Consider the following 67,465-nt stretch of genomic DNA (forward strand, 5'->3'; position numbering starts at 1 on the left):
GTACTAATTGTTAGTTTTGTTAGCTGTTTGATGGTTTCTCTGTACACAATACTACTATGTTATTGCTGAAAAAATGTCCCCACGATATGGTTAGACCAAATATTGGAAAATAACAATATAGGTATTTCCTCTGTCAGTAACAGAGTTTGCCTTTATTTGCATTTGTGAAGGAGTCATTTTTATGCATTCCATTAGAACACCAAAGATCAGGTGTGGTTTTTTTAATGGAATTTATTTCAATAAATCATATTTACCTAGATCTTTATACATATCTGCCCTTGAATAGGAACATAAATTAAGGTGTGGATTCCTGAACATCTCACAGACTTATCTTATTTTAGAGGCTTGGTTCATGACATTACTTTAGTTTTCTTCCATTCCTGAATCAAGGGCCCTTTGATCCTTAAGAATGAATACAGCTGTATCCTAGATGCAATTTTTCTTGGAATAAAATACATATTAATCTTTCTATCTTTCAATAAATACCAAATGTATGCAATCTGAAATTTCCATAAGAAAAAAATTACCTCATTTTATTGACAATTACTGCATTCCTTTTAAAAGAATCTATCACATAAAACACAGTCAAAAATCAAACTTGCACAATTACAAAAGAGAAGGGACGTATTTATGAATCCAGGGAACAAAGTTTGACACCCTTGTGTAAACACCAGGGAAGTTTGGTCTTCCACATCCATGACCCCAGCTAACAATGCCGGTCAAAATCCATTTTCCATCACTCTTTCTTCGACAGGATAAAGGTCCACCTGAATCTCCCTACAGAAGAAGATAACGTAAGTAAAAAGCACTTTTGGTCCATGGTTGTCAGTTTTGTTATTAAAGTGCCTAATGAATTGTGTTTAAACTCCCAGTCTGACAGGGTTCTTAGCTAACTCCTGTGCAGTTTGGGGAAGTATTAAGAAATAATGTGAAACTTCTAATGTCATTTTAGAATTATTTTTCCTGTAATCAAAAAGGTGCATTCATCGTAAGAAACTTGATTCTTTAGGCCAGGAGTAACATTTGAAGATTCTTGCAAAGGAATCAACTTTCACATACCTCCAAACAAATAGCAAACCTCAATAATAAAAATAGTAGTAGTAGTAATAGTAATAATAATAGCTAACACTTATTTAGTGTTAGAATGTGCTAAGCACTATTTTGGGTCATTGAATCCTCATAATAACCTTTTGCTTCTTCATGGATCACAGCCTTGTCATAGTGAAGGAGCTTGAATAATTCAATGAAGCTATGAGCTATGCTGTGCAGGGTCACCCAAGATGACCAGGTCATAGTGGAGAGTTCTAACAAAACATGGTCCACCAGAAGAGGGAATGGCAGACCACTCCAATATTCCTGCCATGAAAACCCCATGAACAGTCTGAAAACATGAAAAGATATGACACCAGATGAGCCCCTCAGGTTGGAAGGTGTTCAATATACTACAAGGGAGGGGTCAAGAAGACTTGCACATGACTGAGTGACTTTCACTTTCATTTAGTGGTAGTGTGTGCTAAGCACTGTTTGGGGTCATTTAATCTTCACAATAACCTTTTGAGGCACAGTTATCTTGGAGGATTGGTTGACTTCTAACTCTATGCCATACAACTTCAGTGTTGGCTCATGGCCTTGAGGAACCAATGAAAGGAGACCCTCTTTAGCTGGCAGGGTCCGATGACACAACCCCAAGGATCACTGGCTGATAGTTGGTACAGAGAAATCACTCTCACCTCATAGCCCTTTCTGGTATCTTAATTCCAAAAACAAAGGCTGAAATAATTCAGTGTTTAAATAGAATTTCTACAGTGTTCATTATTTAAAGTATAAAGTTGGCTTAAAGCTCAACGTTCAGAAAACTAAGATCATGGCATCCGGTCCCATCACTTCATGGCAAATAGATGGAGAAACAGTGGAAACAGTGGCAGACTTTATTTTGGGGGGCTCCAAAATCACTGCTGATGGTGATTGCAGCCATGAAATTAAAAGACGCTTACTCCTTGGAAGGAAGGTTATGACCAACCTAGATAGCATATTAAAAAGCAGAGACATTACTTTGCCAACAAAGGTCTGTCTAGTCAAGGCTTTGGTTTTTCCAGTGGTCATGTATGGATGTGAGAGTTGGACGGTGAAGAAAGCTGAGCGCCGCAGAATTGATGCTTTTGAACTGTGGTGTTGGAGAAGACTCTTGAGAGTCCCTTGGACTGCAAGGAGATCCAACCAGTCCATCCTAAAGGAGATCAGTCCTGGGTGTTCATTGGAAGGACTGATGCTGAAGCTGAAACTCCAATACTTGGGCCACCTGATGCGAAGAGTTGACTCACTGGAAAAGACCCTAATGCTGGGTAGGATTAGGGGCAGGAGGAGAAGGGGATGACAGAGGATGAGATGGCTGGATGGCATCACCGACTCGATGGACATGGGTTTGGGTAAACTCCGGGAGTTGGTGGTGGACAGGGAACCCTGGTGTGCTGCGATTCATGGGGTCGCAAAGAGTCAGACATGACTGAGTGACTGAACTGAACTTAACCTGAAATTTTATTTTCAGCTAAACCCGTGTTTGTGAGTGCTTAGTCATGTTTGACTCTTTGCGACCTCATGGGCTGTAGTCCACCTTCTCCTCTGTCCCTGGGATTCTCCAGGCAAGAACACTGGAATGGGTAGCCATTCCCTTCTCCAGGGGATCTTCCAACCCCGGGATGGAACTTGGGTCTACCTGCATTGCAAGTGGATTCTTTACCATCTGAGGCACCAGAGAAGCCCTAAAGCTGCCTACTCAGAGGCAAAGATAAAATAAGCATTCCAGATTTGTCCTTGGATGCCACCCCCACAATTCTAAACCTGAGTATATAAATTCTAAGTAGTAGAGAGACTGGAATCTTTTTATTTTAACTGTGAAGCCTCATTTAACCTCTAAACCCTGGCAGCTATGGAGAACAGGACTATATAACCAAACACCTGCAGGTAGCACCCAAAATATAGTAGCTTTCAGAGATAAGAGTTCAAATCCCAACTCAACTAGCTGTGTGACCTTGAGTAATTTACTTAGGCTCTCTGTGCCCCAGTTCCCTCTTCTATAAAATGTGGATGAAAGAATAATTTGAATGAATTTGTGTAAAGATCCTGGCACAGTCCTTGCCACAAAATAGGAGTTCTGAAGATAGAAGTCATTTTTATAGTAAGATGAGTTTTTGTAGCACAGTGTCTAAGGTTATGGAAAGATGTGGGAACAGCTCCTCTGCCCTCTGCCTGCACATGTGCTCAGTCATGTCTGACTCTTGGCAACCCAGGAACTGTAGCCCACCAGGCTCCTCTGTCCATGGGATTCTCCAGGCAACAATACTGGGGTGGGTTGCCATGCCGCCCTCAAAGGGATGTTCCTGACCCAGGGATTCAACCCGAGTCTCCTGCACTGGCTCATCCTCTAAAACATCTGCTCACTTTTTGGTAATCATATAGGTATCTGCATAGATTGGAATCTGAGACTCATAGAAATATTCCCCCAAAGGTGACCTTCAACTTCACCACTGTCAGAAGGCCTCCAGTCACCTTTCCCACTCCTCTTTTCTTTCCCCCAGCCTGTGTGTCAAAGGTAAGTGAATAAAATACTTGTTATTTTAGAAGGTACACAGTCACTGCTAGGGAAATGGGTAGCAATCCTAAAACACTGTGTGTGTGCGTCTTGCTATGTTTTTTAGTTTCTGGTTATAAGACAATCATGGCAGAATGATAAATGCAGACTCCATTCTCTAATTGTTGGAGAAAAATACATGGGGACTAGAAAATGAGTTTTACAGATCCAATTAGTATTTAATCACCTTTCTCTCATCTCAGACAATTGGATTATAATTAGTATCTGAATTAAGGCAATCACCTGCCCAGTTATTGCCAGTATGGTGTAGATTAAACATGAAAGCATTTTTTGGAAAGTACAATATGTTAGACAAAAAAAACATAAGATGACTTACTCTGCAAGCATCTTTCTTGCCTGACATGACACCCGCACAGAGCATCCTTGAAGTGATGATGCCATAGGTGGAAACACAGAGGGTTTGGTCAATGAGCTCTACCTCCGCTTGCTGCAAAATTGGGGAGCCTTTATTGTCTGGAAAATACACAGAAGTAGAAATCAAGGCAATGATTACATTTACTGTATTAGACAATTTATTCATTTTCTCCTTTTATTCTATAACAATTTTTTTTTAGGTAAATTCTATTATGATCCTCATTTTTTCAAATGAAGACATGGAGGCTTAGGAGGATAAAGGACTTATCTAATGGCACACAAATAGCAAAAATAGAGAGGGATTCAGACCCAAGGTCTGACTTGACCATCTGAGCCATGGTGCCATGGTCCTTCTCTGCATACCTCCTGCCTTCAAGACTGTGAGTCAGCAACAGCTGTTACATTACCAACACTCCCTGAGTCAAGAGGGCCCCTTAAGTGGAACATGATAACTGACATCTGGGAGTATCCTAGGAACCATAAAAACATAACAGTTTGGATACAGCCCTTTCACTTCCTTTTTAACCCATATGGCTAAGATAATTCATTGACACACTCATGATTGTAAAGAAAATATCCATCAGCAGTGCCAGGCTGCCCAGGTTCCTGGAAAGGTGTTGGAGTGACCTGTACCTGCTCACAGCTGCGTGGCAGCTGCAGTGGTGGTCACGCCCACCTCTGGGGTTGGGGAACACAGCAGTGCCATGCAAAGTTTTGTACTTTACAAGAATGTTAAAAATGTTCTTTGTGTGTAGTAAATATTTAATAATACTATCAGAAACATTAAAGTCAGCAGAGTGATTTTTTTAAAAAAAGAAAAGAAAATGCCCCATGATAAAGTGGTTGAAAAAACTCTTTCCTCTTATGATATACGATGATGTAATGAAAGCCCTGAGCACAGTCCTGATGGTTTATAGGTGTTCGAGCAGTGATCTGCCTTCTCCCAGAAGGCCCAGACAGGTGGTGAATTTCATGAGTTCAATAACTAAATGTAGGCAGTTAGCACTGGAGAAGCTGCCCATAGTGAATCTTTAGAGAGTGTCAAAGCAAGGCCAAGATATGGTTCAAGATTTTAAGATAATGTACCTGTTCTAAGCACTTAGAAATGACTATAAGGGAATCCAGGATAAACACTAGGAGATCAAGGGAAAGCATCAGCTCTCACCTCTGGGGGAGATGTTCACAAAGTTTTGGATTCTTCTCTTTACTGTGTATTTAGAATTCTAAGCCATAAAAACTTTGGCAGGGTACATGTAGAGGACTTCCCTGCCATACAATCTGACCTTTGTGCATATGATAAAGATGCCCCCTCTAGGTGGGGGATTGTAAAATGGCATTCTCTCTTGGTGGACCATTCCTAGGCTGATGTGACCGCCCCTAGGCCTGAATCTGCAGTCTGGGGAACTGAGGACAATCTGGGTTTCAGCCTTCACTCTCATCCACTCGGCCAGTTGCCCTCGTGAAGGACATACTTGCATAATCCTCCAGACAATTGTCTATGAGTTGACATAGTAAGTTGTGTACGAGTAACCTTCTCTTTTTTCTGAAAATGCGTCAATTTTTTTGGATGAAAGGGAACCTATAAATATGGAGGAAATGTTCTTCTATAGCAGAAAACATAGCAAACCCCTCCGAGTTTGAAAAGGGCCTGTACTATCCAGTCCTGCCTTGCTCATAGACCTTCCCTTAAGAAGTGGTTCTCACTTCTTTGGGGGATAAGGGGAGAGCATCATAAAACCAGAATTATAATACTCTCCTCCAGTCTATCTATCAGAGTTGTTAGAAGGCTCAGATGAGATCATATACAAAAACCCTCTCCATGAACCCCAAAGCACCGCATCAACATGAGTTACTGTGATCTGGAGGGGAGCGGAGGGCATTCCCTGACACACACACCTGCTTCGTGCCTGCGCCCCCAGCCGGTCACCCAGCACTTCTCTCCGCTGCGCACTTTCTGGCTGGCAGGAGGAATGCATATTGGCTGAATGAGCTGCTTCAGGGTCTCAGGCCAGGCGACACTGAGCTGTAGCAAGGCAATATCATAGTCAAAGGTCTGGCTGTTATAGTATTCATGGACCACAATTCTTCTCACTGGGGAGACGAACTTGGCATTCCCCTGCACATACATGCCAAGGTGCGCAGTCCATGGTGTGGGATCAGACAGCCTGGCACAAAAGGAAAGAAGCAAGAAGTCAGAGGCTTGAAGAACCATGTATGGTTTGGAAAGAGCACTCCACAGAGAGAGAGGGGCTGCGGGAAGGGAGGTCTGACTTTCACTCCCTATTGTAGTAACTGACTCTGCCTCTGAGCCTCCCTTGTCTCCTTAGTAAAACCAAAGATGAAGTAAGGTAGAGTAGGGCTGGCAGATGTGAGCTGGGTTCCAGGACATTTCCTCAGTGAATTCTAAGGACATGCTGGAAATTTTCTTGCCATTGATATTTCAGGAACCACCCACAAATCAGGATTGTCAGTGACTGGAATTTATTTGGTACCTTCTCCCTATTCATGCTGACAGTGCTATTTGACGGAGAGAGACAGGGCCAGTAAGACAGTGATCTGGGGATCCTTTTACCAAATTCAAATGATATCAAGACAGATTAGAAATCAAAGTGTTTCAAGCAGGAATTTAAGGAAATTTCTTTTTGCAAACTACCAGAAGCCTTAAAGATTGCTGCTCTAACTGCTCAAGCTTGACTATTCACAGGGCCCCACTCCCTATGAGCCCCCCAGTGGACTGGCATGAAGCCATGAGGGCTTTGTAATCTCCATCTGGGGTTTCTTACCTCCACCAGTGCAGCAGCCTTGCTCTGTTGGGGTGAAGATAATGTGGACGCTTTGGAAAAAAAATAAGGACAGATCCCAAAGTGCATGGCCCCTAATCTCACGTGCAGTACAGGGACCCATGGGAGTATTAAGGGTCATATACTACATAAAAGACTAGTGATGGAACAGAAGCAGAGCCATTTCAGTCATTAACACGAATCCTATAATTTCCAGGAGAAACAAATACTCTAATTGTATAAATTCATTGAAATACTTTTAAAAATTCCAAGTGAGAAATAATTGATATATTTTTGTATCTAGGATTCAATTGGTTCCAAACAAGGTTACATTTTAAGTGAAGTTGTTGTCTGAGCTTTCCTTTCACCCTTAGTGGGGAGAATGTATGGCCCACGATAATCCCATCAGTAAGGGCAGACAGAGCCCTCCCGACAATTAACCTAAAGGACTTGTTTGTGATCCTCCTCTGTGATATTGTGATTTATAATAAAAAATATACATTTGGTCATCCTTGCATTCCTGGCACAGAGCTCCTAAAACTCGTAGAATTTCCTAAGTGATGAGAGGGACCAAAGTGTCTTTTGTTATGTTACTGAGGTTACTTTGGGACTGCAACTAAGGCTGAAGGGGCTAGAGGTTGAATTTGTGTCCAGTGATCAATGATTCAATGAATAGTGCCTGTGTCAGGAAGCCTCCATAAAAGCCCCAAAGGTTTGGAGAGCTTCCAGGTTGGTAGACACCGTGAAGATGGGGAGTGAAACTGTCCATGCATGGAAAGCTGAACTCTTTCTCATACCACACCCTATGTATGTCTTCCATCAGGCTGCTCCCAAATTGTATCTTGTTATAATAAACTGGCAAGCCAGCAAGTAAAATGTTTCTCTGAGTTCTGTGAGCTGCTGTAGCAAATTAGTAAAATCCAAGGAAGGGGTCACTGGAACCTACACGCTATAGCCAGTCAGTCAAAAGTGCAGGTGACAACCTGGCTTTCTACTGGTGTCTGAATTGGGGGAAGGGGAGTAGATTTGTTAGGCTGAGCCCCTAAAATGCTTAATCCGACTCTCTGGGTAGACAAAGTCAGAACTGAGTTGAATTACAGGACACCTAGCTGGTGTCAGACAATTGCTCGGGCGTGTGGGACCCTCCCCACCACCACACTGGAAACTGGATACAGAATCGTTGCCTTCACACCCTGAATAGGAATCTCCATATTCCAGTCCTCCTTCACTGCTGTGCTCCACACATTCCTACACTCCACAGTCTTCACACATTCCCATAGAATTCCTTTCAACTTGAAAGCGCTATCTTCTTTTCTCAGCCTAGTAAAAGCCTATTCATTCTTGATATACTTTTGTGACCTTCCCTTTAAGTCAGTAATACTTAAAAAGAATATTCAGCATATAATCGGTGTCACAGAAACACAGCGAAATTAAGAACGACCAACTGAATTGATTGAATGGATCCAAACGGGAGCTTCTTCCCGCAATGTCAGGGCAGCTATGTGGTCTGTGGTCACTTTAGAGTAAGAATTGAGATGCTCTACCTGCTTCCATGGAAACAGTGGGCGGCAGAGAGGAGCCACTCCCTGGAGATGACTGAGGCGCCACAGTAGGCAGATCCAACGAAGTGGAGGCTGACTTGCCACGGCCAACCCCCCTCCTGGGTGTCGGTGCCCCCGATGATGCGATGGAGGCTGGGGGAGCTTCTGCTGCAGCCTTTAGGAGGGGGGGGGGGGTCCCATGAGTTAAGCGCAGAGTTGGAAGAAAAACCAAGCATTCAGTCAAATTTTGAGATAGGTTGGGAAGTAACTAACCAGGTAAGCAACTGGAAATCCCCTGCTTATCTAAAGAGGCAATACATGGGTCTGTCTGAAACCAGCACCAACAATCCACTACCTCCCTCCTGAAAACAGGCCTTGATGCAGAGTCTCTGTACAGTAACACACATGAGGGGAGGAAGGGACCTATTAGTAACAGCTGTACCGATAAAAACAGCAGCTGTGGAGTTCAGGTTGTTAGGTAGAGAAGAAAGATTAGTCCCAAAAGCAACTGAATTGAGAGTGTCCTTGAAATTGTGTTGATTCGGGAGAGAATTTGTAAGTCCAAAACAAATGAAAACCTAGTTAAGAAAAACTAGGTATCAAAACAATTATTTTCCAGTGTAAATAGTATTGAGAAGGATATATAATTAATATGTTGGCACATGGCCAATTAGAGATCACGTGATTAATAATAACACATGGCAGATTACAGTTATCAGGTCATAGCTAAAGAAAGAACCAGCTCTTGACATTGATCACAACATAAGGCATAATTAATAAAATCATCCACAGTATTCCAGTACGTATTTCTTTTCTCATAGGCTTTTTTTTTTTAAGAGCTTATGCCTTGATTAGAGTTACTAGAAAGTGGAAGTTCTCCATGTAAACACCTAGTGCATGAATACTTATTATCAAAAAAGAAGGCAGAAAATAAAGACTAAGTAATTTTTAATTATTTCTTATTCTTAAGAATTAAGAAAAAATTAAAAGAATTCACTCTAGACTTTTTAATTCTGAGAAACCATTTCAGATTCAGTTCACCAATATCTTCTATTCTTCCCTGGCCTGTGGCAATTTCTGCAAGGGGAATTATACCAAGAATGAAATGAAAATGAAAAATAGGTCAACTGAGGGGGAAATACGAAAGATCGGAAGGAACATGTTTCTACTCACTACAGCCTTCTTCATCGCTTCCATCCAGACAATCCACGTTGCCATCACATTTTGCATTTTGTTTCCTAATGCAAACATCATTATTACACTTGAAAGTTCTGTTGTTGCATGGAATACCTAAAAATGAACAAAAGAAGAGACTGATTTGAGTGAATGACACTGAGCTCTGTCCACCAAGGATGGCTTAGCCACAGGGTCAGTATTTGCTGCACGTGGCAGAGGGAACTGAAGCAACCCCCTGTCCTGTCCCTGCGTCTCAGCAGAGCCACTGAAAGGCAGGCAGGCACTAGCTGAGAATCGATCCAACAGCCTCTCCTTTCTTCCGCTGTAGGGGAGATGCCAAGCAGTCGGCTGTATCGGTGGCTTAAGCTATGACCTCTTTGCCATTACTTTGTCTTGTTCTCCAAGAAAATTTTAAAGCAAAAATCATACTCAGTCCTTTTATACCATTAGGGGGGGAAATGGACAGATTTTGTGAATATACAGCACATTTGTTCACAACTCTGGCTGTGTGTGTGTTTGTAGGGGCTAAATAGACTATACCTGATCACGGTATCTGGCACATCCCTCTATATCAGATCCACAGTATACTTTAGTCAAGAGCAGCATTAAAATTACATCAGCAAGGAAAATCTTCCAGTATTCTCTCTCTCTCTTTCCCTCTCTGTCTCCCCACACACATGCACGCAGACTCCACCCCAATTAGTGAACAACTCATCCATTTTATCTGGCCCCAGGAGGATTCCTGGGACCTGAGACTTTCAGTGGGGAAACGAGGACAAGTCGATTGCCCTAGCTCAACAGAGATATTTTGATTTTGGCTTAGAAGAGTGTGCTTGGCATGTATACCCATGGCTGATTCATGTGAATGTATGACAGAAACCACCACGATATTGTAAAGTAATTAGCCTTCAATTAAAGTAAATAAATTAATTTAAAATAAATTAAAAAAAAATAAAATAGGAAAGTTGAAAAAAAAAAGAAGAGTGTGCTAGGAAGAACAGCCGAGTGCAGAGCACTCCTGCTCACTGTGAGTGCAGTTCTGCTCATCCTGGCCGTCCTCACAGTCCTGGAAGCTGTCACAGATCAGAGCACTGTGCTGCCTGAAGGAGCTGGCATTGCAGGCAGGTTTGAGAGTCACTGGAAGGAGAACAGGCAGAAGCTGGTGAGCCTGAGACATCAGTGGGACCGCTGAGGACCAGCAGTGCTCCCGGAAACACGCAAGTGGTTAAGATGACTTAAACAAAACAAAATGTGTGTGTTCTCAAAACTGACAGCTGCAAGAGGAAAAGTAGATGTTTAACCTTTGGTGTAATTCTTTGTACTTTGAGTTTGTCAGATCTGACTTTTGCTGTGCGTAAATACATTACATTTTGGCTGTTTATTTAATTACAATTAAATGTATCATAAGATTTTAAGAAAATAAAAATCATAAGCTAAATTGAACTTGTTTACCTTCCAAAACAAGATGGAGTGTCCCGAGATTGAGGATTTTGTCTTACTCATCTCTGTACTTCAAGTGCTTGATCAAGTAGTTGTTGTTTAGTTGCTAAGTCGTGTCTGACTTTTTTGTGACCCCGAGGACTGTAGCCCACCAGGTTCCTCTGTTCATGGGGTTTTCCAGGCAAGAATACTGGAGTGGGTTGCCATTTCTTTCTCCAGGGGATCTTCCTGACACGGGGATCAATCTCCTGCATTGGCAGGAGGATTCTTTACCAATGAGCCACCAAGAAAGCTCAATCAAATAGTAGATGCTCACTAAAAGTTTACTGAATAGATTAATGAATGTGAGATCTTAAGAAACAACAGTCTTGTAGTTTATCGGTAAGGAAAACTCTCTTTAAAATTATTTTACCCTCAGTTCAGTTCAGTTCAGTCGCTCAGTCGTGTCCAACTCTTTGCGACCCCATGAACCGTAGCATGCCAGGCCTCCCTGTCCATCACCAACTCCTGGAGTCTACCCAAACTCATGTCCATTGAGTTGATGATGCCACCCAGTCATCTCATCCTCTGTCATCCCTTTCTCCTCCTGCCCCTAATCCTTCCCAGAATCAGGGTCTTTTCCAATGAGTCAACTCTTTGCATGAAGTGGCCAAAGTATTGGCGTTTCAGCTTCAACATCAGTCCTTCCAATGAACACCCAGGACTGATCTCCTTTAGGATGGACTGGTTGGATCTCCTTGCAGTCCAAGGGACTCTCAAGAGTCTTCTCCAACACCACAGTGCAAAAGCATCAATCCTTTGGCACTCAGCTTTCTTCACCGTCCAACTCTCACATCCATACATGACCACTGGAAAAACCATAGCTTTGACTAGACGGACCTTTGTTGGCAAAGTAATGTCTCTGCTTTTTAATATGCTGTCTAGGTTGGTCATAACCTTCCTTCCAAGGAGTAAGCATCTTTTAATTTCATGGCTGCAATCACCATCAGCAGTGATTTTGGAGCCCAGAAAAATATAGTCAGCCACTGTTTCCACTGTTTCCCCATCTATTTGCCATGAAGTGATGGGACTGGATGCCATGATCTTAGTTTTCTGAATGTTGAGCTTTAAGCCAACTTTTTCACTCTCCTCTTTCACTTTCATCAAGAGACCCTTTAGTTCCTCTTCACTTTCTGCCATAAGGGTGGTGTCATCTGCATATTTGAAGTTATTGATATTTCTCCTGGCAATCTTGATGCCAGCTTGTGCTTCCTCCAGCCCAGCATTTCTCATGATGTACTCTGATATAAGTTAAATAAGTAGAGTGACAATATACAGCCTTGACGTACTCCTTTTCCTATTTGGAACCAGTCTGTTGTTCTATGTCCAGTTCTAATTGTTGCTTCCGACCTGCATACAGATTTCTCAAGAGGCAGGTCAGGTGGTCTGGTATTCCCATCTCTTTAAGCATTTTACCCTGGAGACATTCACTTCCTGAATTAGGAAATACCAGTATAAATCTATAATAATTTTTGTTCTTTGAAATATTTTCAGGAATTTCCTTTAAACCAGTGACAGATACAGCATATTGGCAAGCACTCTTAGAAGGTATAATTTCTTAGACATTTCTGTTTTTTTGAGAAATCATTATTTGTGTTATCTGCTCTTGTTTTTTCAGAGGTACATCTTGAGGGGAGCAGAAAGGAGGACATTGCTGCCCTGAAATAGTTCATTTATCTACTCTGAGAGTAGCTGGTAACCTAGTCAACTCCTAGGGAACAGCTCAAACATGGCATGATGAGAAATGATGATTACTAAAGCACGGTTCTTGTTACAAAGTAACAATCACTTTCACTTGGAGCATCAAGTGTTGCATTAATAGGGAATAATAACATAAAAAACAAAAGCAACCTCAATCCCTATATAATGGTATATATTTTCTTAAGAAATAGAAGATCCTATAGATTTAAATTGTTAATGAAGCCTAAGTTAAGAGGGTTTTATTTTGTTTTGCCAATAAAAAAAAGGTGTAGAGTCACAGGTTATTTTTTATGAACATAAGTTTTCAGTTATTTATATTTCTCTAAAATATGAGAAAGATTAAATAGCATCACCATAGCAATTGTATTAAACTCTGGATCTTTATTTATTTTTAATATTTGTTTATTTGGGCTGCACCAGGTCTTAGTTGCAGCACACATGATATTTAGTTGCAGCATTTGAACTCTTAGTTGCAGCATGTGGGATCTAGTTCCCTGACCAGGGATCGAACGAAGGTCCCCTGCATTGGGAGTATGGAACCTTAGCCATTGGACCACCAGGGAAGTTCCAAACTCTGGATCTTTAGGAGAAAGCGTTGCCAGTGTCGTCATATGGTCTGGTGAACTATTCTCCCCATATTGCTCCCTAAAACTGGAGATAGGTTCAGAAATGATGTGCAAATAGTCATGAAAAACCAAATCAGAGATTCTCTGCCCAAAATAATAATACCCAATATCCTATCATTTAATTATCACCAATGTGATATTGATGTAAACTATACAGGCAAAAAAAATCTTTTTCTTTTTATTTTCAACACCTGTACTGCATAAACGAGTATTCTGAAATAGTTTACTTCTCTGCAGACTCTGAACTTCTTTTCTAGAGGAAAGATCTATGCTTTAAAATGGGATCATGTTTAAGATTGTGACAGATTGAATTATTAGCCTCAGATCTTCACTCCCTAAAATAGTATTATGCACCTCTACTTTGCCATGGTCCCAAAGTGTGAAGAATAAACTCCCCTGCCCCTTGACTATGGCCTCACTATTTGACTGATGGAATATGACACAAGTAACAGTGTTCCAAACCCAAGCCCAGGACTTAAGAGGAAACTTGTATTTTTGGCCACCCCTCCTTTGCTTCTACCACTGCTGGGGCAGTCTGCTAGTTCAATGAGGAAAAGAACCATGAGAAGTAGACTGAACTCCAGCCTGAGAAGAACAAACTCAGGAGGACCCACAGCTTAGGTAATGACACACAGCCGAGTCCAGCCTAGATCAATCATACCTCAGACAAGCCACAGAGGGATAATCTAGAACAAATGATTGTCATAAGTCACTGAGTTTGGGGGTGTAGTGGGGAGTTTGTTATGTGGCAATAGATAACAGCTAAAAGACCAGGATATGTATCAGCACCAACAATGGTCCTGGCAAGCTACTTATTCCTAAGAAAAGTCATAATAAAAGCTTGAATACCCACCACAGAAGAGTTCATCACTTTCATCGAAGCAGTCATTTACTCCATCACATCGCTGGGCCTGAGGGACACACAAACCGGAGGAGCATCTAAAAGATCCAACAGGACAGGCTAGAGACAATAAAAAACAGGAAATCTTGTGTGGGTCCCTAAAACACACCAGACCACATTAACAAAGAAATGTGAGTTGCTAAGTGACATAAGTAGCATTGTGGCAATAGTAATAATACAATTTCTCCATCAAAGCAAAGCTGTAGCTGATAATTGAAAAAAAGCAAAAGGGAGAATTTAAGAGAGCAAAGAAAGCAAACGAATCCACGAGAAATTGAGTCAACACTGAATCCAGGTCACCATGTACATAACTCCTACACCTCTGTCCTTGACTTGGCAAGGATGTGAGTTTTGGCTTTATCCCAGACTCGAAGAAAGTGAAAACTGGAGCATGACTTCGAACCTAGTAGGCTCAGCGTGCAGTCTTTAGAGTCTCTGGGGAATTTAAATGGCTTTCTGGTGTCTCTGAATCCTCTATGATCAGATACATTATTCTGTGGAGTCTGTGCGTTTAATTACATTTTCAAGTGATCACTACCATAAAATGTATTAGTAACTGCTGCTCTTAAAGGTTGGACCTAGAGAGATTAACAACTGCTCTCAAAACTCAGGACTCCTAAGGCACCTCAGCCAGCCTACTCATCAAAGATTCATTGCCTGCCTGGCCCAGAATCTTTACTTCTGGGCTTGTAGCTAAACATGATAGTAATAATGAATGCTTTCTCTCTGCCATGGTCTAAAGGACTGTGTTCTTCATCCCCTAAATTCATATGCTGAAATCCTAATGCCCAAAGTGATGGTAGGAGGAGATGGGGCCTTTGGGAGGTGATAAATGATAACCATGGAGCCCTCATGAATGAGATGAGTGCCTTTATTTCAATAATGGGCCCAACAGAGCATCCTCACTCCTTCCATCACTTGAGGACATAATGAGAAGTCTGAGGCCAGAAGATGGCCCTCCCTCGACCAAGCTGGAACATGACCTTGGACTTCCAGCATCTAGAACTGTGAGAAGTAAATTTCTGTTCTTTATAAGCTACCTAGTCTATGCTTTGTGAAAATAAATAGGAATAGTGCATGGTCAGGTCAACTACTGTCTTAACAATGGAGAGGATGAGTTCCTAGAAAATATCCATTGTTCAAAAAAATAGTTAAAAATAAGATAGCTTACTATTTACCTGTATCCTTATTGGTGATTGTAATATTCTGATATTCAGAAGTGTAATATTCTGAATCCAGAAGGAGATATATTAGTATTGGCAGAGATGGAAGAGTCTAACAGCTTCCTCTCAGGTCTTAACTTCTTGGATTCCCAATTGGTTAGCCCTTACTTTCCCCACTTTTAAAACAGGTTGTGAACTTCCTGAGTCTACTCTCTCCAGCACTAATGACTTCCCTCGGACGTTGCCTTTTCTGCTGACCACTTCCTGGCCATAGTTCCAGGTTCTCAGTGTGAAGTTCAACATTCTGAAGGTTGACATTTGGACTCTCCTTGAACAACCAGCTCTCCCTGTGTATCAGAGGCCACAGTGAGTTGCAGCTATTGCCCTTCAATCCACCAAATGATGGTATAAACCTCATATTTACAAAAAATTATGGATAGCAAGAAGAACAATGAATCAAGAAATTGTCTGATATTTCAGAAATAATGTAAGAAACTATTTTTCAACTATAACAAGCAATTATATTATTTTTTCTATAATTTAAACTTCAGCAGAATAAACACATAATTGTATATATTATTCATCATATATTTTGTTTCTACTATATATTTATTTAAATATTATTATAAGAGTATGCTAGTCGATAGCAGAAGTAAAGAAGCAGTTTTCATTCCTTAAATTCTCAAAGTTTAGAGTCATAAAATGTTGGCTTCTGTTTAACCTTTCGTTACGGTTTCTTAAGGGACTGATCTCCGTCTTACGTTGACTGATGTTGTAACTGCCATATTCCACCAAAAGCGGCTTGTCCGAAAGCCTTGAACTGCACTGCAGCTGAACGTGAACCAGAGGACTGGGCACTCGGAAAATCGTCTGGTGATCCATGTAGGAGCCGCAGTACCTGCCAGCAAGGGTTGGGGGCACACAGCATGAGACTGTGTTAACTGCTTGTTGACCAAACTTATTGATACTTTGGTCATTTGAGCTACTATAAGCATGTAGTAGCTTATAGTAGCGCTGATGGTAGTCATCCATCCTATGCTAAGTGATTGTGATTGAGAACTTCTGTCCCCTCGATTTTCTCCCCTGCCAAATAAAACAATAGCAGTGCTCTAAATGCTATTACCTGTTACTTTCCTCACCAATACTTAAAACTGGAAGAAATATGGGTTTATATCTCTCAGTCTTCTCTCTTCTTTCAGCATATATAACTGCCTAACAAAAAAAGAATTGCCTACTTTGTTTGGCTACAGACCTCTCTACAGAACAGAGTGGAATCCATCAACTAAAGTTAAAAGCATGCAAAAAATTCCAGCAACACTTAAAACAAAAGACAACAATATTTCAGTCTAAATTGAACTCTGGTGAACTTCAGGGCTTGTTCTTGGCAAAATTTCAAAATAGTGACATCTATCTGCAATATTTCCCTACTTCAATTTCTTACTTCTCATCAGCTAGGAGAAAATGTCCCTCCTATTAGTAATTTTTATTATATGATCACTATGGTTAGCGGAACATGAAGTATAATCATTAACACACTGGGTACCCATGGTAAGTTAGGCTCCGCCCTGTGTGGTCAAGAATTTTCCAGGTGAAATATGTAAGTTTCCAAAGGGAACCAATAAACACTAGGTTTAAGGGGGGTCATTCTCCTTTGGAATCTGTGAATGGCAATTGCTCCAGGTCCCCAAAGCATTTGGGAACCACACATGTTCCATGGATCAGATGCTGTTGTTCAGTGGGAAGAGCCTATCATTTCACAGTTCAAAGCAAGTGAAGTGAAAGTCGCTCTGCTGCTGCTGCTGCTGCTAAGTTGCTTCAGTTGTGTCTGACTCTGTGCGACCCCATAATCGTGTCCAACTCTTTGCAACCCCAAGGACTATACAGTCCATGGAATTCTTCAGGCCGGAAATACTGGAATGGGTAGCCCTTCCCTTCTCCAGGGGATCTTCCCAACCCAGGGATCGAGCCCAGGTCTCCTGCATTGCAGGTGGATTCTTTACCAATTGAGTTATCAGGGAAGCCTCACAGTTCAAAGCATTCATGTATATTTCAGGAAGAATCTTTTGCATTTGGCTGAAGTTCAGGAGCTGATGGGTGAATATACCAGCTCTGGGGCTATGAGGAGCTGCAAGGGCCCAACTGGCTAAGTAGGAGCCAGCATCCAAGAGGCACCTAAAAGCTGAGTCAAGCTCTTGGGTCCAGAGTCTACTCTAGGTGTTCATCTTGGAATCAGAATCCTGCACTCTAATATCATGACGATTGTATCAGTATCTCATAGTGATTTTAACATTTACTAGAGTTTTCTTGCAAAGATGAGCCTCACAATGATGTCAAGGAGAGGTCAAGGGGAAAGGGACCTTTGAAACCTTGCTTGGGCTAGACTTTACAGGGCATAGTATGGAAGGAGGCATACTGGTAGTTCTGATGTGAAGAACTGACTCTTTTGAAAAGACTCTGATGCTGGGAAAGATTGAAGGCAGGAGGAGAAGGGAACAACAGAGGATGAGATGGTTGGATGGCATCCCTGATTCAATGGACATGAGTTTGAGTAAACTCTGGGAGTCGGTGATGGACAGGGAGGCCTGGCGTGCTGCAGTCCATGGGGTTGCAAACAGTCTGACATGACTGAGCAACTGAACTGATAGTGGTAGATTATGAAACGAACGTTGAAACGAACGTAAAATAAAGTGAGAGATTGAGAAACCCAGCAAGTGTAGTTTACATGGACAGATGGGTGAGAGGTAAGAAAACTGAGATGTAAGAGGTGAGGTAATTTGTTAAAGTTCAAATAGCAAATAAGAGACAGGATTAGGATAGAGTTCAACAGATACTAAACCTTTACACTTCCTAACAAACCAACTGCCTTCCTCTCAGGAACTTGGTTGTGCAAAAGCTTTGTGAGAAAGTTGTTCCTTTTTCAGGATTGTATACTGCATTCTAGCTGCCCTGAGCGCTGATACCCTACCCCATGTTCTCTAAATTTACTATCACCAGACTTCCTGGTATCAGCTTTACTTTTTCTTCCTTCCCTACTATAGATCCAAAGCCTTTAGGCTACCTAGCAGCAAAGTGTCAGAAATTAGTTCAGTTAGAGCCTTTCTGATGAAAAGAACTGATAATGAAAAGGGCTGGCATTTAAAATCCTTTGGGTACCGCTAGTATCAAAAGAATCTGATAGGATTTCAGCCAACCCACAAGACAAGGGGAAGAACTGGCCCTTCAGGAAAAGTACTTAGGGCAGAGGGCTTTCCCGGTATTTGTGGGAGGAAACTGTTCATATTTTGACAGCAATACATCATGGGTAGTAGGGTTTGTTACTTATGTGGGGGAAGTATCCCATTTTCAAAGCACTGCTTTAAGCATATAAGCTTACAAAAGTTTGTAAAGATTTGTGTTCTGAACCTCTAATTAAATAGAAAAATGCAGTATCTCTAAAGCCTTGGGGCATATTCCATAGTATTTATGCATCTGATGTCATTTCCTTAGAATCTTAATCATATTAATCATAGCTAATATATTTTGATGTATGATAAGCATCATTTCACTGAATGCTTACCAAAAAACTCCACCTTATTACCTCAATTTACAAACTGACAATCAAAGCAATTAAATAATTTGTCCTAGTTAATATAGCTATTAAATAACAGGGCTGCAACTTGAACCTAGGTCTTCTGCCTCCTACATAATAGACTCTTGATTCAAAAATACTTTCCAAAGGAGTACAGGCCACATATTAATAATGGATCCAAGAAAACCTTTATAACAAGCAGAAAATGAAAGTAAAAGTGTTAGTAGCTCAGTAGTGTCTGACTCTACGTGACTCCATGGCCTTTAGTCCACCAGGCTCCTCTGTCCATGGAATGCTCCAGGCAAGAATACTGGAGTGGGTAGCCATTTCCTCCTCCGGGGGATCTTCCTAACCCAGATATCGAATCTGGGTCTCCTGGAAAGTCATCTCAGAGTCTAAACAAAATTGAAGAAGTTTGCTCAGGAAAATCATTTAGAAAGGGAAGGTTTCATTCATGGAAGAGCAAGGAGCGAAGAAAAGTCAGCAGACAGATTTCTCAGGCTAACTTCACAAGGATCCTTGAAGTAAACTGAGAAGCCAATTGGCAAAAACAGGGCATCCTGTAATTTTTTTTTAATATGAGAACTATTATAACCTTAGAAGCAAATAAACAGTAGGAACAACTAAAGAATGAATTAAGGGAAAGAGTGAGGACCTCCTAGGTCACTTCAGGAAGCCCAGACACCTAGATTTCTCTCAGTTTCTTTCTCCTACTGCACAGAATTGACAAACAGTTTCTAGCTTTTATAATCACCAAGGCTTCTCTTTACTATTTTCCTTCAGGACTGCAATGGTTTACCTGCCAATTATTTTTGTGAAGTACGGAGTGTGTATATCCATAGCTCAATAGCACGGAGCGGTGATGGAAACAGGGATTTATGAATTCTGGCTTAGTCTTTTATGAGCTGAGCAACCTAGAGAAAATTACTTAACTCCTATATTTTCAGTTCCCCTGTCTGTAAATAGCAAAGTGAAAACTCTTTGGAGAAAAGGAATCCAAGGCTTTGAACTTCTGGGCAAGGCTTTTCATTAATTCTTCACATATGGAAAATACTTACATGTGCTCATTAATTTCCCACCATCCATGGTCACAGCCTTTCATACTCTTCTTGGTTATTGAATAGTTATGGAATTTCAGTGCTACGCCAAGAGTTGACAGGGGAGACTATGAAAAACAAAGGGAAGTCAGTATCAGAAAAATGATTCAATTGAGGAATATGTTTCAGACTAAGATTTTGTTACTCAGAACTCACTCCCTGGGCCTGCGGTTTTAAAGGCAGTTTATTCTTTGTGCCCTGTGGCACTTGGTGAAGTAGACCAGTTCCCCTGAACTAACCGACCTAAGGAGATCATGAGAGAGACGGAAGTGAACCACCCGGTGCTTAGGGAGCAGCTGTGAGACATCAGTGTGATGAACCAGGTGACCTGGAATAGATACATTAGTTCATCTCTACATTTCTGCTTCCTCCTAGTAAATGAGCTCAACTTTAAAAACACCCATTTGTTAGCAAGTGTACACACTTTCCTCCCTAGATACAATAATGACATAGTTTATTTAAGACACTATTCTGATTCTTTAGAAAAAAGAAGAATGAATCAATATCTTCTTTATATTAAACCTTGGTATTCTGGAAGGCAGTAAATGAGTCATCCTTATTCTCAGAAAAGATCAAACAAGAGAAGCAGTTACCTATTTGGTACATGCACAAGTGAACACACACACACACACACACACACAAAATGCAACTGGGCTTGTGGCATTGTATGCTATGCACATACATCACATCTGATATGCCACAATGCTTGTTTTATGTTCACTTTGACCCAGGGATTAAGAGCGAGTTCTCACATTTTAAGGAGTAGAATTTTGGCTTCCTTATTTTCAAGTTTTAATTCTATCCAAGTTAGATAAGAGATTATTTATTGCAGGGTAGCTTTTAATTTTTTAATTTACCAAGAATTTTGTTGTGATCAAATGTATGAAGTCTCCAAGGTCATTTTGAAAAGGAGGGTAATTTCTGTTTATACATATATTACCAAACTTATTATTTGTATGATTTAATACTCTTCCTAGCTTTATTTATTGACCCCTGCCCTGAATGTCTCTGTCATGAACCAAGAAAAAGGAAAACCTCTTATTGAAGCACTCTCCACTTCTCTTTGTACTTCCTATAAGTTTTACAAGCAATAACACTACGTCCTTTGGTGTATAAGTACTTGTAGTACTTAGATCCTTATGTGGATTGCCCTCTTTCTCACTGTAGATTGCCTTCTTTTTCTCACTGAATGCCCTGATTTCAGCATTGTCTGGCATTCAGGTTCAGATCCCTGCTTTCTTATTGTTTACGTGGTCTGGTATAACTGCCTATTTTTACTTTCAGCTTTATTAAATCACTTTTTAAATTCATTTTGTCTTTTAAAAACAATATACAGTTAAGTTTTAGGTAATATTTTGTGATTCAATCTTACTGTCTTGTTCTTTTAATATATGAATTTTGTCCATTGACTGTTATTTCTCTGGCAGACATTTGGTTTTTCAGTTATGTCATCGTATTTCATATTATAATTTCTTTGCTATGTGGTGTGCTTCTTTCTAATGTGTGTTTAAATATAGTAGATTTCCCCCCTTAGCCTACCTGTGAGAGGAAATGGGTTGGGTACTTTATGACTCTGATTTAAATGTCACACCATCACCATTAGGCAGGTAGTATGATACCCATCCTACAGAAGAAGAAATCTAGACTAACCAAAGACAAGTAACTTTCCCAAGGTTAAGAAATGAACTACTCCTGCATGTCCAAACTAGTCCTGCATGTCTCTGAAGGCCTCCTTTTTCTTAATCCCAAGTAGAGATCCATGTTGGGAACTCAACAGGATTGCTTTTTATTCACCATAAGACTCATGAGAACACAGATCACATTTTTTCCACTCATCATCTGACTATTTCTTTATACTAAAAAAAAAAAAAGATGCAAAAAAAGAGATAGTAAACTCTTCAAGGAATCAATTAAATTGTACAGCATAAGAACATATTCCAGTTGTAATCCTCCACCAAGAAACTCACTTAGGCATTTTCACTGAGTTCCAGGACACCAAAACAAAATAGATTTATAGGCACCACTGCCCCCTCTCCCTAGCGCAAAGCCTGTCTCCAGTGAAAGGAAATACGTCCCCTTGCACACTGTTTCATCACAGAATGGCACACTTTCTACGTTCATACTCAGATTAACCAGAAGGAGCTATTGATATTACTGTGATGACAAATGGAGGGGCAAAGTGCAGTTTCACAAAGCATTGCAAGTTATTTTGACAAATGAACAAGAAACATGAACAGTCTACTGAGTACGTTATCTCCTTCTATGTTCTATACTCTCTATTGCCATTGCCCAGCCCCTGCCTTTTCTTTGTGAACTTTAACCAAGTAAGGGGAGGAATTCTCCTGATCTGGACCTGCTGTATTTAAATATTTCTCTAGTCAATGATGATGACAGAATGCAGGACCTGCCTTATCTTAAATCACCCCTAGCTCGCCAATGGTTTTGTACACACAGCTCAGATGAACTTTAGATGAACACTGGAGAATTCTGCAGCAAAGATGCTTGCCACAGAAGCATGGAAGAGAGACTTCCTTCTGGGAATCCCATCTGATATGAGGAGGTGAACTCCCATGGCCCATGGTGATCCCTGCTTATGTTTGGCAGAACATACCTAATTGTATAGGGTGTTGGGCTGATAACATCTGTGATAAAACAACTCAAAAGACGGCTTCTTTCTTTGCTTCTGAGACTCTAAAGCAAAACTGATCATTTGGGGGAAAAAAAGAATGGACGATAAAGGGAGGTGAATGTTCAGGTAAGTGAGTGTTATGACACACAGGGAAGCTGAACATCTTTGCTGTTGTTGTAGTTCAGTTGCCCAGTTGTGTCCTACTCTTTGCAACCCCATGCACTGCAGCATGCCAGGGCTGCCTGTCCCTCACCATCTCCCAGAGCTTGCCCAAGTTCATGTTCATTGCATCAGTGTTACCATCTAGCCGTCTCATCCTCTGACACCCTCTTCTCCTTCTGCCCTCAATCTTTCCCAGCATCAAGGACTTTTCCAATGAGTTGTCTATTTGCATCAGATGACCAAAATACTGAAGCTTCAGCTTTAGCATGAGTCCTTCCAGTGAATAGTCAGGGTTGCTCTCCCTTAAGATTGAATAGTTTGATCTCCTTGCTGTCCAAGGGACTTTTAGGAGTCTTCTTCAGCACCACAGTTTGAGGGCATCGGTTCTTTGGCTTTCTGCCTTCTTTAGCGTCTGAACACCTTTAACAGCCCAGAAAAGGAGGGGCTGCTGAATTTATTTATGGAGGAGGCATGATTCCTTTTAATCCTACATGGATTGCTCGCTATTGGAGTGGCTTCTCGCAAATGATTTGCCCCCATTTTTGTTTTCTTATCTATAAACCATAACTAGAGTATCCATTCTACATCAGAGCTATATTTTGAAGAGCTAAATGTATGTGTGCTGAAAGCACTAAAGTACTAGACAAAAGTGGGGCTTTCCAGGTGGCACTAGTGAGATATAAGAGACTTGGATTATATCTCTGGGTCAGGAAGATCCCCTGGAGAAGGACATGGCAACCCACTCCAGTATTCTTGCCTGGAAAATCCCATGGACAGAGAGACTAGTGAGCTACAGTCCATGGGGTCACAAAGAGTCGATGCCACTGGGCACACTAAACAAAAGTAGACAACATATTATAACCTCAAAGTCCTTTTTTGGTTTTTCTGAGTTAATATCTCCCTTCTCTGTAGTCTGCAAGCTCTACCAAGGACTTTGGTCACCTTGCTAATAGGCAACCCTGTACAGGTGCAGTGCCTGACATGTAGCAGACATTCTACAAATGTTCACTGAATGAACAGGAGAGCTTGGGAGAAGAATCAGATGAGTTAAACTTTCTCAGATAAATAAGACCTTAAAAACTCAGCTCAAAGTGAGTTGGCAAAGGGAATTGATTGTTCTTCAGTAGATTTGGAAATTGGACTAGGCACTAAGAAGGACTGTGGACGACATAATCAACTCTTGGGTAAAAAAGTTTTATCATGACTTGAGTCAGTATTTTTGTTACTTAAGTCATCTGGTTCTTAATCATTTTTAATAAATGCAAAGTTATTTTGCAGGTGACAAATTATTTTTTACATGATTTCCATTCAGAAACATACTCACATGTAGCTATCGGTGGCTACTCAAAGCTTTCCAAGGAAGGAACAGCCTTATTTAACCTTCACACTGAGAAGGACTGACCTTGATCTCTGGGAAATGGTGTCATCCCATAAGTCTGTCCCCAGTATTTCCTGTCTCTCATTTCCCATTCCCCACCCCCAGGCTCTTTTCCATATAAAGATTTCCTTTTATTCAGCATTTCTAACCCTTGATTCAGTGAAACAGAGAGTGATTTGATATTTTTATTTGTACCTTAAACTAAATCTTAATCACAGCAATGTTTAGGAACTTTTAAGATAGACGTGGGATCAATAGTTGTTTTATCTCAAAAGGAATTTCAAAATCTCCTGGAGGTTTTAGGAATGGAGTCTTTTTGTTCTGTGTGTTCAGTCACTCAGTCATGTCTGACACTTTGCAGTTCCAGGGACTATAGACCTCCCAGCTCCTCTGTCCATGGGATTTCCCAGGCAAGAATACTGGAGTGGGTTGCCATTTCCTACTCCAGGGAATCTTCTCAATCCAGGGATGGAACCTGCGTCTCCTACACTGACTGGCAGATTCTTGATCACTAGTGCCACCTGGGAAGCCCCTTGCTTGTTCTAGATATTATAAAGAAGATAACTGTTCATTGAAGAGATTGAAGAGACAGATTTGATGTCTTTCCCTCCTCTTTCCCCAACCCTTCTCATCTTCTCTTTCCCTCTTCCCGCCTCCCCTACCTTCATACTAGCTAGCCACCTGAGGCTCTGAGCTCCTGCTTCCCTGAGGCACCGAGAATCTGGCAGTGAGCCGGAGTTCAGCACCTTTATGTCTTAGATATATTTTAAATGTTTTGATAATGATTAAAAAATAGTTTAAGGATGCATGCTGGCAGGACATTGACACCAACTACAGATTTGGGTATAATAAAATATTTCAGTATTTAACGGTTATGACCTTGCACATATCCTACATGTGCAGTAAGCAGGCTCCTGCCTGGGAGCCTTTGTCTCAGCTTTTCCCTTTGCCTGCAGCACTGTTGCCCTCGGCACACACCAGGTTAGTTCCCTTGTGTCTCAGGGTTCTGTGCAAATGTCCCCTTGTCAGTGAGGCCTTTCCTGATCATCCTATTTGAGACAACAAATCCCTGACTTCCTACCTTTCACACCCCTACCCCGACTCCAGTACAAAGCCCCTCCCCAGCTTCATTCTCCACAGCATTCTACCACCATGGAATGCTCTATAAACATTTTTGTTGCTGTTATTCAGTTGCTTGGTCGTGTCCGATTCTTTGTGAGTCCTTGGACTGCAGCACACCAGGCCTCCCTGTCCTTCACCATCTCCTGAAGTTTGCTCAGACTCATGTCCATTGAGTTGGTGATGCCATCCAACTGTCTTATCCTCTCCCACGCTCTTCTCCTTTGGCCTTCAATCTTTCCCAGCATCAGGCTCTTTTCACATGAGTCGGTTCTTCACATTAGGTGGCCAAAATATTGGAGCTTCAGCATCAGTCCTTAAAATGAATATTCAGGATTGATTTCCTTTAGGATTGACTGGTTTGATCTCCTTGCAGTCCAAGGGACTCTCAAGAGTCTTCTCCAGCACCACAATTCCAAAGCATTAATTCTTAAGCGCCAGCCTTCTTTATGTCCAACTCTCACATCTGCACATGACTACTGGAAAAGCCATAGCTTTGACTATATGGACCTCTAAACATTTTACTTGTTTATTTGTCACCTGTCTCCCTCTACTTTGTAGTGAATTCCATGAGAGCAGAGCTTGTGTGTGTGTGTGTGTATGTGTGTGTGTGTGTTTGTCAGACTTCATGGATCCTAGTGTTCAGAATACTGCCTGACACATAGCAGGCATTTAATAACAACATGCTGAATGAATACAAACTAGACAGTGTTTGCTGCTTACATCCGATATCTACATCTCATGGTCTCACAAAAATGACTTCATATGCATATGCTGGAAGGGCAAGGTGACACCTTGTCCTATCTCCCTCTGTATGAATATTAAGTTGAAGAAGGAAAAATAGATAACAGACAGATTTTAAAAACAAACAGAGAAACAAACAAAAACCAGGGACTCCCTGTCTAGCACTAGAAGGAGTTGTATGTATTTCATATAAATTTGCATTTATTTGTTTATACAATGATATATATGTTTTTTGTTTGTTTTAATCACTAAACAGTGTCCGACTTTTTGCAATCCCATGAACTGTAGTCTGCCAGGGTCCTCTGTCCATTGGATTCCCCAGGCAAGAATACTATATTGGGTTGCCATTTCTTGCTTAATTCAAGTTTTACTTTTTAAATTATTCTTGCTGATGAAGTAATTAAAATTAATAAATGAGTTCTAGCGTAATAAAATAAGTTGTCTGATCCTATAATAATGTCTTTTCATTTTTTAATCTGAGCCCTCAGTGAAGCCCCTGGAATACTCGAGTGAGTAGCCATTCCCTTTTCCAGGGAATCTTCCCAACCCAGGGATCAAACTTTGGTCTCCCACAATACAGGCAGATTCTTTACCATCTGAGCCACCAGGGAAGCCTGCATTTTTTTAATACAAACAAAATGAGAAACTGGACAAATAAGCTCCAGGCTGCAAACAGCAGTTAATTTGTGGGCAACAATTTGAAATTATAACAAACTTGCATGTTGTAGGTAAAATATTTTAATAAAGCTTAAATATTATAAATTAACATTCTTTTCAATAATTTAAGCAAACAGTATAATTAAATTCAGAGATAAATTGCCACTAAGAATAGGATAACTATATTTTTCTAAGATAGTGGTAAAACTAGGCTACCTGAAATTTCCAGGTACACTTGCATTTCGGAGGATAGTAGCTTGGGTAATATGGACTTGAAATTTTCCCCTCAAAACCAGTGATTTCTTTGACCAACACTGTGTTTTCACATTCTGAAAAAAATATCCAGTAACACACAGTGATTTGCAGTTGTGAAATTACGAGAAATAGATAGCATACATTTTTTTAACTATGAATACACATTTTCTTGATCAATAAATACTTATCTTTGAAATTTAAGCTACTTTTTTTTAAAGAAATAGTACCCTAGGATATATAGCTATTATACTGTTCAAAGTCTACACTTGTTTTCAAATAATTTATTTTGGTTACAGATCTATAGGATGCTATTCTTTTCTTTAAAAGACATGGTTTAAATACATTTTTTCTTCCAGTTTTATTGAGCTATAATTAAAATATTAACCCTGCATATATATTTTGACATACAGCACTATAAATATATATTTCTAAAGCTCTGAGTTAATTTTTTTCAAATTAGTGTGTATTTGTTGTTCAAGAGTATACCCGGTTTACATAACATGTTATACTCTTTAAGACCATCTAAATGTCTATTCTTACTGATATGGTCATGTTTCTGCTGGAATATAAGCTGCCTGAGAGGACTGATTTTTTTTTTTAAATCTATTTCATGTCTTATTTCCCTAACACCTAAGTAGTTTCTGAACAGACATTTAATAAGTATATTTTGAGTGAACAAACAAATTCCAGTATCATATTTCTGTTATAATTCTTTTTTTTAAACCTTGGAGTTACAGATAACTTTCAAAACAACAATATCTCAAATATCTAGTTCAATTTTGTTCAATAAATTTAGTTTACATTCAGTTTTGTAAAAATTTATCAAAATGAGCCACTGCCCTAAAATATTAATGGATCTGTAGTTCTCACCATCTAGTTAAGCCAAATTCTCTTCCCTCCTTACCCCCAACTCCCATTCTGATCTTTCTATTTATATTCATAACGTGAAAGTGAAGTCGCTCAGTTGTGTCCGACTCTTTGTGACCCCATGGACTGTAGCCTGCCAGGTTCCTCTGTTCACGGGATTCTCCAGGCAAGAATATGGAATGGGTTGTCATGTCTTCCTGCAAGGGACCTTCCCGGCCCAAGGATCAAACCCACATCTCTTATGTCTCCTGCATTGGCAGGCGGGTTCTTTAACACTAGCGCCACCTGGGAAGCCTGGCACTCTCGTGCATTACTGTAAATGAGAATTCATAAAAGAATGTGCCAAAAGAATGTTCTCTACTGAGCTATTGTCCCTCAGCTCCAAATCCATCTTCTCTGCTTTGCAAGACTGGTCTGGGACTCTGCAAACTTTTCTCTTTTACTCCCTGATGGACTCTGCCAGAGGGCTTCCCAGGTGGCACTAGTGGTAAAAACACCACCTGCCAATGCAGGAGACATGAGAGATGTGGGTTCAATCCCTGGGTCGGGAAGATCCCCTAGAGAGGGCATGGCAACCACTTCAGTATTCTTGCCTGGAGAATCCCATGGACAGATGAAACTAGAGGGCTACAGCCCATAGGGTTGCAAAGAGTCGGACACGACTGAAGCAACTTAGCAGGCAAGTACACAGGCTCTGCCAGTAAGGGGTGCTAAAGAGAGGCTAGAAATCCGGAGAGGAAGAACAAGACTTGGGTCTGTTTCTTATTTCTAGGAGTGTCACCCCAGCAATGCTGCTTCAACCCTTCTCTTCCTTCTTGTAGCAGAATCAATCTTGTTAGCAGTTTTCCAGCTTCCACTTTATTGTGTCTCCCTCAAAGATGCCAGCTCAGCTGTCTGGCACCCTCCCCTCAAAGGCCTGGGTCCCAAGTTAATGAACTCTTGCCTCCAAAATCATAGACATGAACACCAGCTAGGCATGACCCCCTCCTCAGAGGCCATTCCACAGACCCCCTCCTCCAAGTTCTAAACTGCAATCATTCCGATTGCTTTTATTTGTTCCCCCAAATCTGCCAGCAGTAGTTGCTTCCTACATGTGTTACATCCATGATGACTTACAGTCTTTTTGTTTTCATGTTTTTATGGGTTTTTTTGGGGTTTTTTTTTTGCCTTTTGAAATATCCATTTTCACACCTCTACACTGAGCTAACAGTTCTTTATATTAAATCCTCTTTGTTAGAATAACTAATAAGATCTCCCTCTTCTGACCAGACCCTGACTCAGGGTCCTGACTTAAAGCAACTAGTATTACAACACAGCCTTGGGAGAGATATGACTGGAGTATCTTATCAAAGCAAATATTTCTATAACTTATTTCAACTGGGAAAGACTTACTTTGTTCTGGAATGACCTCAAAATATGCCCGAATTCCTGATAGCCTCCATACCTGAGGAGACTTAAATGTCACCAACATGAGATTATTTGTGGAAACAAATGACTTTAATGTTCTTGCAGGTTCACAAATTCTGAAACCAGATAACAAAACAGAAGCACATAAATAATAGGTTGTTGAGGGTTGGACCTTCATCCACCACTAATTCTGCACATTTCTTGGGCCATCTGCACGATTCTTATATCTTGGACTCTGCCAGCCAGGTCTTCATCAGTTAGTTGCCATAGGGCACTACAGGTGGAGGGGAGCTGATATAGGTACAGAAATTCTTGTTCAGTGACTATTGAAGAATTCTCCTGGATGGCTGTCACTGGACCCTCCTTGAGAGCAAACAGGTATACCTGAAGGGTATTTAATGACAAAATTCATCAGCTCTTCACCAGGGAAAACTGGATTCAAAACTTAGCTCCATCACTTAACTGATCAATGAAGTAATTAATTCTTCATAATGCCAGTTTCACAACTCTGAAATGGTAGCAATAATAATAGTATACTTTTCATATCATTGTGATGGGGATTAAATGAGATAACTAAATGTGTCTGGGAATAGTGAAAAGAAACCAATAACAATGATTGAAGGATGAGAATTAGTCACAAATACTTTTCATTACAAATTTTTAGACACTGAATTTTTAACATGTTCATTCATCACCAAAATATGAAAAAATAACACTTACAAAAATATTATTCTATACATGCATAAACATTATTAAAAATGATTAGATAATTCATATGTCTTTTAGCACAATGAGTAAAAATGCAAATTCTTAATAAAGCCTAACTGACATTACTAGGTTATCAAACTATTAAGCACTCACAAAAATATGTCTACTAGTAAGTAGAAAATACTAAGATATGTATATGTCTATGTGTGTAGAATAATGTATATGTATGAATGAAAGAATGTATGCAAAAATACAACATTTATTTTTTCTGGGTAATGGAAATGCAAAATAATTGACATTGTTTTCTCTGATTGACCTCACTTTCACAATGAACATTGTGTTATCTTTATAATAAGGAAAATATTTTATTTTTCTACAGCTATGTAATCAGAATATTTATTCAAATGGGCTTCCCACGTGGCTCTAGTGGTAAAGAACCCACCTGCCAATGCAGGAGACATAGAGTTGTGGGTTGAATCCCTGGGTCAGGAAGATTCCTTGGAGGAGAGCATATTTAAACATCCTATTGAAACAATGGCCTTCACAGTGATTGTAATGAAGTAAAATTAAGGTTCCCCACCCCCCAGAAATCTGTTATATATCAAAACTATTGACTGAAGTTCCCATTGTACTGATTTTGACTCTTGTATGCTATAAGTGAAAAGAAACACTGTATCTGATAGGCTCTGGCTAATCCATGGGGCACTAACTAAGGCATGGGTCAATCTCTGACCTCATGAACATACACAAAAATGGTTAAAAAAAAAATCCAAGGGCAACCCAGACATTGCAAAAGAGAGACGTTATAAAAACTCTTTTCACTTGCCAACCAGAGTGCCTGCATCATACCTGTACAAGATGGTGCTCCGGATTGGCAAGAGAGAGTCGTAAATGGTCAGGGAGTCGGTGACACAGTTGTCGGCTTCAATCTGGACAGACTCTACTGAGAGTCGGATCAGATGGCCCACTATGGCCACCAGCTTGAAGTGGCACATCAGCCTCCCTGAGGTTGTCCAGATCTCCAGAGGGTAGCGGAGAGACAGATGATCTGCGTAGAAGTCCTGGGAGCAGCCTTTGTCTGCAGAGACAGCACTTGGTTTAGCTTTGTTTTGTTTTAGGAATGATTCTTCTAGAAATTTTTATAAAAAATAAACAACAAAAGAGCTCACATGGAGAATATCTGCTGCTTTTGCCAGCCTAGAACCCACTCTCATCTCTTCTGATAACAGTGCCTAGATTTTACTTTGAGAAACCATCCTCTATGTGGCTTGGTTGGGGTTAAACTCACTCCTAGATTCAGGGGTGAGCACATAATCCAGACTGACCAATCAGAGCCAAAAAAGATGGTTCGGGAGGAGGCATGTCAGCCAGTTTAAGACAATGAGACTCAGCGCCAGGTCTTCTGCAGGAACTATCATGAAATATAGGTGAGGTATTCTTTTTTTCCACCATGGTTGCTAAACTGATAAATTACAAGCTTGGATCTGCTGATGGCCATTTACGCCACCACACTGGAAGAACCGCTTGATGAAGCCTCAACAGAAGAAAGCAAAAATGCAGAGTCCTGATGATATTTTATCTTAGAACCTGGACCCAATCATGCCTGCAGCCTGCATACTCCATGTATGTCCCAGTTATATGAGTCAATCAAGTTTCTTTCATGCTTAACCTAGTTTGAATATCCATCTGTCACTTGCAACTGAAAGAACACTAACAAATACCATTGAACAGAAAAGCTACAGCCAGACAGGATACAGATTTCCTGGGACATGGGTGGGGGAGGAAGGGCAGGGAAGAAACCACAGATATAATTTACCAGATCCTATGGTTGAAGAGTAGTCTGACCGAAGACCAGCTGCAATGAAAAAGCACGTAGGAAAAAAAAACAAAAAACCTGTCAGTCCCAGAAATCAGTTTGTCAGAATTTTGCTTAGTAAAAATATTTTCAGTCATTTAAAAGCAATCAGTATATCTGAGATTTGCTTTAAAATAATCCTGTAAGGGTAAAGGAGGTCATTTAGGTATTTAGAGATCAAATAGAACAGTAATGAGTTGATAGTTGTTGAGTTGAAAGGTCCGTCTATTCAAGGCTATGGTTTTTCCAGTAGTCATGTATGGATGTGAGAGTTGGACAGTGAAGAAAGCTGAGTGCAGAAAAATTGATGCTTTTGAACTGTGGTGTTGGAGAAGACTCTTGAGTCCCTTGGACTGCAAGGAGATCCAACAAGTCTATCCTAAAGGAGATCAGTCCTGGGTGTTCATTGGAAGGACTGATGTTGAAGCTGAAACTCCAATAGTTTGGCCACCTGATGCAAAGAGCTGACTCATTTGAAAAGACCCTGATGCTGGGAAAGATTGGGGGCAGGAGGAGAAGGGGACAACAGAGGATGAGATGGTTGAATGGCATCACCGACTCAACGGACATGAGTTTGGGTGGACTCTGGGAGTTGATGAAATTTATGGAGGGAGGCCTCCCTCCATACAGGGAGGCCTGGCGTGCTGCGGTTCATGGGGTTGCAAAGAGTCGGACATGACTGAGCAACTGAACTGAACTGAACTGAACTGAAGTTGTATAAAGGGTGTAAGAGTTCATTGAACTATTTTCTTTACTTTTATGCTTCAAATCATCTGCAGTAACAAGTTTTAAACACTTCTTACAACAACAACAAAAACAACCAAATATGAAAATAACTTGTTTTGCATCTGAAATAGTATATGTGGTACAGAATTTTCCACTAGAAATTTTTCCATTCATTCATTACTTATTCCAAATACTTTTCATCCAGCTACTATATGCCCACTTACATATCTATCTAATTTAAATCAAAATGAAAAACTTGGGATTAAACAATAATTAAACCACCTTTCTGTTAAGACAAGTGATGGAGTTTGCGTTTTGACCATGCTATGGAGCAGGCCATTTTGGAGCATTGGAACACACTATAGAACATAGACACAGTTCTGTCTGAACGAAGGAAGAAACAAGGAAGTAAACCTCAGAAAAACTTTTCTTCTTCAGGACTTTGTCCCTTGGAACCTTAGTTTGAAGATGCCTGAAGCCAGGCATCAGCCAGGTACAGAGAAGGGTTTGTTGTTGCTTAGTCACTCAGTCCTATCCAACTCTTTTGAGACTCTATGGACTGTAGCCTGCCAGGCTCCTCTGTCCATGGGACTTTCGAGGCAAGAATACTGGAGTGGGTTGCCATTTCCTTCTCCAGGGGATCTTCCAAACCCAGGATTGAATCCATGTCTCCTGCATTGGCAGGCATGTTCTTTACCACTGAGCCACTGGGGAAGCCCCATAGAGAAGGGGTATACTTTAATAAATTCAATTTCATAAATATATTTGACCTCAATTCTATTGTCTAATCATTGTATATAACATTTAGCAACTATCTTTATCAATGTAGTTCCAGAGTCTTTAGCTAATCCTGTTCCACTGAGATTGTGGAAAAGAATACAGTCATTCCTCAGTATCCACCAGGAAATGGATCCAAAAGTACCTATCCCCACCCCCAAGGACACCAAAATTCAAGGACACTCAAGTCCTTTGCATAAAGTGGCATAGTATTTGCATTAAAATCCATGCACATCCTCCTGTATACTTCAGATCATCTCGAGATTACTTATAGTAGCTAATTCAACATAAAGGCTGTGTAAATTTGCCATCCTGAAAAAATTCAAGTTTTGCTTTTTGGAACTTTCTGGATTTTTTTTTTTGGAATATTTTCAATCCATGGTTGGTTCAATCCATGAATGCAGAGTCCGTGGACACAGAGGGCAGACTGTACTTCGTGACAACATTGATTACAATAAATGCAGTATCAAGAGTACTGCTGGAAGGAGAGCTTGAAGGAGAATTACCCAGTAATCACCATTTAGTACCACAGAGTCCATGTCCACAGCCAGACCCTGCAGGTTCCCCACAGAGGTCCGGTTTATGATGCTTGTCTGGATGGAGTCCTTCAAGATGGCAGCCACACAATCCTCACAGAAGATGTGGCCCTTGGCATGAGGCATGACAAATACAAGCCAAAAGTGGACAAGGAGGCCACCTTTGTTGTTACTGCTACAGTGAAAAGAGAAAGAATTTCAGGGATATACCTCTTAGGAAGTAGACATTCATAAGGAGCCAGTGACCCAACTGAAAATTCAAGGTGAAGCCAAAGAGCACATCCTTCAACTAAACATAACTTCCTTCGTTAGGAAGCCATTGACCCCTTTTATGAGAATTTAGAAAGAAAAGCATCTTGATATGTGTATTCTTGTGCTGAGTTCAAATCTAGAACCGTTAGTATATTTTGCATCTCCATGAAGAATACACTGTTTCTATGGGTATCAGTCAGTGTTCACTGCCATTACAAATAACAACAGTTAGAATGCTTGATACCTCAGGATCTTTAGACACAGTGCTAAATCTGCTTTATCCCATTAATCCTGTGAGGAAGGTCCTATTACTCTTCAAACATTACACATGAATAAACGAGGGTCAACTTGAAATCATACAGCTGCTGAGTAACAAATCTAGAAATCAAGCCTAATTTGGTTTTCATAGCTGCTCCTGCTTCAGTTTGCTCTTGGAGCAGAATCTCCTAAGACATAAATATTGTCATGTTTTATGAAAAAAACATAAGATAGTGTTCTACCACACATATTTTGGGAAATGGAAAGTGAAGGAAAGGAAACAAATTGCCTTACTACAAGACTTCTTAGTGCCTTTAATCTGCCAAAATGAATTGTGAATCTCTGCAGATACAGTGGAGGTGGCAGAAGGCAAAATACAGTACACAGTGCACAAATTTTCCTGAAAGTCATTTGACCATGGGATGCTTTTTTTCTCAGAAGATCTCTAGTGACCAGTTTTTTACTGAACATATTTTGAAATACATTGATCAGTGTTTTATTTTTGCCTTCACCTAATAATAGTGGACGTGTTTATGGCCATTTTGCCTAGCAGCATTAGTACAGAGGTCCAGGACCTTAATTCCGGGTGTCTGTGTGTGTTTGACTTTTTTCGACTCCATGGACTGTAGCCCACCAGGTTCCTCTGTCCATGGGATTTTCCCAGCAAAAATACTGGAGTGGGCTGCCATTCCCTTCTCCAGGGGAGTTCCTGGTAAGTTTTGGTAAATGAAGAGAAAAACTCAGCATGACAAACATTTGGGTCACAATTGTGCTAAAAGGGTATTAACCCACAACTATTCTCAAGAAGATACTTGAAAATGATGCCATTTCATTCCTTCCACACTGTTGTGAGGAATTTACAGCAGTGAATGTAGAAATCCCAAAGCAAGGGACTTTCCATACCTGACATCTGCAACTACAGACTGCTTGTAAAATTTGGAGAAGGCAGATGTTGTATAAACCAGGTTTATCTGCAAAAGAAGAACAAAGATGTCTGAAGTCTTTCAAACTTGGCTTCCTTGCCCAGTACCCAGCATTCTGTAGGTCCAAGCTCTGACAGTTAGCAAGGAGAAAAACAAGGCTCAAACTAAAGGCTTCTAATGCCAACCCCAGGCATTATTCTTTGAATTAAAATAATTTCTTACTTCCTGTATCAGAGTTACCGTCATTCTGCTGTTGGTGAAAATTAATCAGTTACCTTTATTCATTTATTGCTGTCTTTAGACACCTTAATAAAGCTTAACTTCAGAATTATGCTACTCCAAAAGTAAATTTTCCCCACAATGAGTAAAATTCCTTTTAAGCACATTTTCAAAGTATTTGACCCAGTCTCTTCTATCAATGTACACCATGGAAAATGTATATTCTCAAGGACACATTCCTAAATTAGCCACTAGAGGGCGAGTAGTACCCACGGTAGGGTCTTACATCTCCCTTCAGAACTCGCCAGTTTCCAGGAAATTTTTTATTTTTTAATGCCATAAATGGATCTCAAAAAGAAAGCTATTTCAGTCAACTGACATGATGTGCCCTTACTTAGAATTTCTAAAACCAATTTCTTCTACCAAGTCTTCCCCTGTATTCCTCTTCCTACATAGTAGCAAAATCACCTCCCTAACCTACCAGGGCCTCTTGATGAAGGTGAAAGAGGAGAGTGGAAAAGCTGGCTTAAAACTCAACATTCAAAAAACTAAGATCATGGCATCTGGTCCCATTACTTCATGGCAAATGGATGGGGAAACAATGGAAACAGTAACGGACTTTATTTTCTTGGGCTCCAAAATCACTGCAGATGGTGACTGCAGCCATGAAATTAAAAGACGCTTGCTCCTTGGAAGAAAAGCTATAACCAACCTAGACAGTCTTTTAAAGAGCAGAGAAATCACTTTGCTGACAAAGGTCCATCTAGTCAAGGTTATGGTTTTTCCAGTAGTCATGTATGAATGTGAGAGTTGGACCATAAAGAAGGCTGAGCGCTGAAGAATTGATGCTTTTGAACTGTGGTGTTGGAGAAGACTCGAGAGTCCCTAGGACTGCAAGGAGATCAAACCAGTCAATCCTAAAGGATAGCAGTCTTGAATCCTGAATATTCATTGGAATGACTGATGCTGAAGCCGAAGCTCCAATACTTTGGCTACCTGATGTGAAGAGCCAATTCATTAGAAAAGACTCTGATGCTGGGAATGGTTGAAGGCAGGAAGAGAAGGGGACAAGAGAGGACAAGATGGTTGGATGGCATGACCGACTCAATGGACATGAGTTTGAACAAGCTCAGGGAGATGGTGATGGACAGGGAAGCCTGGCGTGCTGCAGTCCGTGGGTTCACAAAGAGTCAGACACGACTGAACAACAAATGGCCCAAGAGAAAAACACAAAACCCCCAAAACCTTAGAAATAATACAGCATAATGGAAAAATAAGATCCACGGAGTTTAAATTCACTATGCAACAAAGAACATGTTACCTTGGCCTACTGAGCTTCCTTCCCTGCTCCCCCCCCACCCCGCTGCCTTCTCTCTTTTATTCTGTAAAGAGGTGATAAAAATGCCTACTTCTTTGGGTGGGATGATAGTAGTTATAATTAAATGGGTTGAGCACAGTACTAACTATATACAAACAGGGTCTACACAAAGCCAGCATTGAGTCTGCAGGAGTCTGGGGAGGATTGCTTTGAGAAAGAGGTTTTTTGGATGGGTCATGAATGATGGGTGGAATTTCATTCCCTCGAGGCTGGACAGGATGGTTTAGGTCCAAAATGAGTAACACGAGAAATCAGAGCCACCAGACATGTAAGTGCAACGATTATTCATAACAAGCAACGATTGCCTTATTTCACAAAGTTTCTGTGGGAAAAGGAGTAAAAAATGAGACTGGGATGACCAGGGGACAGATCTAGAAAAGTGCTTGCCTTGTTCAGGATGGGGAACACATGTAAACCCATGGCTGATTCATGTCAATGTATGGCAAAAACCAATACAATATTGTAAAGTAATTAGCCTCCAATTAAAATAAATAAATTAAAAAAGAAAGAAAAGTGCTTAACTGTCATTCTTCAGAATCAGTATGTTATCCTTATGCCAAAGGAGAAATGTTATTGTTGAAGGATCACTCCAGTGGTAGAGAGGAATGATTTTGGGTGGGGATGAAGGAATACTGCCTGGGATTGGAAAAAAGTGTTAAGGAGATTAAAAAACAATGCCTCCCTCTTTGGGCTAATTAGAGAGATAATTGATGTTTAGGAAAGGCCATGATAGATGTTTTTCTGTTTGACCAGTTATACTTTTAGGAACTCAGGAGAGACACACACAGCTTCATTCATTTTCACTTCAGTTGCTCAGTCGTATCTGACTCTTTGAGACCCCATGAACTGCAGCATGCCAGGCTTCCCTGTCCTTCACCAACTCCCAGAGCTTGCTCAGACACACGTCCATCAAGTCAGTGAGCCATCCAACCATCTCATCCTCTGTCGTCCCCTTCTCTTCCTGTCTTCAATCTTTCCCAGCATCAGGGTCTTTTCCAATGAGTCAGTTCTTCTCATCAGGTGGCCAAAGTATTGGAGTTTCAGCTTCATCATCAGTCCTTCCAATGAATATTCAGGACTGCTGTCCTTTAGGATGGACTGGTTTGATCTCCTTGCTGTCCAAAGGACTCTGAAGAGTCTTCTTCAACACCACAGTTCAAAAGCATAATTCTTCAGTGCTCTGCTTTCACTATGGTCCAACTCTCACATCCATACATGACTACTGGAAAAACTATAGCTTTAACTAGATGGACCTTTGTTGGCAAAGTAATGTCTCTGCTTTTTAATATGCTGTCTAGGTTGGTCATAGTTTTTCTTCCAAGGAGCGAGTGTCTAATTTCATGGCTGCAGTCGGCATCTTCAATAATCTTGGAGCCCCCCAAAATAAAGTCCGTCATTGTTTCTATTGTTTCCCCATCTATTTTCCATGAAGTGATGGAACCAGATGCCATGATCTTAGTTTTCTGAATGTTGAGTTTTAAGCCAACTTTTTCCCTCTCCTCTTTCACTTTCATCAAGAGGCTCTTTAGTTCTTCTTCACTTTCTGCCATAAGGGTGGTGTCATCTGCGTATCTGAAGTTATTGATATTTCTCCCAGCAATCTTGATTCCAACTTGTGCTTCATCCAGCCTGGAATTTCACATGTTGTACTCTGCATATAAGTTAAATAAGCAGGGTGACAATATACAGCCTTGACGTACTGCTTTCCCAATTTGGAACCAGTCTGTTGTTCCATGTCCAGTTCTAACTATTGCTTCTTGATCTGCATACAGATTTCTCAGGAGGCAAGTAAGGTGGTCTGGCATTGTTTCAATGATAGATACTAAAAGCAATATTAACTTTACAATATTTTTAAAAATCCAGACAGTGTTCACATTGTCTTGATTGTCAAGTTTTTCAAAATGCTTTTTAAAGGATCCAAATGAGGTTCATTGAATTTAACTGTTGAAATGTTTCCTAAATCTATTTTAAACTATAGATATGCTCTCTGTTTCTCTTTCCTGCACTCTTTCAACTTATTTGGGGAAGGGGGGAAACTAGATCATTTGTCTTATAGAGTTTCTTAGTCTGGACTTTGCTAATTGCATCCTTGTAATACTAATATTTAATAGATCCTCAGTCTCCTATATTTCCTATAGTTAAATCTAGAAGCTTGGTCATATAAGGTGCTAATTTTTTGTAATAATGCTTATTAGGTAGTATTGTGTATTTTGATTATGAAGCATATAATGTTGAATTATTTCTCTTTTTGAGTTGCTAGCAGCCTTAGATAATCATTGTGTGGATCCATTATTTCATGGTGGTCTTGTTATAACACTGTCTGTAACAGCAAAAATTGGAAACAACTTAAATATGTAATAAAAAGGGACTTGCCAACTTCAAAGCTATCAAAATTTATGTTTTATTAAAGACTATGTACTCATATAGAAACATGCAATATTAAGAAGAAAAAGTCAGATTATAAAACTGAATATCTACTAATACTTCAGTTCTGTGATATATCCTATGTCTATGTGGTCCAAAATCAAAAGAGGCTCTATCTCTGGAGATTGCATTAAAGGAGATTTTATTTTTTTATTACTTTTCCTAAATTTTATAAATGTTTACAATAAGTACGTATTAGTTCTATAACAGGAAAGGTGGGGTTTTTTTAAGTGAAGAGATGCCAGTGTATCAGTGTTGAAATAAATGTGTATGGATCACAGAATTAATCAGTATGCATGTAATTTCTGTACTGGAAGGCGTTTTAAAGTTCACCTGATCCAATTACTTTATTTTATAGATAAGAAAAACTGAAACTCAGGAAGTCATTTCTTTTTATTTTCAGTAGAAAAAAAAAAAAGGAATAATTCTGTAAAATAGCAATTTTATCTTACAACCATGATGAGCTAAATCCCATGTTTTCCTGAGTTCTTCCTTCAGACGCCATCCCTCCCCCACTGACCTCACCTTTCCCAGCCTCTCCCAGCTCCCGCCATCACCTCACCACTTGCTGCACAGTCCGCGCCACTGACAGAAATTCCCTGGACTCCTTCTGTTGGTATTCAGGAAGAAACTCAATGTTGGTAATGCGAAACATCCCAGCAAAGTAAAAAGCATCTCTGCTTTCTGTCTTACCTGTAAGACAGGAGGGAAGGTGGTCAGGAGACTTTCCCATCTGTGTGGTGGAGGTATGATCTATGTCTGTATCACCATTCTAAAATGATTTTATTTTAGACAATTTCATATTTTACTGATCGTAGCCTGAGAAGCTCTAAATGTAGTTTACAACATCTCTTCCATCAGCGGTAATCATTATAGCTCTTTATATTCTAATCTTTCTATCATCTTCTGGCAAACGCTTAAGAATTTATGGTCACAGACCTCTTTGACTTTATATCTGTCCTAGGGTCACTAAATAAGGACTTTTCATAGCTCAGTTGGTAGAGTCCACTTGCAATACAGGAGACCCTGGTTCAATTCCTGGGTAGGAAAGATCCACTGGAGAAGGGAAAATCTACCCACTCCAGTATCTGGCCTGGAAAATTCCATAGACTGTATAGTCCATGGGATCGCAAAGAGCCCAACAGACTGAGTGACTTTCACTTTCAAAGTCACTAAGGGGCCAAAAACATAGAGTGTAGACAATGTTCACATGTCTCGAGTCTGTGGCAGGTAAAGTGAAGTGAAGTCGCTTAGTCGTTTCCGACTCTTTGCGACCACATGGACTATAGCCTACCAGGCTCCTCCATCCATGGGATTCTCCAGGCAAGAGTACTGGAGTGGGGTGCCATTTCCTTCTCCAGGGGATCTTCCCAACCCAGGGACTGAACCCAGGTTTCCTGCATTGTAGGCAGACGCTTTACCATCTGAGCCACCAGGGAAGGTAAGGAGGTAAGAAATGTACACTGCCAAGCTCTAGGGTGTCATGAGCACAGTGGGTGAAGAGGGAAGGGCTTCCCCAGCTGACCTCTAACGAGCCCCAAGTCTCTCACCCCCATTCTGACTTTTGTGGATGATGCCCTGGGTGCTGGGCTGATCTTTAGCTCTGGGAAATGCATGGGGAGCTTATTCACAAAGTGTGGTCCTCAGTCCAGTGTCAGATAACTCCTGCTCAAAAACTCTGTCCAAGGAGGACCACGGGACTGGGTATCAGTTGGGCCAGAAACTGCTGCCAAGACAGACAAAGATATTACCATGTTTGAGATGCCTTCAGGCCCCTAAGACTAGCCTAGGGAGATGAGGGACTCTCTTTTCAGACTTTCCTTTTTGTTACAAGGTTTTGTTGCTATGAGGCATCATCCCCAGGCTCTCAAGGCCACGGTATATTTCTTTCCTGAGACACATGCCCCATGGTATCAGAACTTCTGTCTGTATTTCTGTCTTTCTAAATGAACAGTAAATTTTTTTGTCCCTCAGCCCCTAACATAGGGTAGTGAGTGCCTGACTTAGATTTCAAGCTCAACAAATGTTGGTGGGAAGGAAGGGGAGAGGAAAAAAGAGAATAGTCTCTCTTAGTACAATGCCCAGTGCCTGGAAATGCTAAATAAGTGATGGCTGAATTAAAAGAAGGTGCAACCAGGACTTCCTTGGTGGTCCAGTGGTTAAGAATCTGCCTTGCAATGCAGGGGACACAGGTTCAATCCCTGGTCAGGGAACCAGAATTCCACATGCCCATGCGCCACAACTACTGAGCCAGCACGCCACAACTAGAGAGTCTATGTGCCACAACGGAAGGTCTTGAATGATGCAACAAAGATCACCACACATGCCACAACTGAGACCAGACACAGTGGAACAAATATTTAAACAAACAAACAAAAAAGAAGGTGCAAACTGTATGAAGGTTGGGGAGCCACCTCCCTGTGTGATCCATCCAGGGGTTATGTTAGCCGGGTAGTGAGGCTGTGGAGGGTGGGGAAGGGACCAGAGGCCTGAGCTCCTGTCCTAAATTTGTTCTTTCAAGTTATGAAGCTGAGCCTCCTAAAACTGAATTCCTCTACCAAGTTTAGGACTAACCTTCCTGTCCAAAACTCTTTTCCCTTTCTTGTCCTACAACTGTTCACCTCAAAGAAAAGAGGGAACTGAAACAGAGCAGGACCCTCTGGGACCCTCCTGGGTACAGAAGCCTTTCTGTTTTCCCCATTTCTTTTTTGTAGGAAAAAGGGTTCATCCTCCCAGATCTTCCCTGAGTTATAAAAGGTAGATTCAAATAGTTACCAGTTAGAAATGAGGGAATGCAGAAACAAAGGAAATGTGGTCATGAAACAATAGTACAGCGATAAAGCAGAGACCTAACTCCTCCTCAAGGGATATTCATCATGTCAGGGGATTGTGTAATTTTCTCAGTTCTGTCTCGTCACAGCAAAAATTTGAAGCGACGGACCAGCGTTACAGCCCTCGGATGGGCCAGTGTCACAGCTCTGGGACAGACCCGTGTTACAGCTCAGTTTTATTTAGAAAATAAAGGAAAATACATCCTCGTGGCATGAGGGCATGCCAACCCAAAAGACAAAAAGAGAAGAGAGAGAGAGAGAGAGACAGACAGACAGACAGAGAGCCCCGGTCTTTTGGCTCCTCTTTTTATAGGTTTTTTCCTCCTCCCCCTGGACCTGCCCTATGTAAACTGGGCTAGCCAAGAGTGCTGTTTGCTCTACCTGAGGTCCTCACTCAGGTCCTTGGACCTTCCTTTGTTCTATTTTCTCAGGCTTTTCCCTTCCTTGTCTTTTAGCCACCACCATTCTCAACTCTTTTTTCCTATTCTAACTACCTAACAATCACAATCTGATCTATATCTATGAGTTCTTCTATAGGAACTAAGGCTCCCAAACAGGTGGAGAATGGCAACTTCAGGCTGAGCACAAACACGTGGACTCCAGATTGGCTTGAACCCGAAGGCTGAGATTGAAACAGATTGAACCAGAAGGTTGAGATTTCTGACATGCCATCCTGTTATCTCACCACCAACCATCAGAAGAAAGTCACACACCCCTCAGCCCACATTCACAAAATTTTCTTTTAAAAACTCTTACTTGAAGACCATCAGGGAGTTAGGGTCTTCTGAGCGTGAGCTGCCCATTCTCCTTGTTTGGCTCATAAAATAAACATTCCTTGCTCCAAATTCTGACATTTCAATTTGCTTGGCTTCGCTGTGAGTTGGGCATGTGAAGTTGGATTCAACAACAGTTATGTAACCTTGGACAAATCACTTTGCCTCATTAGGCCTTTTGTATAAAGAAACATTTGTTTCTGTCTCTGATTTTACCAAGAAAGTCATTCTTAGGTTTTTTTTTTTTTTTTCTGTTGCAGATTCTTAAAATTTAAATGAAAACTATGACTTCACCTAGAAGCTCACACACATCCTTCTTCTATCTGTACGTATTTGAGGGATAAACAATGCAAGAGAATTCAGTTTAGCCAGCTTACATTTATCTAACTTTTCAGCTCAGGTCAACATACAATCCGTGCTTGTGAAACTGAGCAGGACCTTGTGGGGCCCTCCTAGGTACAAAAGCCTTTCTGTGTCCTCTGTTTTCTTATTCATAAAAATCAGGGAAGTAAAGGAATGCAGAAACAAAAGAACAATCAAGAAACTATAGTCCAGGATCCTGGTTCTTCTGCAGGAACCACCCATACAGATGGAGGATGGTAACTTAAGGCTAAGCACAAGAATCCTTAAATACCACCTTGTTGTCTCACCAACCAATTAGGGGATAGTTGTACACCCAGTAGTCCTCACTCCAGATTTTACCTGTAATAACTTCTCCCCACAAACCATCGGGGAGTTCAGAGCACAAGTCACCCATTCTCCTTGCTGAGCCCTGCAATAAACCTTTCTCTGCTCCAACCTCCAATATTATGGTTTATTTGGCCTCACTGTGCATTGAGCAAGCTTGCATTCAATAACAAATGGTCTTCCAGATGAGCTATTCACCTCATTTCTGTTAAAAAACAAAATCACATGGAAATTTCCTGTTGCTCCTGTGGTTAGGACTACATGCTCTCGCTGCTGATGGACAGAGTTCAAACTCTGGAAATAAAATCCCACAAGCTTCAAGGTGCATCCAAAAAAAAAATCACAAGCCCCAAATGGAGTCTTTTGCCCCCATGACTGCAAATCAAGACTTAATTTTAGGACTTCTCTAGTGGTGCAATGGATAAGAATCTGACTGACAGTGCAGGGGACACAGGTTTGATCCCTGGTCTGGGAAGATTCCACATGCCTTGCCCATGCACCACAATTACTAAAGCCCATTCGCCCAAGAGCCTGTGATCTGCAGCGATGAGAAACCACCACAATGAGAAGCCCCTTCCCCCACTCACAAGAGAAAGCCTGCACAAAGAAACAAAGACCCAGCACAGACAAAAAATATATTAAAAAATAATAATAAATAAATAAAATTGTAAAGAAAAAGACTTAATTGCAGTTTCACTCTCTCCCAGGAATGTGACTTTTAAACAATTTGAAATTTCCTGATCAACACTAGGGAGGCAAACTGCATGATAAAGACCCCTGCTCCCCTAAGATCTGAGGGCCCAGCCAGAAACAATCCTTTTTTTTTTTTTTGCTAATAGCCTCCTTGCCCCACCCTCCTTTTGCCTATAAAATCTTCCATTTTGTTCACCAGGTCAAGGTTTTTATTTACTATTAAATAAAATAGAATTTATTATTTTCTATTATTTACTTTTTCTTACTATTATTTACCATTTATTATTTTATTGACTATTAATAGATGGGATGCTGTGATTCATGAGCAACTTCATAAAGCCAGTTATATCACTAGATTTACTTGGTTGAATTTTTGTTTTTTAACATTTCTCAAGGCCACCCTCCATGTTCAAATTTCATGTATCAAAACTAACCTCTGTTGTTTGTCGAACAATTCTGTCTTATTCATACCAGTTTTCCTTTCCTCATACTAGCCTGTCTTCCTAAAATGCCCTTCTCTGATGTTCAGACAACCAACAAATTACCTCATCATAGTGACATCCCAAAACTTTATACGAATGTGGTAGGCAATGCAAATATATCAGTTAAGGGCTGGCAGAGAACTGATGGGAAATAAGTTGGTTTGCTCTGGGGTGGGGTTGTGTGTCTTTTGTGTTTGTCTTAATTGCTCATTGACTTGACTGCCTCCGCTAGTCTGTAAAGACAGATTCTTTCCTGTCTACCACTCTGTTCCATGCCTTTCACAGGGTCCAGCTCATAGTGGGCACTACCAAGTTTTGTCAATTGAATTTTCAGAAGCCAGTTTATGAAGCCTTATCTAGACTCTATCCCTGAACAGGTTGTTGGATGCCTCCCTTCTGTGATTGCAAAGCAATTGCTTAAGAAAAAAAAAAAATCAATCCCCACTCCCTCTCCAGCACTGAGCTGTGAGTTTTTTTAAAGTAGAAAATGCATCTGTGAGCTTTTTAAAAGTAGGAGATGCATCTTGGTGTGCCTGATGTCTTACATTGTGCCATACAAGTCATAGGTGATCAATTTCTATATATAATTGACCTGAACTGCTCAAGACAATATTCATTAATTCTTTGCCTATAAATCTAGTTTTCCAATCAAATTTTAATTTCCTTGAGAGTATCTTGTATTAAATATAATAATGTGTAGGATGGGAAGTCCAGCATAAATCAATAAATGTTATAGTTACTGAGCTGCTTGGGTAACTACTCTCTAAGGAAGAACTTAGTTATTACACCTATCCAAAAGCATCAGTAAGATTGACAAAAACATAATTAACTGGATAAACAACATAAAAACAAAGAAGAGAAAGGTGCATGAGTAAACTGAAGTGCAGGGAGCTGGAAACATGAGGTTGCCTAGCAACAGGCCTAAGTGGGTGGATGAGGAAATAAAACAGCTTAGCATTCCATTCATTTTTCACAGCTAAAAGTGCATTACATTTCTGAACCAGTCAAAAGCTCCCAAGAATTTTCCCCAGCTCTTCTCATTCTGCTCCTCTGGGAAGAAAGCAGTGGTGGTAAAATAAGAAATGGGAAAGACAATTCTGGCTTCTTCCTTAAAACCTCAACAGTTTTGAAAATGGCTTTCAGTCTGAGAAGTAAGAAAATTCTATCAGAAACACCTAGGGGCAGATGGGGCCTGCATTGCTAATAGAACCCTCAGGGCAAGCCATAACACCAAAAGCACAAGGGAGTTCAACTCACTGATGTAGAGCCACAGCAGTGTCCAGGCTACGACTGCTAGGATGAATAAAAATACTGTGAAGAGAATGATTTTGTTTTGGACGTTCCAAAAGGGAGCTTTCTTCTTGAGTTGCTTCTTGGGTTTGGCTCTGGCAATGGGTTTTCTCGGTGGTCGTCTCCCTGGCAACTTCCCTGGGGCACTGACCACCTGAACTGAGATATTGGATATCTTCAAAAGAATGAAAAATGTGTTAACAATTAGAAGTAGTCTAGGGCTTAAATGCAACCACTCAGTCAGGAGAATCTTAGTGCTAAAAGGCCTGCATAAGTCAAATGATTTACATAAGCAACCATTTGCAATGAGTCACACAATTAAGACCAATCAGGAAAAAAAAAAAGGCAGACAGTATATGAACTCTAGTCAAATGGTATCCAGGTTCTCCCCTCAACTCTCCAACTCTGCTAAATAGATGCCAGAGAGGATAGACCTGAATTTTATGTAGTGAAGGCTAGAGGACCCAAAGGGCAGACGGTTAGGATTCTATGTGGGTTGATTCATGAGCCCACATCTCTGGGGATGTGTGTGTTTGCAATATATAGCTTTTCTCCCATAATCAGTGTCTAGGCTGAGGCAGGATTGGCAGTAAGAATAGAAGTGAGTTCCTCAGAGAAACGAATTGATTTCCTAATTATGGCTTCACGAACCAGAGGTCATGATACCAAGCAGGACCCTGTGGGGTTCCTGGACACAAAAGCTGTTCTGTGTCCCCCATTTCTTGGTTACAGGAAATGGGCTTTATTCAGCCTCCATTACCTTTCCTGAGTTCCAACGAGCAGATTCAAACTGTTGCTAACCAGGAAAGGGGTGGATGCAGAGACAAGGGAGGAGCAATAGTCCAGCCTTGGGTCAGAGTACTGGTTCTCCATCAAGGGATACACATAACAATATCTTTGAGCCATTTTGCAGATACTGAAATCTCTACCAGGTGGGAGAAATTAATGATATGCCTCCCACAAGCATGTAAATCCCAGACTGGCTGGAACCAGAAGGTTAATGATGCTGACTCCCACTTACCTTGCTGCTGCTGCTGCTAAGTCGCTTCAGTCGTGTCCGACTCTGTGCGACCGCATAGACGGCAGCCCACCAGGCTCCGCTGTCCCTGGGATTCTCCAGGCAAGAATACTGGAGTGGGTTGCTATTTCCTTCTCCAGTGCATGAAAGGGAAAAGTGAAAGTGAAGTTGCTCAGTCGTGTCCGACTCTTAGTGACCACATGGACTATGGCCCACCAGGCTCCTACGTCCATGGGATTTTCCAGGCAACCTTACCACCAACTAATTAGAAGGTGGCCCACAAACTGGTCATAATCTCTTTGAACCATTACTATAAAATTTCTCACTACCCTCTCCAGGTTGGGACACACAGTTCTGAGGACATTAGCCCACTGTGGCTCCTTTTGACTAACAAAGCAATAAAGCTATTTTTTTCTACTTCACCAAAAACTGTCACTGAAAATCAATTCTTTGTCCGAGTACAGAGGCTGGGTTTGGCTTCAGTAAGGAGAAAAGTTCAGAATGATTCTCTTGTTGTAGCCAAATGCTCTGGGAAGAAAACTCACTCAGAAGGACAGCATGGATAGTGGAGTGCAGTTTATTACACTGGTGAGTCCGAGGCAGAGTTTCCTCTTTATCCAGGGACCCCGATTGATTTTTGTGAAAGCCTTATATACCTTAAGTGCACATGCTCAAGACCCCATCCCCAAATTCCTTAATCCTAGCCTGGAAAATGTTAGAGGGAGATACAATCAGGTTACAGCCATGATTCATAATCAGAAGGGTCTTGTAGCCTACACCAGTGGGTGCCATAAAGATTACAAAGGTGATTGACTACATAGAGGATTATTGCATTGTTTCTGACTACAGGAAATCTTGGTATGGAATCTGGTGTTTATCAGTCTGGGAGGCCTGTGCTGTTGTAGGTTTGTTATCTCCATGGCTACCAGGCACATAGTCCAAAGTTCACTGAAAATGCAAGCAGGCATATAGTCCAAAGTTCACTGGGAATGTAAGATGGAGTTTCCTTCTTTTTCAAGATGGAGTCAGCTCGGCCTGTTCCTTTCCTCCTTCAGTTTGTGCAGCGATGAAGGACAGGAGTCAAGTGCTTGTTTTAGCTCTAGAAGTCAGTGAGTGGACTGAACAATAATTCAGTTTCTCAATCACAAATGAAAGAATGATTAAAAAATAAAGAATGAAATAGGAGACTCATGTTAGATTAGAAAATTACCAGTTTTAGCACATTGACATACAAAGTGTTGTGTGCAACAGGAAAAAAAAAAAGTATATTATTTAACTCTTTGCCCTCCTCTTTTTTTTTCTCCTCTACCCTCTGACATTTGACGCTGTGAATTCTTTAATAATGTAAGTGAGAGTTCAGCTTCTTTGAAGGAGAGATTTATACATGTCAAGGTAACTAAATATCAATGATGAAATAACTTTTAACCACACATTCTTTTAAAGGCAAGAATGTGGAACACCAATGTTAAAGAAATAATTCCTCTTTCGAGCTCTCCTCTGAGAGTGTTCTCATTCTCTCTTCCTCTCTCTCACTGTTTCCTACAAAGTACATGTCCTCTAGTCTTTAATCCTACCAATTAATGGGATAATGTGTGGCCAAGAACATTCTAAATTATTCATGGCTCCCTCATTCTTTGTGCCAAACACTCTTGTCAACCCCTGGAGTGAAATGTAGCTTGTATGCCTCCCAGTGAAATTGAACTAGACCAGAGTTCATCTAATGTGATGTTCTGCAGGACTAAGGATGGTGTTTCTAAAAAGAAAACATTCTGTTATAGGATAGTTGACTATGGTATCAAGCTACTTTAAAATATACCCCCCAAGAAGTAAAAAAGGAAAACATAGAGAAGTGCTAGGCCATGATGAACTAACAAGGCCAAAGTTGGGTCTTTAAATGCGGGAACACATTACAGGCAGTCTCAGTTAGCCCTGATTAAATTTTAAAATGGAATTTGTATAGAGATCAGTACAATTTCCCCGGAGTTTCAGAAAAACAGCTGCAAATCAACTACCAAGTGTAGCACTTTAAAACAAGCTCATATTTGTACAGTCCATTAAGTACCAAAGGAAGTTTAAGTATTTTATTATTGTTTCCTTCATTTTTGTAAAGTGACTCAGTCTCATTTTACTAACAAGGTCAACAATAAATGGCATTCAAGTAACAGAGAAGGTTTCTCACAATGTACTTACATTCACATCAACAGGTTTGGATGAAATATCACTGTTCTCTTTGTCCATTTTTAGGTGTTCTGCAGGTGAACATCCAGAGGTGCCTCAAAGCCAGGTTTTCAGCCCCTTACACTCCCGCTTGAGAAGAACTAGTTGCCACATTCAAGCTAGCTAGAGGGACGGAATCAATTTACCTCCACCAGGTCCAGTTCAGAAACTGAAGCTGCCTCATTGCTATATAGTGAATGTTAAAGGGACCTAACAGAGAGCTTCACAAACCCAAACTAAAGGCTTCTTAATGTTACTCTGAATCAGGCCTCCTAGAGCCCAGCCTCAAGACAAGTTTGCCTCAGGAGGATATAGTCCAACAACCCCCAGATATTTACAAGTCCTTTAAATGTTTGCCTGCATCTACAAAGGAATATTAAGAGATCTAACTTCTACCCTTCAGCATTGCTTCTTAGAAATCCCCACACTGCCCAGGGGAGGGTAAAATGCATAAAGGAGGTCAATTGTATGGTGATGGGTAGGGATTAGACTTAGGATGATGACCCCTTTTGTAATGTATATAAATATCAATTTATAATGCTGTACACCTGAAATTACATAATGTTTCATACCAGTTTTGCCTCAATAAAAAAAAAAAGAGGGACTTCCCTGGTGGTCCAGTGGCTAAGACTCATCCTCCCAATGCAGGGGGCTCAGGAACTAGATCACACATGACACAACTAAGAATTTACTTTGCATACAGCAACTAAAAATTCCAAGTGTCACAACTAAGATCCAGTGCAGCCAAATAAATAAATATTAAAAAAAAATTCTTCCCCTCCCACACACATACCCATTTCTCTTGCTGGCATCTCATGACAACTCCAGAAACCTCACTTTCTAATTCTGCTCTCAGCTTTCTAGCTACACTCTCTAAAAATCCCTATTCAAGAGGTTTTGTGGTTTCCTTTTTTACTTCCTCTCCTCCTGCAGTCCTCAGAAAACCCAGGGCCTTCCTAATGAAAGTCCCTTTTTTCCATCTCTCCTATTCTTCCCCAGGTCAACCTGAATTAGATTCAAGGTAGGAAAGGAGAGCAATTTCGAGGGTGGAATAAGGCTCACACATTGCTCCCCTTGTCCCTGTGAGACAGGCATGCTTCCCTCTGGGCACTGGGCATCAGTGGAAAGTTGACCAATCGCCCTTTAAAGGGGAAGCACTGCTCTGGTGGTCTGGACACAACTCTGTGTCATTCAGGGGATGGTCATCAGAAAGCAAGTGAGAAACTGCCTGCTGAAAGGGGTGGAAGATAGCTAAGTAAAGCCTGACAAACAAATTATGTCATGTTGTACACATTTGCTTCCTGGCTTTTTTATTTATTACTAACAGTGATAAAATGACTAATAATGCTTTAGGCTTTATAATGGTAAGACAGGGAAATTTTAAATTGAAGGCCTTTTTAATTGCTCATCCTTTTTGTATTTATTTCCTATATTTTTAGAACTACTCATTTCACCAATATAAGTAAAATATATGTCCTGGGCAGTGGCCACTGAAAAGACACTCTCCTTGAGAATCAAACTTTAGCCAGTCTCTTCTGAGCCCTCTTTATGGCCAGGCCTCATTCTGGGATCCTTACCTCATCTGCCTACCCAACTGTAGAAAGAATCCTGCTGTCAACGTGGAGAAAATCCCACTACCTTGGTATCTGACTACCTTTGATAGCTGATTAAGTTCCTCAATCTCTTCCTTTGATGTACAATCTTTGGTCTGCCTTTAGCAAGAATCCCGTGACATTTGAGGTTTCTTCTTAGTAATTTTCTATCCACTGATACCCTCACCCTGTTCATTTGCTATCTTTGGGGCTTCTCTGGTGGCTCAGCGGTAAAGAATCCACCTGCCAATGCTGGAAACTCAAGTTCTATCCCTGGGTCAGGAAGATCCCCTGGAGAAGGAAATGACAATGCACTCCAGTATTCTTGCCTGAAAAATCTCAAGGACAGAGGAGCCTGGCGGATTACCATCTATGGCATTGCAAAGAGTCCAACATGACAGCAACTAAACAACAACAACAACCAGCTGTCTTTATTCAATCTGGAGTTGAGCTAAGTTCTATTCTGAAGTCTCTTCCCCCTATTACACAACTCTCTATGAATAGAATTCTTTCAACTGTATGTTTGAAACACCAAGAATGGGAAGGGGCAGCAAATCATAGGAGGTTGCACTGTATGTACAGAATTTTAAAACAATCATAAAACCAACTACAGGCTGATTTTAAAAATCTCTATTTGCCAACAGTTCTAAATAATGTCAGTGATAAAATACTCTTCTCTGAAAAAAAGTCTTTGTTGTAAATTCTAAACAATTGCTTTCATTACAATTAAGTTTGTTTTTTTTAAAATAAATTTATTTATTTTAGTTGGGGGCTAATTACTTTACAATATTGTAGTGGTTTTTGCCATACATTGACATGAATCAGCCATGGGTTTACATGTGTTCCCCATCCTGAACCCCCTTCCCTCCTCCCTCCCCATCCCATCCCTCTGGGTCATCCCATTGCCCCAGCCCTGAACATTTGTCTCATGCATTGAACCTGGAATGGTGTTCTGTTTCACCTATGATAATATACATGTTTCAATGCTATTCTCCCAGAACGTCCCACCCTCACCTTCTCCCTCAGAGTCCTCAAGACTGTTCTATGCATCTGTGTCTCTTATTCTGTCTCGCATATAGGGTTATTGTTACCATCTTTCAAATTCCATATATATGCATTAGTATACTGTATTGGTGTTTTTCTTTCTGGCTTACTTCACTCTGTATAATGGGCCCCAGTTTCATCCATCTCAATAGAACTGATTCAAATGTATTCTTTTTAATGGCTGAGTAATATTCCATTGTGTATATGTACCACAGCTTCCTTATCCATTCGTCTGCTGATGGACATCTAGGTTGCTTCCATGTCCTGGCTATTGTAAACAGTGCTGCGATGAACATTGGGGTACACGCGTCTCTTTCAATTAAGTTTTAATAATACATATATAAGCTTCAAATGGCACATTTTTATTACTCATTATTTAATAAATAAGGAATGTTATATAGAAGTTAATTTGAAGAACTCTCATTTGTGTGAAAGTAAATGTGTTAGTCGCTCAGTCTTGTCCCACTCTTTGCGACCCCATGGACTATAGCCCACCAGGATCTTCTGTCCACGAGACTCTCCAGGCAAGAATACTGGAGTTGCCATTTCCTTCTCTAGGGGATCTTCCTGACCCAAGTCTTCTGCATTGCAGGCAAATTCTCTACCCATTTGTATAGTTGGCCTCAAACACAAAAGGACTCTATTGAGCATGTTCATTTTGAAAGTAAGTTTCTAACAGTTTAGAATCACTTGATCTCACCTGGAGCAGAATTTTCACATTTCAGCATTTCAGTCCTGAATATTCATTGGAAGGATTGATGCTGAAGCTGAAACTCCAGTACTTTGGCCACCTGATGGGAAGAACTGACTCATTGGAAAAGTCCCTGATGCTGGGAAAGATTGAAGGCAGGAGGAGAAGGAGATGAAGGAGGATGAGATGATTGGATGGTATCACTGACTTGATGGACATGAGTCTGAGCAAGCTCTGAGAGTCGGTGATGGACAGGGAAGCCTGGCATGATGCAGTCCATGGGGTCACAAAGAGTCAGACATGACTGAGCAACTGAACTGACTGACTGAGTAGTGCAGAATTCTTGCTTCCAAAAACCTCTGTGGGACTACGAATTCCTGCACTTAGAGAGAATATTCAAATAAGCAATAATAGAACGATGATTGTAAAGATGAAGAAACAGAACTGCAACTATTTCACATCTGTTACTTTCACATGACCATTCAAAATTAATTTATATTTAAAATGTAAAGCAAGAGTGTGAACTGAATGTGAGCTGCAAGGTATAATATTTTATATATAATATTTTGTATGCAATATTTATTTTGTTAATTTTATTTTTGCTAGCAAAATTACACAAAATCATATAAACCTTTTCACTCTTTTTTATAGATATTATTATTCATTTTATTTCATGATTATTGAAAATGTGTTCATTGTATTAAGACAAGGCTTGTTTAAAAACAATCCCCTCCAGGTGGACAGATATATGATAAAGCAAGTATAAAAAATACTAATGTTGGAATCTAGATGTGGTAATATGCATTTACACTACAGATTCCTTTCAACTATACTCTGAAATTTTTTTTGATTAAATATTGGAGAGAAAATTATCATCTCCAGGAGTCAAAACTCTAGATAAACCACTAGTTTTGAGAGGTAATAGCAAAGGCAGCTGGGGTACAGGGTAAGGTCTGATGAATGAGCTTTCATTCATCTCCTTTTGCTTTTACTGGCATGGAAGTTCTGGTGCAAAAATCCCTTCAATTTCCAGAAGACATGGCCAAAGACAATCACAATGGCCAGATGTAAGTTGGTGTTTGAAACAGCTTCAAAGAGAGTGAAGAGATTTCTCTTCTTTCCCAGGAACAAAGATCCTTTGCTGAGGGAAGTGAGGCAGGTGTCTGCCCACTGGCTGGTGAGCAGATAGTGTGCAGTGACCTGATAGGAGGAGAAACATCTCCCCATTGGATTCCATAGTGATTGTGGGGAGCACATAACTCAACACATCAATTCATCACATGAAAATATTTGCAGTGCTTCAGCCTTTGGCCTCAAGATGAGCTTAGCATGTCAGAGGTAGGACCAAGTCATCCATCTAACATGAGCAAGATTCTAAAGCCCTGGCACAGAAGGCTCTTACAAGGGAGTAGGGGTGGGGCGGTGGCACTTCCATCCTTGCCTAACCAGAGGAGAGGACAGTTGTCTCGAAACCGATAAAGTTCATTTCTGCTACTCTGACAAAATGTGGTCCACTGGAGAAGGGAATGGCAAACCACTGCAGTATTCTTGCTTTGAGAACCCCATGAACAGTATGAAAAGGCAAAAAGATAGGACACTGAAAGATGATCTCCCCAGGTCGGTAGGTGCCCAATATGCTACTGGAGATCAGAGGAAAAATAACTTCAGAAAGACTGAAGAGATGGAGCCAAAGCAAAATCAACACCAAGTTGAGAATATGACTGGTGATGGAAGTAAAGTCTGATGCTGTAAAGAGCAATACTGCATAGGAACCTGGAATGTTAGGTCCATGGATCAAGGCAAATTGGAAGTGGTCAAACAGGAGACGGCAAGAGTGAACATTTTCATTTTAGGAATTAGTGAACTAAAATGGACTGGAATGGGTGAATTTAACTCAGATGACCATTATATCCACTACTGTGGGCAAGAATCCCTTAGAAGAAATGGAGTAGCCATCATAGTCAAAAAAAGAGTCCAAAATGCCATATTTGTATGCACTCTCAAAAATGACACAATGATGTCTGTTCATTTCCAAGGCAAACTATTCAATATCACGGTAATCCAAGTCTATGCTCCCACCAGTAATGCTGAAGAAGCTAAAGTTGAACAGTTCTATGAAGACCTACAAGATCTTCTAGAACTAACACCCAAAAAGATGTCCTTTTCATTATAGGGGACCGGAATGAAAAAGTAGAAAGTCAAGAAATACCTGGAATAACAGGCAAATTTGGCCTTAGAGTACAGAATGAATCAGGGCAAAAGTTAATAGAGTTTTACCAAGAGAACACACTGGTCATAGCAAACACCCTCTTCCAACAACACAAGAGAAGACTCTACACATGGACATCAGCAGATGGTCAATACCGAAATCCAATTGATTCTATTCTTTGCAGCCCAAGATGGAGAAGCTCTATACAGTCAGCAAAAACAAGACCAGGAGCTATCTGTGGCTCAGATCATGAACTCCTTATTACCAAATTCAGACTTAAATTGAAGAAAGTAGGAAAAACTACTAGACCATTCAGGTATGACCTAAATCAAATCCCTTACAATCATACAGTGGAAGGGAGAAATAGATTCAAGGGATTAGATCTGATAGACAGAGTGCCTAAAGAACTAAGGATGGAGGTTCATGACATTGTACAGGAGGCAGTGATCAAGACTACCCCCAAGAAAAAGAAATGCAAAAAAGGCAAAATGGTTGTCTGAGGAAACCTTACAAATAGCTATGAAAAGAAGAGAAGCAAAAGGCAAAGGAGAAAAGGAAAGATATACCCATTTGAATGCAGAATTCCAAAGAATAGCAAGAAGAGATAAGAAAGCCTTCTCAGGGATCAATGCAAAGACATAGAGGAAAACAATAGAATGGGAAAGACTAGAGATCTCTTCAAGAAAATTAGAGATATCAAGGGAATATTTCATGCAAAGATAGGCTCAATAAAGAACAGAAATGGTATGGACCTAACAGAAGCAGAAGATATTAAGAACACATGGCAAGAATACACAGAAGAACTACACAGAAAGGATCTTCATGACCCAGATAATCACGATGGTGTGATCACTCACCTAGAGCCAGACATCCTAGAATGTGAAGTCAAGTGGGCCTTAGAAGGCATCACTACAAACAAAGCTAGTGGAGGTGATGGAATTCCAGTTGAGCTATTTCAAATCTTAAAAGATGATGCTGTGAAAGTACTTCACTCAATATGCCAGCAAATATGGAAAACTCAGCAGTGGCCACAGGACTGGAAAAGGTCAGTTTTCATTCCAATCCCAAAGTAAGGCAATGCCAAAGAATGCTCAAACTGCCACACAGTTGCACTCATCTCACACGCTAGTAAAGTAATGCTCAAAATTCTCCAAGCCACGATTCAATAGTACGTGAATTGTGAACTTCCAGATGTTCAAGCTGGTTTTAGAAAAGGCAGAGGAACCAGAGATCAAATTGCCAACATCCGTTGGATCATTGAAAAAGCAAGAGAGTTCCAGAAAAACATCTATTTCTGCTTTATTGACTATGCCAAAGCCTTTGACTGTGTGGATCACAATAAACTGTGGAAAATTCTTCAAGAGATGGGGATACCAGACCATCTGACCTGCCTCTTGAGAAATCTGTGTGCAGGTCAGGAAGCAACAGTTAGAACTGGATGTGGAACAACAGACTGGTTCTAAATCAGGAAAGGAGTACGTCAAGGCTGTATATTGTCATCCTGCTTATTTAACTTCAGAGTACATCATGAGAAATGCTGGGCTGGATGAAGCACAAGCTGGAATCAAGATTTCTGGGAGAAATATCAAATAACATCAGATATGCAGATGACTCCACCCTTACGGCAGAAAGCAAAGAAGAACTAAAGAGCCTCTTGATGAAAGTGAAAGAAGAGAATGAAAAAAGTCGGCTTAAAACTCAACACTCAGAAAACTAAGACCACGGCATCTGGTCCCATCATTTCATTGCAAAGAGATGGGGAAACAGTGACAGACTTTATTTTGGGGGCTCCAAAATCACTGCAGATGGTGACTGGAGCCATGAAATTAAAAGACGCTTGCTCCTTGGAAGAAAAGTTATGATCACCCTAGACAGCATATTAAAAAGCAGAGACATTACTTTGCCAACAAATGTCCGTCTAGTCAAAGCTATGGTTTTTCCAGTAGTCATGTATGGATGTGAGAGTTGGACTATAAAGAAAGCTGAGCACTGAAGAATTATGCTTTTGACCTGTGGTGTTGAAGAAGACTCTTGAGAGTCCCTTGGACTGCAAAGATATCCAACCAGTCCATCCTAAAGGAAATCAGTCCTGGGTGTTCATTGGAAGGACTGATGCTGAAGCTGAAACTCCAATAGTTTGGCCACCTGTGAGAAGAACTGACTCATTGGAAAAGACCCTGATGCTGGGAAAGATTGAAGGGGACGACAGAGGATGAGATGGTTGGATGGAATCACTGACTTGATGGACATGAGTTTGAGTAAACTCCAGGAGTTGGTGATGGACAGGGAGGACTGGCATGCTGCAGTCCATGAGGTCGCAAAGAGTTGGACATGATTGAGCGACTGAACTGCACTTAGGATCAACTTCCCTCCATTATGACCAATGGCCATGTGCAAAGTCACCATCTGATCATCACTTACAAGGTCTCTGCAGAGGGGAGTGAATTCTGAGCAAACACAAGGTTGCACGGGAGCCTGGCAAGTCAGCCAGGCACTTAACACTATCCCTCCTGGTGTCCTGTAATAAAGGACACCAGGGTGATCCTAGCTTCTCCTCTCCTCCTGACTCACAGGGAGCCTGATAGTAATTTTTTACATAACATCATATGGATCATTTTTATAAATGAAGTGATGTGGCACATCTTAGAGAACCCCTAGATCTGTACCATCGTAATATCTCCTTAATAAATTTTCCTCCTCTGGGCTCATCCCTTCCATGTGTTTTTCACTACTAAATACATCTTTCTAAAATAACTCTCCAGTGTCACCTCCATCTTTGACAATGGCAGCCAGATCTTCTTTTGTTTAGCCCCCTAGCCTGATATTCAAGGTCTTCCTCAGTGTGGTACCAGGCTACTTTGTAGCCTGTCAAATTATGCAGTTTCAGCCTTTATTCCTCTATTTATTCACCCATCCTTCTGTTAACTCAACACTTATTGCGTGCCTACTATATGATAGATGCCAAATATTTTTCAAGTGAATAAACTATATCTCTGCCCTTAGAAAGCTCTCAATAGAGTTTGATATTGAAACTCCAACTAGAAATCTTAATTTATCTACTTAAAAATTAATTGTAATATACAGTGGAATTATATGTAGATTTGTTCTGTATTTTCCAAGTCTCCTGTAAATGTGCTATACTTTGATAATTTAAAATATTTTTAAAAGCCAAAAAAAAAAGCTCTCAATAGAGGTGGATACAACACCATGTAATAAGTTCTATCAAAGACATGTCAACAAAATGCCCTAGAATCATAGAGGAGGCTGATATCAGCAGTCTTCTCCTCTCAATCTTGCTGTGTCCTGCCTCCTGCCCCAGTCCACATGACCTTATTCAAGTCCTTACTACTTTCGATAGCCTACTTTTCTACCTACTTTTTCACCCCAGCCCACAGCACTCTTTTCTTCCCCCAACTCATAATCTTCATTGTGCATACCAGTACTTGAGACTTAAATATTGTTAGAATAATCCATCAAACACTACTTTGCAACATCTCTCAATGTTGTCTTGTTGATTATTTAGCTTATCATCTGTATATTCTGTCTCCAAGCTCCTTGACCTCATACTAACCAGTTATATCTGCAATGATGCTATTTCCAAATAAGGTCATGTTCTAAGGTTGTGGGAGTTCAAACTTCAACTTATCTTCTGAAATAAATGACACAAACCCAAAACACCCTGCAAGGTCTGTAGGAATGGGACTCTTGGAGGGCAGCCACTCTCAACAGAGTAAACTTGCTTTCAAGTTTTGCAAGTAGACAGTATTGCAAAAATTCTAGAGCCTGGTCATAGTCTGGGGAAGCTGCAGGTGGCATTCTAACCATGTTCTCTAGATGTTATCCTGAACCTTGCCATGCTCTTCTGATTCCTTTTCCCTCCCTGATGAGGCGGGGGAAGTATAGTACAGTATGACCTAGTCGTCGTCCAGGAGGAGTTATTAGTACATCATCCATGATCAGTCATATCAATACCAAGGGATGAATGTTCAGACAAGACTGTCCTGCATCAGACCAGTAATGGGAGAATAAGTGGGTGGATGGCCACTGTGACTTTTCTTTCTGGTTCAACAGATATATTAGAGACCTCTTTTCTCTTTTAAGTGTGTGATATAAAGAGTACTCATTTCAGCAGAAACATGTGGCTGGGCTAAGGGGCACTGAGTAAACTAGCCCAGAAGTCATTCTATAGCATATCCCTTACTGGATAAACCCTAAAGAGTCAGATTGGCCCAACATGGCAAACAACACTGTCACAGAAAGCTATGAACACATTGAGCTGGCCGAGTTCTGGCCTGCTGTAGGCACTGAATCAACTCAATGTTTGAAGAAGGAATGAATCTGCCGCACTAAAAAGTATTGATTTTGGAAATTATGCAAAGGTCACTGGAATACAAAGGAATCCTTTATTTTAAAACAATTCTAAAAATGAGATGAATCATATTGAAAGGATAAGATTGGGGAAATGACAGAATGATGAAAAATGAGAACAATTAGGATAAAAAGTATGAAAGAAAACAATGGAATCAAAAAAGCATGTGGCATAGGGCAGGGTGGAGGAAAAGGAGGAATAAAACCAAAAGGGGAAGAAAGCAAAGGTATAGGAGCAACTAACACATTTTAAATGTGTATTCCATGGCATAATTTGGCCTGGAGAACACCTTCTCTTTTCAGTGGAGCCATGGCCTACACTGCTTTCTTTAGGATTAGCTTGTCTACCACTTTCATCTCTCTCATGCTGTCCAATGCTCCAAGTTCCTTTGCAGTTCAGCCCTTGGCATTCCAACTTCCTCACGAGCTGTGTGCCTGTTTCTGAAATCTGAAATACATAATGTCGGACTATTTGCTCATTATCCTAATCATTCACAATTAGAGACCCCAACAGCCGTGACTTAATTTACAAACGGCAAATGAAAAATCCCTCATTAAATGTTCTGGTCATTTCTATCAAACAACAGATGCCTGGGAGCACAACTAAGATTCAAATGTAAACATCACTGATGTGGTTTAAAAAAAAAAAAAAAGACCTACCCTCCAAACCCTCTACCCCCAAAGAGAGAAGTATTTCTCAACTGAATTAGACACTTACTCCTAAAAAAATGGTTTGACTCTCCAACATTTTTTACCTTGAGGGAATTTATATAGTGTTGAAGCGGGGTTTTCCCCTTCAGTTACAGACTATAGGTTCAGATTTTGTTCCAGTCAGCACATACAATGTCTGTGTGTGGTTTCTGTAGCATTCAATACTAATTTTTTTTTTAATTAATCATTGCTCCTGATATCTCAATGTGATTAAGCTGACCTACTTAATCACATTGATACCCTAAAACTTCAGGGTATCAGGTAGATAGGCATTTATTTGCCAGACTGTAGCCTGCCTGTGACATTGTTTCTGATCTCATCTAAAGAGTTCTATCCTCTTCCCAGGTGGCTCAGTGATAAAGAATCCACCTGCCAATGCACAAGATGCAGGAGATGCGGGTTTGATCCCTGGATGGGGAAGATTCCCCTGGAGGGAGAAATAGCAAGCCACTCCAATATTCTTGCCTGGAAAATTCCACGGAAAAAGGAGCCTGGCTGGCTGCAGTCCATGGGACTGCAAAGAGTTGGAGGTGACTGAACACAGCCTGGCAGATTAAAATAATTCTGTAGTATGGCTGTGAGTGCTCATCAGGACACAGGAGCCTCCAATGGGATTTTATTCCCTTTCCCAGCAGGCTAAGTGCTTCTGACTTACTGGGATGATTGCTGCCATCCTCTCACCTTCTCTTCAAGTGTAAAGGGCATATGAACGGATGTCTCTGCTAAGTGATCACTCAGTGCATCAATTTGCTGCAATGGACCGGAAAGGGTTTCATCTTAAAAAGAGTTTTTGCACTTCTTTCACAAATTGTATGTCACTAGAAGTCCTTGACAGTGCGAACTGACACTGACCTATGGCTGCCAAATCTCCTTTCTTAAGATACAGTCTCTTCAGCCTCACTGATAAAAATGCCTTAGTTTCTTCACAAACCAGCAAAGAATGGATTCTGTCCACTGGGCTGGCATCAGACTGGGAGAGCCACTGCTCTCCACCTCATCCAGAGCCACGAGGAAGCACTACACAGGTAGGGGGCACTACTTCCCGACTCTCCTTAAGATAAACCCACATTGGCTAACGGAGTCTGTTCCTTACAAACACCTTGAGGGTGGCATGGAGCCTGATATCTAGTTACTGCTGCTGCAAAGTCGCTTTAGTCGTGTCCGAGTCTGTGCGACCCCGTAGACGGCAGCCCACCAGGTTCCTTCATCCCTGGGATTCTCCAGGCAAGAATATTGGAGTGGGTTGCCATTTCCTTCTCCAGTGCATGAAAGTGAAAAGTGAAAGTGAAGTCGCTCAGTCGTGTCTGACTCTTCACGACCCCATGGGCTGTAGTAGGTGCTCAGTAAATCTTGGCTAACATAGTAAGTACTAATTAATAACATCTACTAATTACTGTGAATTAATGAATACAACATTGTCAAAGACCTAGTTTCTCTAAGCTTATTCCCTTTACCACAGAGGGGAGACTAGTTTTCTTCTCAAAATTAGTTTTTGTGCCCAAACAGAATGCCTCTTTCACCTTACCCTAATCCTGGCCCTAATTAAAAGATTCCAAAGAAAAAACTTTACATAATTTTACAGAGCTTTGCAGGAATAATTCTGATGAAGAATCATAGGTTTAAAAAAAATAATTGTAGATTAAACTTTCACACATAAAACAAGCTACCTTTTAGTGTTGGTTACTTGTATACATAAATGTGCTCCAAATTCAGGAAGGATTTAAGCACTTCTTTCAAGCAGGACCCAGAAAATCATATCTGTGCTTTCCTGAATTACAAACAGGTAAGCTCTTCACTGTGCATTTCCACCACGGGAAGATGAAATATTAGTCAAATATGGGACCACATCTTCACTTGTGTTTCCCCTGAGCCTAGGAGTGTGTTTAGGAAGGAAAAGGCAATATTGATGTAATTGATAAAACCTTGGAATTATAATGTTCAGGATTCAATTCTAGTCCCCCATTTACAACTATGTGACCCCCTTTCCTGATCTGGAAAGTTATGTCAATACTCCCCTTGCAGTTTCATTGTACGTGTTAGAGGAGATGAATTATATCATCCAACATTTAGTAGGTGCTCAGTATGTATCTTTCAAGTGAAATTCCCCTGGATCATTAATTTTCTCTTCAGTTGTTCTGAAGCAGGAGTTCTACTCTCGCAGAGTTTCTCATTTTGCAATTTGTGTGAGTCAAGCTCATCCCATCACCAGGGTGATACAATGTTCTCCAAAAGAATTATTGTTCCAAGAATGTTCCAAGGATGGGTCTTTAACTTTTCCAACAGAGGGCCATTTCAATATCTGTTTCATTAAATAAAGGTCAGTAAGGCAATATTCACCCTAAACCCATTTGAACCACAATGAGTTGTACCCTTGCCCTTCAAAATGGCTTTGCGTTCTCAGGTCAGGGCCATGAAAGTTGACATATTCATTTTGAGAATATATTATAGGCTCATTGCCACATCAGAACTTTAATTTTTCTGAATGAAAAATCAATTAAACACATTTTGCTTTAATTCTCTTGCCTAAGACATACAAGTTGAATTCTGGAAACAACCATTTCTGTTCTGGTGCCATATTTTGGAATTTTTTTTCCAGTTGACGCTTGTGTTTTTACCAACCATGTCTACTTCAGAGTCATTAACAAGCATGAACAACTCATGGATTTAATCTGCTCTTTGGAAGAAATGACAAATGCTGAGATTTGGAGCAAGGACCCAGCAATCATAAAACTTCTTTGAAGCTGTTGAAAAAGAACAACAAGTTCCTTGTAGGCAGACAGTGTCTTTCAGAATATTCACAAATAGATTTTTAAAGTGCTAATGCTGATGAGAGCATAGAGAAATGGCCTCACTTATCTTTTACAGGTGAATGCAAACTGGTACTATAGGTATAATTTGACCATATTAACCAAAAATGGGTATTTAGCATCTAGGAAATTATCCTAAGGAAATGATCATAAAGATACATCTATATAATTTGGGGGTGGGAGGGGCTTCCCTTGTGGCTCAGCTGGTAAAGAATCCACTTGCAATATGGGAGACCTGGGTTCGATCCCTGGGTTAGGAAGATCTCCTGGAGAAGGAAGGCTATCCACTCCAGTATTCTGGTCTGGAGAATTCCATGGGCTGTATAACCCATGGGGTTGCAAAGAGTTGGACACGACTGAGCAACTTGCACATAAATTTTCATACTGTCAATTTTAATGGTGAATTTGGAAACATTCTAAAATTAACAAAAAATGATCAATTAAGTGAAATGTGGTACATTCATTCAATGGATTTTTGATGGGAAAGTATTTTTGTCCTTTCCATGTAGAAGAGCTTTCTCTGTAGGAAGTATTACTTCTTCTTCCTATCTTGTTGAAACACCCCCGTGAGTCACATCCTCTTGTTTCTTGAGACAATATCTGCCCTCCCCTTTCTACGAAGCTTTAATGGTGAACAGATTGCACCCAAGAGGAACTAGTGTCACGCAAAAGGATAATGAAGATGGAAACATTCTAAAAATGTTATGTTAATTACATATGCATTTTAATATTCTACGATGGTATACATTAAATTGTGGAGCGTGGTTATCCTGGATAATGGGATTACAGAGAGTTGTTCATGTTCCCTGAATTATTTGGATATTTTACAAAATTTTATCAAGGGAAGAAGAATACTTATTTTGAAATTTAAAAAAGGAAAAATTATCCTGTCCCCATGCATAAATACTGTGAAGCTAGAGTGATAGAAAATTAAGTATGCTAAACATTAATTGAGATCTGTGTAGTTAATAAAGCAGCAGCAAGATTATAAAATAACTATAAGCCAACATCTGGAATCACTGTGTGCTTCCAAGGAGGACTGACTCAGAGACTCATCTACTATGGATTATGTCATTGCTACTGGCAATACAAGGTAATCTTGACTTCAGTTCAGTTCACTTCAGTCGCTCAGTCATGTCCCACTCTGTGTGACCCCATGGACTGCAGCATGCCACGCTTCCTTGTCCATCACCAACTCCTTGAGTTTACTCAAACTCATGTCCATTGTGTCAGTGATGCCATCCAACCATCTCATCCTCTGTCATCCCCTTCTCCTCTCACCTTCAATCTTTCCCAGCATCAGGGTCTTTTCCAATGACTTGGTTCTTCGCATCAGGTGGCCAAAGTATTGGAGTTTCAGCTTCAGCATCAGTCCTTCCAAGGAATATTCAGGACTGATTTCCTTTAAGATTGACTGGTTGGATCTCCTTTCAGTCCAAGGGACTCTCAAGAGTCTTCTCCAATACCACAGTTCAAAAGCATCAGTACTTCAGCACTCAGCTTTCTTTACAGTCCAGCTCTCACATCCATACATGACTAGTGGAAAAACCGTAGCTTCGACTAGATGGACCTTTGTTGGTAAAGTAATGTCTCTGCTTCTTGACTTAATCATATATTTTAGAAAGGATTAATGTTAGAAAATATTCAATTATCTTTCTTTTCTTCGTTGGGTGCACATGATGGCAAAGAACTTATTTGATGTGGAAATTCCCATTTCTACAGTTTATAGCATGTCACATCACATGGAGAAAAACTGAGTACCAAAGGCCTAGGGCTCAGATGGCCCCCTAATCAGTGGTTTCAATGGCAAAATAGTGTCCCTAAGGAGACACAGGATTTGCATAATGACTATTTAGGATTTATTCTGCCAAAATCACCCCTGCTTGTAATTAGAAAGAATCAAAGCATTCTAAACAGATCTATAACTTGAGAGGGAAGAAAAGTTGTTCTTTTTTTTTTTTTTTTGACCATTTGTCAAATGAGGTCTTTGTTTCCTGACCAGGGATTGAACCTGTGACCCCAGCACTGGAAGCATGAAGGGAACATTAGGGAAATCCTGAAAAAGTTGCCTTTTTAAAAAAAAAAAATGGACTTGACTATAGTCTGGATCCAGTCAAACCATTAGATTATTTTATAGAGCTGAAATGGTTAAAGAAACTATCAAGAATTGGCACCTACCAAAGTGGTTCTTAAACGTTGCTTAGGTGCAGGAAGCTTGGTGGGCTACAGCCCGTAGGGTTGCAAAGAGTCAGACATAACTGAAGTGTCTTGGCATGCCCGCAGGGCATGTAGTGGCCTTCAGCTTCTTCACCATCTGATTGGCATGAGAGTATTACTAAGCCCTGAAAAATCGTGGCATTGAATCTACATCGTGTAAGAAACTGGGCTGTTTAGATGGAGAAATTTAGCCTTCAAAATGTTCAGGGGAACTAGGTTTTCAAAACAACTGGCTGGAAAGATGTGCTCATTTCTGCCAATAACTCAGTAATTTGCATTTTAATCTTCATGCTTTACAGTTACCATAGCAGTGAAAGATCCTCAGTCAACAGGAATATGTCAATTTCAATGACGGTGAAATCAACAGTTAAGCTAATTTGAGGCCATGGAAATTAAATTTACTATCAGCAATAGTGCTGCAAACGATTGCGTCATTAAAGCTTTCTGTAAATGTTAACTAAATGGCAACCTGCCTGGAAACAAAAAACAAGACCTTAACGAAAAGTGAGCTTTGTTTTTCCATTAACAGAAGACACAGTTTTCGTCACAGTTCTTGGTGGGAGGGATGATATAAAGAGTAGAGAACTCTGGCCTGTCTATCTGGAGTCAGATGTTTTCTTAAGTCATCTTCCTGTTCTTTGACAAATCAGAGAATCAGAAATGAGACCTGCATTCACCATGCAGCCTGTACAACCTTACTTATGACAGGTCTTCAGATGTCACTAGCTTTTAGCAAATCTTTTTGTTTCTGTGATCATGTGGGACCTTAATCTTGGTTCCTGGGCTGAGACAGCAGATGTGTGAAGCTGAAAGCTGGGTGTCGTGGTCCTGTCAGGGACCTGCAGCCATCACCATGTAAAGTTTTGCACATCCTACATCAAGGTAAGCTCTAACTATGCTGACCAAATTTGGCCTTTTAAAAAGTAACTTGAATGCACACACTTCTATATTTAAAGTAGATAACCAACAAGGTCTCACTGTACAACACAGGAAACTCTGTTCATTACTCTGTAATGGAAAAAGAATTTGAAAAAGAATAGTGTAGGTAAAACTGAATCACTTTGCTATATACCTGAAACTAACACATTGCTAATCAACTATACTCCAATATAAAATTTAAAAAAGCAAGATAAAAAGTAACTTGAAAACCAACAAATTTTATGTTTTTCTTTATGATCTCAACCTCTAACTCTGCCTCCTAGAAGTCTAAAGCAGAATAAGACTCCCAAGCATGGGTATCACAGGGATTTCTCGAATCACCCTTGCTCAAGTCCACCCAGAAAGGGTCTATCTGGAAATCCAAGCCTATTTCTCATTGTTTTAACTCTTTTGGGTCCAGGCAGGTTGGGACAAGCGGTAAAGAGGCCAGTACATTCTCATAATGGTACAAAGTTGAAGTTCCCGAGTCCAGTGTCCTCAAGCAAACATTCCCCGACCATCCCAGGTCAGAGAACTCTTCCTTCAGAGGGTCCGAGTGAACACTGCTGTGCTTCCGCCCGTAAACAAGCGACTAATGACACAAGGAGCTGTTGGGTACCTTGTTTGCTCAGCTAACTGAGAATTCAATGAAGAGCCGTATCCATATTTCACTGTATCTCCTAGTTCATAAAACAGTTCCTTAACTATATTAGGGACTCAATAAACTCTGGTTGACTGATTACAGGATGGTTTTCTAAGTCATTTGCTTACATTCAACACATAATGTGTTTTTTGCTGATTATCAGGGCAGTGTTTGAATAAATAAATAAATAGAAAAAACAGAGTGAGACATTAGGACCTTAGTTAGTAATACCTTAGGAAGAATTAGTGAAAGAGATTTAGCAGAAAGGCCATACAGTTGAAAGAAATGTGTGTTGCTCTGGGACTCGATGAAAGTGAAAACTGAAAGTGAAGTCGCTCAGTCGTGTCCATCTCTTTGTGACCCCATGGACTGTAGCCTACCAGACTTCTCCATCCACGGGATTTTCCAGGCAAGAGTACTGGAGTGGGTTGCCATTTCCTTCTCCAGGAGATCTTTCTGACCCAGGGATTGAACCCAGGTCTCCCGCATTGTAGACAGACGCTTTACCGGACTAAATCCTCCTCCAAACAGCTAATTTGCTAAATGATGTTAGAGAAATCATTTCACTTTTTGTTTCCAGTATTACTGTAAATAAAATGCAGGATTTGGAATAGATGATCTCTCTAAGACTTTAGAAGAGAAAATTACTAGGAATGGAATATAACTTCAAGTTTTACTGAGGGCTAACTCTACAAGAGAGTGAGTCCCAAAGAGCCCACCCAGCTTAAAAAAAAAACACCAGAGTTCTCTCAACAGAGAAAGTGGTTCATTCTAATAGAGTTTTGAAATACATACTTGGAGTTGGTTAAATATTATTTAGAATTTTTCACATCTATGTTTCCAAGTGAAATCAGTCCAATTTTCTTTTCTTATCCTTGCTGGACTTTGGAATCAATGTTAAACAACCCTCATGATGTGAGTTGGAATTAATATGTTTGTTTTTTCCTAACAATTTCCTAAATTTA

General features: G+C 40.5%; 1 protein-coding gene across 2 annotated transcripts; it reads right to left on the reverse strand.

The window, feature by feature from the left end:
- Positions 1-606: 606 nt before the first annotated feature.
- On the reverse strand, positions 607-49,321 carry TMPRSS7 (transmembrane serine protease 7). Of its 2 annotated transcripts, XM_081542450.1 has the most exons (18): positions 49,274-49,321; positions 46,033-46,240; positions 39,872-40,002; positions 35,269-35,336; positions 33,837-34,030; positions 31,778-31,816; positions 30,811-31,039; positions 29,239-29,369; positions 26,941-27,053; positions 19,997-20,103; positions 16,132-16,268; positions 14,160-14,267; positions 10,527-10,637; positions 9,498-9,614; positions 8,328-8,499; positions 5,900-6,168; positions 3,966-4,102; positions 607-777 (listed from the first exon to the last, which is right to left on the reverse strand). In XM_081542450.1, exons 1-18 carry the CDS (start codon positions 49,319-49,321, stop codon positions 607-609), a joined length of 2,490 nt encoding a protein of 829 aa, XP_081398576.1. The 2 variants fall into 2 exon arrangements, with proteins under 2 accessions (XP_081398576.1, XP_081398586.1); XM_081542460.1 differs by lacking the exons at positions 31,778-31,816; positions 46,033-46,240; positions 49,274-49,321 and having other exon boundaries at positions 33,837-34,027; positions 39,872-39,964.
- Between the last annotated feature and the right edge of the window lie 18,144 nt (positions 49,322-67,465).

The sequence above is a fragment of the Giraffa tippelskirchi genome, chromosome 2 (genome assembly GCF_054371585.1).
Source record: "Giraffa tippelskirchi isolate mGirTip1 chromosome 2, T2T-mGirTip1v1.2.pri, whole genome shotgun sequence".
NCBI lineage: Eukaryota > Metazoa > Chordata > Mammalia > Artiodactyla > Giraffidae > Giraffa > Giraffa tippelskirchi.

Coding starts and splice junctions, on each gene's coding strand:
- TMPRSS7 (XM_081542450.1), bottom strand. CDS start 49,321: ATGGACAAAGAGAACAGTGATATTTCATCCAAACCTGTTGATGTGAAT. Junction 29,370..30,810: donor CGGAGCACCATCTTGTACAG/GTATGATGCAGG, acceptor ATCTGGTTTCAG/AATTTGTGAACCTGCAAGAA. Junction 778..3,965: donor GCAAGAAAGATGCTTGCAGA/GTAAGTCATCTT, acceptor CTTCTTCTGTAG/GGAGATTCAGGTGGACCTTT.